Genomic DNA, 72,089 nt, shown 5'->3' on the forward strand with positions numbered 1-72,089 from the left:
CAAGTTTGAAAGGGCTTCGGGCGACCAAACTTGTGTGTTGAAAATGCCTGAGTCGACCGAACAGGTGAAAAGTCAAAATGTTGATTGTCTTGGGCAACTGAACTTTTTTAAACTAAACATCCACGGTCGACCAAACTCGAGTCTTAACTTTTCCTAGCGTCCTCGAGCACTCGAACTTCAAGTTCATTTTGAGTTCAGATGACCAAAAGTGTAAATTCGGTAGACCAAACTTAAGTCCAGGTGACCAAACCTCGAACAGATTGGAAATCACCTTAGACTCAACCACCTAAACCATTTTTCAAGCACCCGAACTTCAAAAATTATTTTTCTTTATGTGTCTGTTTGGGTGACCAAACCTATGGCTCGGTCGACCAAAACTCCCGGGTTGGTCAAAATTTACCGCAGATAATTAAGGGAAAATCAGGGTTATTTGAGTTAAACTTGATTAAAAATAATTTTAATGATTACTTTTGTGTCCCAATGGTAATATTTTTGAGTGTGCTTATATGTGTGTGTGTGTGTGTGTGTGTGTGTGTGTGTGTGTGTATTTGTTGACCTTATTGGTCATGCCCAGTTTTGATTATGACAAATACTCATTGTATCTAATGAGTGTTTGAGTTTTTGTGCAGGAACTAAGAATGTTAAGATCAAGATGTGCACAAAGTAAGAAAAGCTTGAAGACCAATTTTTATTCAGCATTGTAATATAGTTATATTGGTCTATAATAGTAAGTAGGTATTTGGTTTGTAATAAGCTCACACACATCACATGTATGATTTCCTACGTAAGCTCAAACAAACCATGAATGAGAATGGACTTTAGAAAGACCTTAGGGTTTTTTCACTTCGGTCGACCGACACCAGACTTTTTCGGTGTCTTCAAAGTGCACCCCAAGTGACCATAGGACACATACATTTACACATTTATTTGTTAGACACATGAATAGGACTTGTATGGTTCGAAACGGGACCAAAATGCACACATGGTGCACTTTCGGTCGACCAGCCAAGTTAGTTCAAAAGGCCCTGGTCGTCCAAAACCTCCTGGGTCAAAAGTTTGACCACCTGGTCGACCGAACCAGAATAGTTCAAAAAGCCCCGGTCGAGCGAAACCCTTTTTGGTCAACTTTTTGACCACCTGGTCGACCGAACCAGGTAGTTCAAAAGGCCTTGGTCGATCGAAACCTCCTTGGGTCAAAAGTTTGACCATCTGGTCGACCAACCACTTTTGTACTACAACTACCTGGTCGACTGGAGGGTCCTCGAGAGAATTCCCAGCGGTCTGGTCGACCGAACCAGCCAGTTCAAAATGGCCTGGTCGATCGAAACTCAGAAAATTGGGAAATCGCCATCTCCTGGTCGACCGAGCCCTTAGTTCAATATTTCCCTGGTCGACTGAACCATATGAGACTTGGTCGACCGAACTTGTTCTGGTCGACCGGACTTCTTGGGTTGCCCTGATTTTTTACCGCAGTTAGTATTTTTTAAACAGGGTTAAAATGCCTTAAACATCATTAAACTTTCCTAATAATACCCAATAGGTCCCCAACGATCATATTTTCTCCCATGTCTATATATACAAGCTCATTTGAGAAAATTAGAGGTGATTAGCCACCTTGATTAGGGAAGAATTCTCTGAAAAATAAAAACCCTATACTACTCATTCTCTTACTCAAATCACTCATACTTGTCTTCTATCATTGCCTACATCATTTGTAAGTGGATTGAGTGTGTTTGAATAGGTTTGCTATCCTTGTTCTATTTGCCTAGCACGATTTTATTATAGAACAAAACCTAAGGATTCTTAGGAGACTTTGTTAATAAGTCTATCCTAAGAAGACCTTGTTAGATTTTCTAAGCTTGCACCTTCATTGCAATATCTTGAGAAGATCGTATAGTATTTTGTTTGCAAAATCTCTTCAAAATCATCTTCAAATATCTAGTGTGCTATATATCGATAAAAACATTTGAAGAGATATTTGTTTGTGTGATAGTGGTCTTTGTAGCAATATTCATTCACTCATATATTATTTGCTAAATACAAAGATTACATATATCTTGCAAACCAAGCATATACACTATTCACGTGATTGACATATTCTGCTATTTGTGATATTTGAATATTGCATGATATCTTTGTTTGAGTTTCTTGATTGAGAATATCTAGAAATACAAAGATTGCTTATTTACACTCTCACGTACATATAACACTGATAGAAAATATATTTGAGAGTTGAACTACTTAGACCACACTGAGTTTATATTATTAAATCATCTGTGGTGTTTGTGATTGCGCGCATTTGGGTACAAATCTTCTTTACACGAAAGCAAAATCACTGTACCATCTGATTATATACACATTTGTTGTATATTCAGGCATGGGCCTGAAGAGGGAGACTAGCCTTGGAATAGTCTCGGATTGGCTTAGACCCAGTTAGGAAAGCTAGGTGCATCGTCCTGTTAAGGCGTGTAGGTTGAGGTCAGTCCTGTGTTAATTTGACCTGGTTGTAAACAGTGCCGCTCCACCCTTAAGTGAGCTATTAATGGAATCCTCCAGCTTGCAAGCTAGAGGCGGGGACGTAGGCATAGTTGGCCGAACTCCAATAACATATCGTGTGTTTGTTTATATTTCCGCACTTTATATTTACCGCACGTGTATGTTACTATGTGAATGATGCGTATGACTTAATTTCCACATTATATTTATCTACGCATTTGGAAATTGCATAGACAGACCCTAGGTTGTGGATATATTGTTGTTGGATAGATTAACCTAGGAGAAAAAGTTTAAAACTCCAATTCACCCCCCTCTTGGGAATACACCTTTTCTAATAGTATTCATTTGCACAAATTAAGCCAGGATTAGTGATTTTGATCAGGAAAAATTCCTTTGAATTTTTGAGAGCCCTTCTTCATACTCAAAACCAAATACTCATCATTTGCTCTCTTTTTTTAAAAAATCTTATTGAGTGAGAGTATTATGAGGCATTCTACACTTCCCACTTGCTATAACTCTCATTGTTGCGATTGTGTGATTGATTTTTGATTGAGAGTTTAGCCCTAAAGTTTACCCCCACCCCCCCCCCCCCGGGCCCCAGTTTAATTAATAATCTTTGTGTGGGGAGAACTTTGTAGCTTGTGAGTCTTGACACTTGGGTTGCAAGACTCGTAAAGCTTGTATTGTGATTGTGCAAAAATGATTTTCACAAGTTTATTTTTTTCAAATATCTCTTGTGCTAGAATTTTGTGAAAATCCTTTTAGAGATATTTTGATTACTCTTGTTGAAAATCTTTGAAACCCTTATTGTGGCTATTGGATATTGACATATTGTTTCAAAGATTTCTTAGAAATATACTCTTACTATTGATTGACCATTGACATTAGATTGAGTGTTGTTGCACACATATTGTACTGAACTTATAGTTCTTATCATATTGAAGTGCATTAGTTATTACTTGTGCGTATTGGTACAAATCTGCTTATTGAAGAAGCACATACATTGTACATGAAATTTGTATTAATCTGTTGTATTCTAAGCGAGGCCTGAGGGGGCGTTGATCTAGCCCATAAGGATCGGTAGGGCTTTCTCTGCCCCGTAAGGAGAGTTTGTAAAGGTTGAGGTCAGCCCTTCTTTAATTTGACCTAATTGTAAACGGTGCTGTTCCACCCGTTAAGTGAGTAATAGTGGTAATTCTCAGACTTCCTAGACATAGGCAGTATTGGCCGAACCCCGATAACATATCATGGATTTACTTAATAATTCCGCAATTTATTTACTGCACATGTATGTTATTTTCATTAGACTGTGAATGTTGCGCATGATTTAATTTCTACATATCATTATCTACGCAATTGGTATATGATTAGAAAGATCATAGGTTGTATATTATTGATATATGATTAAATCTAAATGAAGATTTTACAATTCCAATTCACCCCTCCCCCCCCCCCCCCCCCCAAAAAATCTTCTTGGAAATACACCAATTCCAACAATTGGTATCAGAGTCTCGTAGCATTGACTTAAACATTTTTGCTAAAAATCGAGATGGCTCAAATTGGTGTATCCTCATTCGAGGAGGGTCAGTCACCTTCTTGCCCTCCTATATTTTGTGATGTAAATTACACCCACTAAAAAATCAAAGTGAGTATTTTTATAAAATCTATAGACCGGAGGGCCTGGCAGGTGATTAATAAAGGAATTTGTATACCAATAGAAAATGATAATAGTTTAATGCATGAAAATTCACATGCCATGGATTTATCATATTGTACTTTAGATTCTAATATTTTGCTTGAGATTATATGGCATGCACAAATGCTAGGGAGATCTGGATTGAGTTAAAAAAGAGATATGGAGAGACCCAAGAGAAGGAGATCACCAATCCGGAAGCCCCAAACTTAAATGATCAGGTAATGGTGAATCATGAGCAAGTAGTTTTAGCAAATAACGAGGTATATGAATCCAACTCTATATCTATTGATGATTCTTGTGCTAAATTTTTTAGATGAATCATATGATGCCTCGTGTGCAAATTCTGTTAAACCTAGTGATATGCCTGCAATGATTCATATTATAATTATTGTAATAATTCCTATGTTGAATCATGTGCTAATTTGATAAATGAAAGCATGTCATTTTATGAAGAACTAAAAAAAGATTTACTTAAAATGCATAAGCTTCTAATTCAAATGTCTAAGCAGAAAACTATCATGAAGAAAGAAAATAAAAAGGCGGAACACAATTAGACAATCTAAAAAATTATCATGCCACATTACTTTTCCTTCAAATACAAATAATACTTCCTCCTGTTCCACATGTTAATTCTTGCAAAACAATAAATGTAAAAAAAAAAATCCTTTCCCCTGGTCAACATGCTTAAAGATCATCACTAGGCACAAATGCGGAATCCACAACTGCTCTTTTAAATTCAAACATCTTGTAAGATATATCACTAAATATAATACGACACACACTTTACAGTTTACACTAGTCCCACATTGCAAGTTTGGCAAGGATACGCAGCTCTAACATGCAAGGTTTCCTGAAGATGCCTAAACCTGAAAAATATGTAACTACAGAAGAAAAACAAGGTTCCCAGCAAATGTGAGGGAGAGAGAGAGAGGACAATTATCTGTCATCTAATAAATGAGGATATTTTTAACTAAGAATCAAAAGGGCAAAAACAAGCAATTTCCAATCCATGGCCTATAAACTTCCTTCAATTATATTACAATTACACCAAAAGGAACCCGCTTTCTACTTTTTACTTCTAATCCTGACCTATTCACAACATCTTCCTGACGGGTTCTGGTCAAAATCCCTACAAGTACAAAAAGACGATCCTACTTTTTATGTTACATTGACAAGGGAGCAAAAAAGAAAAAAAGAATTGAATAAGAATGTAAGTAGGGGTTAGAGCTTTGTACAAGGTTTCATGGCACAATTAGGGCTCGTATTCTGTAATTCCAGCGGTATTATCTTTGGTGTTGAAAAATATAAGGCCGAAGGGATGGTGAAACCCAAGACCAATAAACTGACTGTATGGACGGATTGTCCCCAAATTCACATGGTCTACAAAAATTGAGGGGGCCAGGATCCATCATAAATCTTTCTAGAGAACCTCTGCTACTCAATGAGCCTAATGTGGCTAACGTGGTTAGAAATCCCGCGGCGTATCTCAATGGTATCTGATGTGAAATATTGATCAACTGCGGCCATCAGATTGATTGAACAGCACTCTGCATGTCATGCATACACAGCTAAGCTGTTCACAGGGACTTAGGTCTGCAATCCTCGTGCAGGGGAAGCCATAAATTCTGCTTCTTCCAATCAACTTAAAAAGGTTCATACATGGCACAGGAACTGGAAAAAGGGAGTCTTCTGACCAGTCTTGGAAGCAGCAGCATCTTCATTTAACAGCTGAAACTGCAGCAGACCTCAAGAATCAGTTTCCCATTCCACACAAGTAGAACTCAAATCTCTGACTATTTCACACTCTTCTTTGTCAGGTTAATTCCCTTGGCCTTCTCCATTTCAGCCTCCTTCTCAGCTTTCTTCCTCTCTAAATCAGCCTGTTTGCAGTTTTCATCGTGTGCTTTTCGGAACATCCTTACAAAATTTAATAGGGTCACAGTAACTGCAGAACAACACAAAATAACATGAGATGGCATAAGTGGGCATCAACTTTTACCACATAAAAGAGCAAGTGACAATGAAACACATGAATTTCAAGTTTTCCTGTTCTTTAGAAAAAAATATATATGATGAATCACAAATGCAAGGTCTAAACAGAGCTACGATCACGAGTTTGATAGCTTGGAATTCAAAACTTTGATTAGGATTCATGTGGATTTGGATAAAACGGAATAAGAATTGCAGTCTAAATCCAGACAAATCCATATTCAGTGCTCGAAATCTATGCTCCCAAATGCAGTGGGAAGTGTACTTAAAACCCCAATGGGGATCTAGTCAAGCCCGTTGTGATGCAACATCTAAACGCAAAAAACCTGACAGAGAAATCATAATCACCACCATTTAATTGTTCATTAATATTATGAGCATGCGTACACATGCACATATCTGAGAAAGACAGACACCATACAGTGGTCTCACATATTACATTCAATATATTGCAAAAAAGTTCCAACTCGAGAACAACTATTGGTTCTTTCATTTGCCCATTCAAGCAGCCCTATTCAGAAAAATTTATTGCTGCAAATCCAACGTTCAGTATGACTGATTCCAGTTGAACCTGGTTTGCATTCAGTTTTTGCAATCATTGGGACCAATTGTGTAGGTCAAGTTTTTTCCCCATCTGAATTGTAGATTTGTCAGTAACTATATTTAGCATGTTTAAATGCCAAAGTACATAACATCCTAATGTTCAGCCATGCAAATTCTTAAAAAGTAAACCAATAAAATAAAACCTTATAGAGACTATGGACATCAATTTTGTGAAGAAGCCAGCCATCCCAAAACAGCTTAATAAATAGGGTCATAGTTCGGTGACTTAACAAAAGTTCAACATGATACATGAAATTTTAGTGCAGTGTTGTATAGTAACCATGTGCTGGGCATGTTGACAGGTCTGTGGCTGGATTTTTCTACACAGATATTTCCACTCTTAAATCCTTGGACAACCAATTTTTCAGTAGGACCAGTAGTTTTTCATTAATACCAGAGGAAAATGAAGTGTACGCACAATTACTAGCTCTTTTGAAAACATTGAGAAAGAGATCAAGTATCTTTGGAAAACTAAAAGGCAAACCACAAATATGCTCCTCCAATGTCCTAGATAGCACCCCCCCAAAAAAATAATAAAATAAAAAGGGAAGAAGAAAAAAATGATACTAAGTAATGGAGGACAAGAATCTTTAAAGATTAAAAGGCAAATTTAGAAAAGAAGAAGAGTGCAAGCAATAGTAAAGAAATGGTGCCCTGACTAATGGCCTCAGCTTCATTAAGCTTTGCTGCTTTTGCTCTTTTCAGAAGGGCAAGGCACAGTAAGCACGATGGTGAGCAATAAAGTTGTCTTTCAGAATAGCAACAAGACAGTCAATGAAATCAACCTTAACAGAACTAGCAAAAATGAGTTCCTGTGAGGTTGAGCGTGATAGAGATTTATCTACACCAAGTATTTGTAAGCCCAAGAGACCTTTGGATTTGAAATTTTAATGCAGAGTTGAGAATATTTTTGGGGCTTTTGTCAACAGCAACAACGAAAGCATCTTTGCAAGGGCAGTGGAAACCTCTAATGGAAAATGTAAAGATTTGGAGTATTTTGTTATATTATAGGGACTTGAAGGCGGTGCAGAGGTCTATGGAGCAGATTTTCAGAGTTTAGGCAGATAAGTGCAGTGTTTAACCCCCTGCAGTATAGAGGAATGTTATGCAGCTTAGGGATAATTATGCAGCTTAGGGATAATGCTGCAGCTGCTGGATCGGACGCGTAAGAAGAAGAAGAGGGCGGATTTGGCTACTGGTTGAATAATTTTTATTTCACTATCTGTTTCGGCTAGTGTGAAATAGGGTAGCCAGTTGATATTTTAAGATATGGGCATATCAGGATATCCTCAATCAAAATATCTATTCTTGCAAACTTGAATTTCAGGAAATCCATTGGCGGGACTTGAAAAACATCTCCCTAAGAAAGAAGTGTAAAGGTGGGTGAGCACAGCACAGCAGGTCCCTTCAGGCATTAATGTTGTCTAGATGGCGGAAAAATTCTTTTTGTTTTTCTTTCTAGAGAGGAAGCTAAGAGGATTCTGGACAAGGAAGATGGCCACAGGGGAGGGCAGAGTAGTTTCTTGATTGATGGAATCCTGCTGCAGGATGTCACACGGAAAATGTTTTAAGAATGGGGTCTGCCAGCTCACTTTTGGAATGAGGTGGTGTTTTGAAGGATCAATGATCTCAAGGGAGGAATTGTTGGGGCCGATGAGAACAGATGTTCTTGGTCAAATTTAAAATGAGCAAGAATCAGGGTTAGGGAAAGTAACAATAGCATTATGACAACAGCAGAGAATCCCATCCAAGTTGAATTGGTACCATTGATGAAGATTCAGATATGCCGAAGAATGTAGCAGGGTGGAGATGGCAGACGCTGGAGAAAGTGTAGTCTGGAGCTCAGATAAAAGTGTAGTGCACATGAAAAAGCAGGAGGAATCAATCAAGAGAAATTTTTCAAATTTTAAATATTTTTGGAAGGCAGTCACATGATGTGCAGATGAGCAAGAAGACTACAAAACCAAGGCAGGGGAACTGCCAACCAAGAGAGGGATTGATGGGAACCAATCAAGGAAACATAGCCTTTGAGAAAAGTAGGGATCCAAATCAGTTTGCAATTCTAGGCAAGAAAGATTGTGAAGAAAACATTGTCACTGTGGTCAAGCCCGAAAGTTGAAGATCCTTGAAAGAAGATTACAGCTTAATTTACTCCAATTAGGGTTTTGAAGGTAAGTGGGGCTCTTCCCGGAGAAAAAAAATGATCTTGGAAAGAGAAATGGAATAACAAATGGACGATTCGTCATCTCCAGTTAGAAAAATGTTAGTGGACATGACCATGGGGATTTTCCCTCAAATACGATGAAGGATTGGAGGTATGAGTAGTCAGGTGGCTCATGATCTGAGTGGAGAGTGTAGTTGGTAATTGGGTGAAATTTCAAGGGGGTGAAATGTGAACCTGGTGAAGTGTAGTGGAAGACTTGGTGAGTAGCAGAGCAGGAGCAAGGTGACGAATAAAGAAATGCAATTATTAAAGTAAAGCCAGAGGAATTCAAACCAATGGAATGTACTCCAAGCAATTGTGTATCTGGGACATGGGCTGATGGAGGATTTTTGGATGCTTAAACAGAAAAAAGCTAGGAAAATTGAAGTGGGTCAATAGCAGATTGAAGGGATGAGGAATTTAGGAAATGCTTAAACTCATGTTTGGGAGCTTGGAATTCCAGCCTCAGGTTTGAATGTGTGGATTAGATAAAATTCAATACAAAATTGTATCCAGTTTCGTCCAAATCAACAAAAATGCAAATCCAAGGCTTGAAATACATGCTCCCAAACATAAGTGCTACAGCCGGGCCTGAGAACAAATTTATGCAGCTGCTGATAAATTTTGAAAGAAGAGGGAAAATGGCATTGAAAACAAAAATAAACGCAGAAGCCCTCAACTTAGGGGAGAGAGGAAGATCAGAACGCTACCCTAGTCGGCAAATCAAAGGGGTTCTAAAATTAAAATCTAGAGAAAACATGAAGTGCAAAATGGCATCTTGGAACACGAGATCTGTATGACCCTGAAATGAGGAAGGCAATGAAATGATTTTTTTCTGCTTTTTATGAGCCAAAGAAAAATTCCCTGCTAAGGGCCCCAAGGGGTTGCAACCCAAGTATGAAAAAATATATATATATATATATTAGAAGGGGAAAAAATCAACAAAATCAATGGCAGCTGAGGTAATAACTGTTAGGGTTTGATATACATTGTTGGCCCACAAGCTAAGAGCTCAAGATTTTAGCTAAAGTGGTTGCTTAACATGGTTAAGTAGGCCTTCATGGTTGCCAGAAGATCCTGGTATCTAGTCTTGTTGCCTGCGTTTGATGTAAGTTTGTTAAAAAATTATCGTATTCCCAATATGAGTGTGATTAATTATTTGCTTATCTCTCCATGTGCAATCGAGCTACATGTACAGGGGACTGTTAAGGCTTGATATACATAGTTGGCCCCCATTCTAACAGCTTAAGTTTTTTGGTAAAGTGGTAATCTAATAATAACAAAATGCTCCCCGTTGAACAGAAACAGAAAATTTTAATGCAATCGTCTTTAATTGTGTTAACTGCCATCTCAACAGTGTCAAATGTGTTCCTATTTCTTTCCCACCAAAGGGCGTCCCCGAGCCATAAGACTACCCGCTTCGCGAGGGTAAGGGGAGGGTCGTCACAGTATACACAGTCTTACCCCTACTTTTATGTGGACAGGCAGTTTCCTTGAACTCAAACCCATGACCAACCAGTCACAAAGGAGAAACCTTACCGTTGAATGTCATTCCAAGCCCACAAGGGCCACAACCCAGCTTTTACTGAACCAGCTGCAACCTATTTGATCCAGCATAGCAGTCGCAGAGTCCCTAAGAATCCAAGTCCATTGGCTACAGAAGTGGATATCTGACACCGACAACTCCTGTTCTTATACAAAAAACATCAGTTAAATGCTGTAATGCCACTTCTTTGCAGGTTATTCAAGGTCAAAAGTTTTATCCACATTGCTTCCAAGAGAAGAAAGCCACTTCAGAAGGAGCTAGAGGCTTCCATATGACTCCAAGAAAAATCATAATCCACAAACCCACTACCCTTATTGATGATAATAACAACATGGAGGGATTTCACTTCAAAAAAAAACCCACTCCTAAAGATTTTACATTTAACCCCATCCTCTATGCCTTGGATCACCTTTTCTCCTGTATGGAAGGTTCAAAAACCTAGAGAAACTCCATAGCCCCAAGTCTTGAGCTTACCTAATGGATCAACAATCCTAGCAATCCTCCGAGCAGTGCATCGGAGGGAGTTTCAACACCATAGGAGTAGAAGAATTTCTGCAGCCATGAGAGGGTTCTCACAGATTGTTGATGAGCTCAATCTAACTGATCCCGCTTTGCAAGGAGGAAACTTCACTTGTTCAAATAGTTGGGAGGTGGCTACTCTATCTAGAACTACAACAACAACAATAACAAGTCTTAAGTCCCACTAAGTGCGGTCAGCTATATGAATCCTTTCTGCCAATTCACAAGATTGAGTGCATTTTCTTCTACCAACTTAAGAGCTATTAAATCCTTCCGCACTACCTCATAAGTTATTTAGGTCTACCCTTTCCTCTTCTAGTAACATTTTCAATAACTAGCTCGCTCTTCATTGGTGCTCCGATTGGCCTATGTTTCAAATGCCCAAACCATCTAAGTCGCCCCTCCCTCAACTTCTACCAGTGCTATCACTCCTTAATTTTATCTTTTAAAGTAATACGACTCATCCACCTTAGCATGCACACTCCAAACACTTTTACTTTTTGAATGCGTTGTTTCTTAGTTGCCCATTCAAATCCACAAAGCATGGCTGGTCTTATAGCAGTCCTATCATAGTTGTTAGAATCATACGATTCTCGATTCAAATCGTACAATTCATATCGAATAGGCAGAAAATCAATTCAAATTGTTAGGGGAATCAAGTTTAGAGCTGAATCGAAAGTGAATCGAGCAATTGAGGAAGTGAATCAATGAATCACATGATTCGATTGATTCTTGTCTCTCGCAGCACGTGCATATCTGACTGCTTTAAAGGCCAAGGAAAACCCAATTTTACCCTTTTTTTTTTGCACGATTTTGTTAGTTGCGTCCTTTATGTAGCTTCTGTCCCAAAGGAGAAAGAAACGAGACCTTTGGCCATCCCTTCAGCACTCCTCTGTTCTCTCTTCAACCATTTCTTTGTGCTCTGCTTCTGCCATTGAGATTGAGCTTCGAAGGACTACCAGTCTTCTCTATTGTTCTGTTCTGCCATAGATGAAAGACAATAGAACCAGAGGGGGGCTTGGCTGCTCTTTGTACCATTGAAGAACCACTTGGCAGTTGTGAGTCTTGTGACAGGAGAAGCCGAAAAGACTCGGTGCTGATAGGTAACTAATAACTTTACTCAGTTGCCTTACTTCCATTTTTTATTCATTTTTTTTATATTTTAATCAGTTTTATTTATACTTTTTAATTTACTTTTTCTACTTTAGTTGTTAAGTTTTAAAGAAAGCCTATACATTTTAAAAAAATTGATATATTTTTTTCCTATAAAACACAATAAATTTCAAATCTTTATTGTTTTTTATGACACATTCTCTTAAAGCATAGTCTTAAAAAACCACAAAGTTCAATTTTTTATTAATATTTTCTCATCTTGAATCATTCTCTTATTTTTTTAAAGAATGCATACAATTGTTAAATACTTAAATGTTAAATATATTGCATTTTAATTAACAGTTTATTATAATGAACCATTCACTATTGAACTTTGTGATATTATATTCAATTATTCATTAATCATTGCAGTATTATACTTTTAATATAGAGTTCTAAGCTAGTAACTAAGTAATATAGTTATATATAATTATATTATGCTATTATAGTTGTTTCTCACTCTTTGAATATGTTATTCATTGTTTATTTGTAGGTTGAAAATTGAAATTTGACTTGGAAAGTTTGGGCTTATTTGAGTGTTAAGAGTGTAGGAAGATAATGGAGTTACATTTTTTATGCAAATAATGGACTTGGAAAGTTTGTGCTTATGTTAAGAGTTAATAGTCCAATGACTTGGTGAAAAGGATTGAGGCTCCCCAAGTTATCACGAGACTAGAATCACATTTTTTTAAGAAAGAAATTGATAGCATCAAACAAATTATGGAAAAATATAAGAAAGAATGGGTAAAGACTGGATGTACTTTGACATCAGATGGATGAACCCACACAAAACAAAGACATCTCACAAATTTTGTTGTTTATTGTCCAAATGGCACAGTTTTTTCTCAAATCAATAGATACTTCAAGTGTGGTGAAGGATGCTTATAAATTGTATCAATTGTTTGAATTGTTATTGGAAGAGACTGGAGGGGAAAATGTGGCTCAAGTGGTGATAGATAGTGCCTTGGCTTATGTAGGTCCCAGTGAGTTGCTAATGGAGAAAAGGAAATTGGTCTCCAGGTGCAGCCCATTGCATTGACTTAATTTTGCTGATATTGGAGATTTGCTTATCTTTCATAATACAATTCAAAAGGCTAAGGAGGTGTGTGTCTTCATTTACCGACACATGGGTGCTTAACATGTTTAGAGAGTTTTCTAATAAAATAAAATAAAAAGATTTGAAGAGAGCAAGGATTACAAGGCTTTCTACATCTTTTCTCACATTGAAGAGTTTTGATGAAAACAAACTTGCTCTTTAAGCCATGTTTGCATCAAATTGGGCCACGTGTCAATATGCTTCAAGATTGGAAGCTAAAAAAGTGGAGGTCATATTGATGTGTGATGATAAGTTTTGGAAAGCAATAAAGTATTGCTTGAAGTGCGTGAGCCCACTTGTGAAAGTTCCGAGGCTGGTTGATGGTGACGTGAAACCGGAAATGGGGGTATATATATATGAAGCCATGGATAAAGCAAAAGAACAAATTGCCCAAAACTTTAATCATCAAAAGACCAAGTATGATTGTATTTGGGGTATCATTGATACGAGAAGGGATTTGCAACTAAATAGGCCCCTTCATGTAGCAGGATATTTCCTTAATCCGAGGTAAGTTGCATTGTCCAAACTCCAAAAACTAAATCAATTTGATAACATGTATTGTGAGCGGTAAGCCTATTACCTACGAATTTATCTTTATCCATTTTTTATTTGTAGGTTCCATATAGATCATGGCTTTAATGCGGACATGGAAGTCAAAATTGGCATATATCTATTGAAAAAATGTATCGAGATGTTGAAACAAGGATCAAGATTGATCAACAATTGGAAAAGCTCGGAAAAGCTTAAGGGATGTTTGGCTTAAGCAGGGCTACTCTAACAAGAGACAAGAAACAACCCAGTATTATATCAATCCAATAGTTGCATACTTGCCTTTATGGCAATTAGTGCAGCTTTTTGGTTCAAGTTTAATTTTTAGTGCAGGGAGGTTGTTCTTGGTTTTTCTTTGTACCTGCATTGTTTATTTTGGGCTTCTAGATTTTATAGTGATCTGTTTCTTTCGACACAGTCTATTTTTTTGGGGCTTATCGATTTTCTCCATTATTTAGAATGGCCTCCGCACTTGTGTGCGCCAAGTTTACGGGCAACAATTATTTTACATGGGCTTTTCAGTTTGAACTTTTCCTAAAGGGAAAAGATCTTTGGGGTCATATTAATGGCATGGATTGTGCACCCAATCCTGATAAATCCAAGGAGTCCGCAGCTTGTCCTTCATGAGCTGTGATTGGTGCTCGGATTATGTCTTGGCTTCTTGGCTCGGTTAAGCCACATATTGTTCCCAACTCGCGGCCTTATCGCACCACTCAATCCATGTGAACTTATTTAAAAACAGTATATCATCAAGATAACAGTGCCTGTCATTTTCAGTTAGAGCATAGGATTGTCATGTTTCAACATGACAATCGTTCCATGCAAGACTATTATTCGGGGTTTCTGACTCTTTGGAATGAATATTTTGATCTGGTTACTGCGGATGTTCCTGTGGCTTCTCTTCCCATTATTCAACATCTTCACAAGACTAGTCGCCGTGATCAGATTCTTATGAAACTCTACCCCGAGTATGAATCTGTTCGCTCGTCTCTGCTAAATCACTCTCCTGTTCCTTCTTTGGATGTTTGTTTTGGTGAGTTACTTCATGAAGAACAATGGCTTAGTACTCAAGTTACTCTGGCACAATCTCATAGAAGTTCCGGGTCTGTAACTGTGGCTTATGCTTCTCAAGGATGAGGACCGCTTGCGCATTCTAGCACTTTGCAGTGTTTTTGCTGCAAAGAATTTGGAGATATTGCTGCTAATTGTTCCAAGAAATTCTACTCTTTTTGCAAGAAAAAGGGTCACATTATCAAAGAATGTCATATCCGCCCACAAAATCGTCAGGCCCAGGCATTCCAGACTTCTATTAGTGTATCCCCCACAGTGACGTTTGTGGCTCCTGGCTCTTCTTCAGGTGACTTCTCTGTTTCTGCACCTCCTCCAGCAAATTACTGCACACCCGAAATGGTGCAACAGATGCTAATTTTGGCATTATCACCAATGGGGCTCCAAGGTAACAATTCTACTAATCTCTGGTATGTGGACTCAAGTGCCTCGAATCACATGAAGAATAATCCCACTACCTTGTGCCATGTTTGGTCCTACGCTGGTCAATCTACTATTCAGACTACCAATGGCAGTTCTTTGCCAATAGCTGCTGTTGGAGATATGTCTTCTAAGTTCACCAATGTGTTTCTTGCTCTTCAGCTTTCCACAAATCTTATTTTTGTTGGTCAATTAGTTGATAACAATTGTGCTGTTAATTTTTCTGGTAATGGTTGCGTAGTGCAGGACCAGGTAACAGGAGAGCCGATCGTGAAGGGACCTAAAGTGGGGTGCTTGTTTCCACTACTTTTGCCTCTTCCAGCACGTTCTCCAAATTCTTCTATTAAGTCTTTTGCTTGTAATAATATTTCAGATCTTAGTATGGTGTAGCATCGTCGTTTAGGCTATCCCAATACTCAAATCTTATCTCATGTATTGAACTCTAATTTACTTGGTAATAAATAACGTTCTTCTTTATCTCTTGAGTGTGCCTCTTGCAAACTTGGTAAAAGCAAAACTCTTCCCTTCCCTTTGCATGCTAGTAGAGCTTCTCAGTGTTTTAAGCTTATCCATAGTGATGTTTGGGGATCTTCCCCAGTTAGTTCACATGAAAAATTTAAATACTATGTGACTTTCATTGATGATCATAGCAGATTTACCTAGACCTACTTTCTTCGCTCTAAATCGGAGGTTTTTCATACTTTCACTAAGTTTTTAGCATACGTTGACAATCAATTTTCTGCTTCTATTAAGACATTACACATAGATTTTGGTGGTGAATATGTGTCTACTGAGTTTCAGGCATTTTTGGCTTCTAAAGGCATTATTCATCAACGTTCATGTCCTACTACTCCCCAACAGAATGGAGTAGCCGAACAGAAAAATCGTAATCTCCTAGATGTGGTCTGTACTCTCTTGTTGGAATCCTTTGTTCCATCCTTGTTATGGGTTGAGACTATGAAAACTGCTACTTACTCGATTAATCGTTTACCTTCTCAAGTCCTACTCATGGAGTCTCCCTATTTCCGTTTATTTGCTAAGCAACCTAGCTATGATAACCTCTACTGAGTTTCAGGAATTTTTAGCTTCTAAAGGCATTATTCATCAATGTTCATGACCTGCTACTCCCCAATAGAATGGACTAGCCAAACAGAAAAATCGTCATCTCCTAGATGTGGTCCGTACTCTCTTGCTGTAATCCTTTGTTCCATCCTTGTTATGGATTGAGGCTCTAAAAACTGCTACTTACTTGATTAATCATTTACCTTCTCAAGTCCTACTCATGGAGTCTCCATATTTCCATTTATTAGCTAAGCAACCTAGTTACGATAACCTCCACACCTTTGGTTGTGTATGTTTTGTTCATTTACCTCCTTATGAGCAACATGAATTATCTGCTCAATCTGTTTGATGTGCATTCTTAGTATACAATGTGTGTCAAAAGGGATTTGTCTTCTATGATCCTACATTACATCGTACACGCATTTCTAGGAATGTTATTTTCTTTGAAAATCATGCTGGATTTTGGAGGCATAGCATGTGGTAAATGGGATAAGGATTCTCTCTTTGGCAACAAGTGTAGAGGAGCATCCTCTGCATACATATCCATATGACACGTGTCTACCATGAGTGATTTGAATGATCAATGGTAAATATTATAGTAATATAGTTATTATGATGTTAGCCATTTTATCACTTAAAATGGACACACCATAAGCAAGAACAAATCTCTCCAACCCCTGCCAAGAAGGAAAGAAAATAGTAAATGTCCCTTTAAATGAAAATGTATTGCTTAAAGAAGAAGGTTATATCAATATGACTAAGAGAGTTGGTGGAATTCTTTTTTCTAGAAGGCTCCTCAACTGGCTGTCTTGCGAGGAATCCATGCTTCTCAAAGGTGAGTTGTAGAAATGAAATAAAGACCTGTTTGAGAGCAGAGATTAGATTAGGCCAGCAGCAAAAATTAGAAAAAAAAGGAGAAAGGCCATAGAAACTAGTTGGTGCAAGGGAAAAACTATAGGGGTCTTCAAAGTTGAAGTAGGGAGACTTTTAATTGAACAAATTGAAAGGAGGACAAAGTCTAGAGCTTCATGATCTGCTTTGAGAAGGGGATAAAAACATTAGTGTTTTCCACAGAGAAGCCAATAAGTGCCGAAGGACGAAGTAAATTAAAAGCACTACCATTGAGGAGATGAATTATTATGGAGTTAAGTATCAGTTAGATTGCAAACTTTTATGAAACCATGCATATAATGTTGGTTAACAGAACACCATTATTGGAGGATCTTTATTTTACTGCCATCAGCAAAGGCTTGAGAGGCCTTTTACAGAGGAGGAAGTATTGCCATCCTTGGATACTGGTCAAATTGGTGAAGCCCTTGAGTTGGGTGGCATGACTATGGGGCTCTTCAAGTAGTGCTGGCTTTTCTCAGAAGGCGATGTCATGGAATCCTTCTAGAAGCTCCTCAATAAGGAAGATTTGAGAAAAGCCTTTATTTCACTTCTATTGCATTCATTCCCTAGAAAATTGAGAATGTGGATATCAAAGATTTTAGACCAATCATTTTGACTTGTGTGGCTTAGAGAGTTGGAGGCGTCTAACTTCTTTTTTTTTTTCTTTTTTTTTCCTTCTTGTGGACAATAACGTCATTTTTTTGTGGGGCTAAGGAAGAAGCAACCTAGGATGCAATGGTAGAAATCAGAAAACATAACTGGGGCAGCCACTTGGTGCTCCTTCCAAATACAATGCAGTGTGAGATGGTGCAGGGGAGGGTTTGAAAACTAAACTAACAGGCTGGAAAAGGCCATTTTTGTGGAAGGGGACGGACTCACCCTAATCAAAAGCAGTCTTACAAGGTCCTACTACATATGTTATGTCCCTTTTCATAAATCCCAGCTTTAGATACTAGCAAGCCTGAGAACACTCACAAATTTTTATGAAGCAGCTTAGATGGGGGAACGAAACATTGCTTAATGAACTGGAAAACATTTTGCTCCCAATCAAGTCAGAGGTTCTATTTTTGAGACACTCGCAGCCTTTCAATAAGGCTTATCTGAGCAATAGACACTTGAGATTTTCATTGAAAAGTGATGCTGTGTTGAAAAAAGATAACAGTAGATAATCTTGAGCAAGCAATGAAGAGCTGCTTCTCACCAAGGGGGTGAAGATTTCTCATCGAGTGGTGCTTTGGAATTATAAACATGGTTTCAAAGAGCAATAGTAGGTAGAATAGTTTCAAATCATTTCCCTATTTTGTTAGAGTTTAGCAAGGTTAAGTGGGGTCCTACTCCTTTTCAGTTTGATAGCATGTGGCTTGATCATCAGTCTTTTTAGGCATTGGTTAATAATACTTGGAGTGAGGGGATCTGAGAGGGGTTGGGAAGGTTTTTTTTCATGAAAATGTGCAAGAAACTAAAAAAATGTTTTCAAGAAGCAGAACACTGAAGTTTTTGCGGGATAATAGGAATATATATCCCATGAGGAGTTTTGAGCTGCTTGGTGTTTTGAGAAATTATGATGCTCCGGTTTTTCTCTTCTTGTAACTTTATTTGAGAGTATGAACTTTAAATCATGAAAATAATGTGAACTTTGTAATATTATAGCTTAAGATTACCTTTAGACATGCTTTTTTTGAGTTGGTAAACTAAAAATGGCCTAAATGTGATTTAAGAATTATACTTTATCTTTTCTCCATTTATCTGAAATATTCTGATTTTTCCTATTTTTCTACTATATATAATTTTTTTATTTTTATTTATTAAAAAATACACCCCCCAAAGGCTCACACCTCAAAGGCTTATGCCTCACCTAATTAGGGGTAAAATGCCTCACCTTTTAAAACACTGATACATATTTCTGAGAACAAAGAAACAAAACAATACCATCAAATTCTAAAATTCTAAAATTAACATCACTCTAACAGGATGAAAATATACACATGGAAAGAAGATCCCCTTCAATTTCAATATTCGCAAGTCTTCATTTCATGATGTGAGACAGTCCTCAAAACCTTGGGGTAATGGATTTCCTTCCAAAGGAAGGTGGGAGCTCGTTGTATAAGCAAAGAAAAGAATATTAAACGAGCATGAGTGTACAAGATTAAAGGAAAAGAGAGGCTACCTAAGAAAATCCTAGGATAAAATAAATAACATAAAGGGTGTTTTACAATAACTCATTCTGTAATCTTTAAGGGTGCACTCAGTTTGATATGGTTTGGTTATGGCCTAAATGAAAACCGAACCGAATTGCTCGGTTCTTAACAATTCTGAACCAAAACCAAACAGCAAACCATCGGTTCAAGAACTCGATCTGTTGGTTCAACAATTCAGTTCAGTAACTTTGGTTTTTTTTTTTTTTTTCAATTTTAACAAAATATAAAATCTACATCAAGGCCAAGAAGAAGGACCAACCCAAACAATCCCTAAATTTCCCATCCTGGTTAACATGCTTTGCATCAATCTATAATTTTGAATTTTGTTTCAATTGCACTTGAAACAATATTTTCCTCTAAAGGAAACCTGACCCTTTTAAAGATATACAGCCTTGTCCAACAATGAAGCAAGATGGCAAAATATAAGTTAGGAACTAAATACAACTTCGTCAGACACAAAAAAAAAAAGCAAGAACATACACGACTTACAATCTCTAGCGTACAATGGATAGAATAATTGTCATATTCACAAGTTACCTTGTTCAAATGGGCATCGTGCAGGGTCTTCACCAAAATACAAAGCAAGTGCATCAGCATTTCTACCCTGTCCAACAACCAGAAAAAGCAAAAGATAAAAGACATAACCTTAATGAAGTCCTAACAGCACTAAAACAATATATCTAAGAGATACAAGTAATGAGCAAATTACCACTACAGAATACAGATTTGTTACAGACACCACTTCTGTCTCAGCAACACCAATAAATTCTTTTAATGTCTAAATTCAAAGAGAAAACCAGGAAAAATTGTTAACTCAGAAAAAACCTGGAACAAATCTAGCAAAACTGATGTATACAAAACTAATAAGCAGGATTAATGTGCTTCATGGTGACCTGCAAAACTTTGACCTTGCACCAATAAGAACAATTTTATCAAAGATTTTCCAAGTCCACTGCAATCTAATATGTTCTAGTGCATCAAACGACTGAAGCATTTAACTAAGATGATTCATTGTCACTCATTGTTTATAAGAAAGGAATTTAATATGAAAGAAGAAACCACTACAACAAGAATGAAATTAAGAAAGTGAACTAAAAGATTCATAAGAAAATACGCAAATGAGAGAAAAAAATGTAAAAGGCATAAGACGCACAATCAAACAGGCACAAAATTGAAGTTGAAAAAACCAGACTTCTCCAAACACTACCTCATTGAATAATAGTTCCAATCAAGGTACCTAACCACATAAACATCCACCATAATGCCCAAAGAACCCATCTCACTTGCCTCTCCATGGCACCAGCAGACTGCTATATTTTGCCTAGATGGAGATCCAAAGCCAAAATTAAAAGTAAATGAAATTATCTCCATTGTAAGACTTGTAGAGACTACCAGTGCCCAATTAATCCCGATTACCACTTAGTTAAAAATATATGTATAAAATGAAATAAATATAGCCAATTTCCAAGAAAGGACCTCCAAGGCTCCAACCACTTGACTTTCAGCTAAAAAAGTTCACTACTCTTTACCCCTCATAACATATTTATTTAGGGTAATGGCAATGGGTTTTTGCATTCATTTTTGAGAGGATGTATGGATGGGTGATTCTATAATTTTCATTCTTTTTCTCGTTTGTATGATCGCTCATTTACATAATGGTGTTATTTTGATCACTAATTGGGGTGACTTCTCTCAAGATTTCCATTTCATTAGCCTCTTAAAGATAGGGAGGTGGATCCTGTACGAACTCTCTAACCAATAGGAGGATGCTCAGTTCTGAGTTCTAGATTCCTTAAGGGATTTTTCTTGTAAATCTTTCATTGAGCATTTAATTGTTGGAACCACGCCCTTTTTGCTTCATATTAGTACTAAGGAGGCCAAAGTTCCTATTGAATAATTGCGTAAAATGAAGGACCTAATCTCAATAATAATTCATAGTATTTTTCATTCGTACTAATAATGATAAATGACTAAAATAACCATTAAAAGTCCCCCTCAAGTTGGAGCACATATACCATCCACTCCTAGCTTGTTACAAATGAACTTACACAAGCACCCCCTAAGGCTTTAGTGAATAAATCAACACTCTACAAATCATACTTCACATGAGCGGTGGTAATGAGCATCTGCAGAAGTTTATCCCAAACATAGTGGCAATCAATTTCAATGTGTTTTCTTTACTTGAAAGACCGAGTTGGAGGTAATATGAAAAGCTACTTGATTATCATACATCAACTCCATAGACTAAGAATGTGGAAAACCCAATTCTTCCAACATGTTCTTCAACCAAGCACATTCAAATGGAGTGTGAGCCATGGTCCAATCTGCATCTATATATATCCCTACATACCTTGATCATCACCATTAGTAATCACAATACCATCCACATACACAATAAGCAAAACCTTGTTGGGTGGAATATGACGATAAAAATATAGAGTGACCTACTACAAACCGTTGAAGGCCAAATTCAAGCACTACAGCACTGAATCAACCAAATTGCTCTCTAGAAACCTGTTTTAAACCATATTATTATTTATTGAGCAAACACACTAAGCCTGATCCCCCCTAAGCAACAAGCCCACATGGTTGCTCCTTATAGACATCCTCCTAAAATCACCATGTAGGCAAGCATTCTTCACATCTAATTGATGAAAAGGCTGGTGGCAAGTGGTGGCTAAGGAGATGAACATATGTGAGGCAAGTCTAGCGACCAAGGCAAATGAGTCGGAATAATAAAAATCATATACCCGAATATCTATTACCTGAGCAACAAGGGGAGCTTTCAATCAAGCCACACAACCATTTGAATTGACCTTCACGATGCCAACCACAAGCTTATCAAGAGGAAGAGGTACCAACTCCTAAGTATCATTATCCTATAGCGCACACATCTCTTCGATCATTGTAGTCCTCCACTGAGAATGAGAGAAGGCTTCAAAATAAATTTGGAAAAGGGCAATAGAAGATAGAGTACTAACAAAATAGAAATATAAGGGTGACAAGAAATCAAAACAAAGAAAACTAAAGATTGGATGTCATGTACAAGCGTGTTTACCTTTTCAAACAGCAGTAGGATCAACCCCTGGGAATAGGATAAACTAACATGAGAAACTAGAAGCATAGAAGTGGAAGTTGGAGGAGGCTCTCCTCCCTTGAGCCATCATGTGTAAACCTGAAAATTGGGATAAGCCAAATGACAAAAATGACTCAAACAAGATGAAAATGTTGGAGCATTGGGCAGAGATAATAGGTTAGAATCTAGAAGGCTGAGAAAAGGAAGGGGCTCATAAAGGTCATATGAACTCAAGAAATCTGAATAGTATGGTGTTGACTCAAAAAAGGTGACATTAGTATAAATAAAGAATCAATGTAAGTAGGGTTATAGCATTGTCATCCCTTTTTGAATACAAGAATAACCCAAAAAGATACATTTGACAGCACGAGGATCTAGCTTATCCATTCCTGGATTTGTCAAAAGGACAAAGGAGCTTCAAGGAAGATAACTGAATATGGGATTTTATTATCAAGGATAGAGGATGGCAAAGCATTTCATTGATGAGAAAGCAAGTAGTGAACGACATCACTCCAAAAATTTTTTGGGACATTCATTTGATAAAATGAGGTTTGAGTGACTTTGAGAATATGTCTATTTCCCACCCTGCAACTCCATTTTGTTGTAGTGTGTGGACCCAAGATAACCGATAGATCTCACCAAAGTAAGTCATATAGGTAGTGAATTGAGTACTGAAATACTCCTTACCTCACTACAAACTATCCTGGCTAGAATATCAAATTGAGACCTTAATAGGGAACAAAGGCACAAAAGATATTAAACAACCTAGAATGATCTTTCATTAAATACAACCAAGTCATTTTGGAGTAGTCATCGACAAATGTAACAGAGTACCAAAACCCCAACTTTGATGTGACACGATGGGGACCCCAAACATCAAATTGGACTAACATGAAATGGCTAACCGCCTAGCGCCAATTTATTGACTCAGGAAGCAAAGGAAACATGATGATGCTTTCCTCATTATCAAGGGTTACACTTAAGATTAGATAGAGAACTTAAAGTGGGAACTAATTTTTTTGACTTGTCCATGAACAAATGAGTCAGTTGACAGTGGATTTGATGTGGTGTACTTGAGGCATTGCAAGCAATAGGAGGAGACAACAACTCAAAGTAGTAAGTTCTTGTGTGATTAACAAATTAAACAAACAAGTCAAGAATTGGTTAAAAGAAATAAAAGAAGTTTAAGGAATCTTAAAAGGAATTAAAAGAAATTTTTAAAATCCAATTCACCCCCCCTCTTGGGACTACACCTTGCTTTTCAATTGGTATCAGAGAGGGGTTATAGCAAATCTTAATTAGTAGCTATAAAAATATTTAAATGGCTCAATTCGGCGTAACTCCCTTTGGGGAGGGACAATCTTCAACTAGGCCACCAATCTTTTGTAGACCAAACTATACCTTTTGGAAAAAAAAATGCAAATATATCTCCAAACTATGAATTGGAAATCTTGGGAGGTTATAATGGATGGTGACCTAATCCCCACTAAGATAGTAGATGGAAAACAAGTTCCCAAAGAGAAATAAATATGATAAACTTAGATTATAAGATGCTGCAAGTTAATTCTAGTGCCATGAATGCCTTATATTGTGCTTTAGATGTCAATGAATTTAATACAACAATGGCTTGCAAATCAGCTAAGGAAATATGGGACAAATTAGAAGTAACATATAAAGGAACTATAGATGTTAGGGATAATAGGATCGATATGCTTACAAGTGAATATGAAGCTTTTAGGATGAACGCGGATGAATCCATAACTAATATGTTCACTAGGTTCACTCACATAATAAATTCCCTAAATGCACTAGGAAAAACCTACACTTCTTATGAAATGATTAGGAAAATTCTTAGAGGGCTGCCACCAAAATGGGAATCAAAAGCCACTGTCATAACTGAAGGAAAAAATCTGAAAATCACTTCCTTAGATAAGCTTATAGGTTCTCTACTTACATATGAAATGACAATAAATGAAAAAAGTGGAAAAACTAAAGCCCAAGAATCTATAGCCTTCAAAGTTTCAAACTCTAGTAGTGAAGAAGAGATGGATAAAGATAAAGTAGCCTTCATATCTAAGAAGCTAGAGAAAATTCTAAGAAGGAAAAATAAATTCAAAAGAAAATCCAAATCTGAATCAGATGAAGAAGAAGAAGAAGTTAACAAGAAATCAAAGAATAAAACTCCTACGTGTTACAATTGCAACAAAGTTGGACATATAAAACCAGAATGTCCACTACTACTAAAGAAAGGGTCTAAGAAGAAAAAGAAAAAGACCATGAAAGCCACTACTTGGGACATGATGAGTACAAGTAGTTCGGAAAATGAATCAAGTGACCAAGAGGTTGCTTATACGTGTTTTATGGCTTGGGAAGAGGAGGAAAGCTCCTCATCTAAATCTTTAAATAATTCTTGTAGTGATGAATCCAACGATGAGTGTATGTCATCTTGTGATGAATTACAAAATGATTTATTAAAAGTTCATAAGATGCTTATCAAAGTAACCAAACAAAACACATCATTGAAAAACAAGAATGAAGGTATAATGAAAGAGTTAGAATCTCTTAAAACTACTGAAAGAGAAAAGGATTCAAGAATCAAGAAAATAGAAATTAAAAATGAAGCTATGACAAAGGAATTAGAATATAAAAATCTTGCTGAAAAAGAAGAAATCAAAGAATTAGAATGCAAGAATGAAAAAATGAAAGAAGACCTTCGATCCCTATCCTCTACAGTATATGAGAAAGATATATATATTTATGAATTAGAGGATAAAGTAGGAAAATTATCTCTAGAATTAGAGAGATCACTAAAGAAAGTTGATGGCAAGAAAGATATAGAGATAAATGATCTCAAAAATAAAATTGAAGATAAAAAAAAGATCATTTATAACTTCATTAAAGGAAAGGCAAACTTTGACAAAATGATAGGCTCACAAATGATGACCTCAAACAAAAAAGGTATTGGATTTAATGGAGTTGAAAATAAAAAGAAAAAGAATCTTTACATGGATTTTTTTTCGAAAGCCTCCAAAGACTATGCTACCACATCTAGTAATGCCTACACTAATACAATATGCTATCAATGTAAGAAAAAGGGGCATATCAAGTTTGAATGTCCATTTAAAAGAAAGAGTGTGAAGACTAAACAGGTATGGAAAATAAAAGAAACATCCCTTGACAAATCAACCGGACCCAAGAAAGTATGGGTACCAAGATGAAAGATTAGTTCATAAACGAACAACTCCATGGATTAAGTCATTTCCCTTTAAAAATTGAGAAAACAACTTAATTCATGATCAACAAACGAACTAGTTGATATAGAAAAACTTAAAAATGAGTTTAAGAGCTTATTATAACAAATTCAAAATGGCATTGTTGGCCAAAATCATAGGATGATTTTTTACAAGGCTAAAGAAAAATATTAAGAAATATCAAATTGAGCATATTACATAAGTACCTTGATTAAGAAAAAGATATTTGAGAATGAAAGCCTATATGCTACATGCTTACATGTCTATATGATATGCTATATGCTACATGTGTATGACTTGACTTATATTGAAATTTTATGGCTCACTATGTTGAAAATTGGAGCATAAGATTATTGAGCAAAAGAATGAATTTTGATATAAGATTAATCATTGACCATGCATGCTATTGATGAATCACATGGATATACTTACTGCTCTTTATATTGGTATCCATGAGCTATGAAAGATATTTTTGATATCCATGAACTATGCATGATGTGATATTAGCTTTGGTATCTATAAAGTTTTTTTTAGTATCACATTTTTAAAAATTTTAATTGGTATCACAATTTAAAAGGCTCAATTGGTATCACAAATTGATATTTGAGAATGATAAGCATACTTGAACTCATGAGCATTTTATGATATTGATGATAACTGATATTGGTATTTGATGAGTGTGTTCATGAAAACATACAAGATATGAATCAATATATGAAACATGGATAATAAACTTAAAAGCATAATTGGTATCAAATTTGAATGTATTAAATTCAGGGGGAGTATTATGACTTATTGCTTGTATTATGTTTCTTCCCTAATTATTAAATTGGAATCATGAAATAAATAATTGGTATCATGAATTATTATGCATGCTGAAGTTTAAAGAACTATATTTTTTATTGTTGCTCATAGCCTTAGTATTTAAAGTCTTACTCTTTTTTATCAATGTCAAAAGGGGGAGAAGTTTTAGGCAGCAAAAATTGAGCACGATATTAAAAATTGGAAGCTTATTGAAATATATATCAAAAGGAGGATAAGTACTTGATATTGATGTTGATTGATATTAATATTGAATAATGTGATTTTGATATATGAGCATGATAGTAAAAGAGTTTTTGAAATTGATCATGATATTGTTAAGTTTGTCAATATGATGCTTATTGAAAGGAGGAGCCTTTTTAAGGCTTACTCAAATTTTTGCTCCTTATTTGTCATCATCAAAAAGGGGGAGATTGTTGGTCATACAAGGTTTTAAATCTTGTTATCTTATTTTGATGCTAATAAACAAGTAGAATTTAACATATTTGTGTGAGTAATGTTATTTTAGGGCTCATATATAAGAAAGCAAGGTCAAAGTGCTCACAAGGATCAAATGAAGCTTAAAAGAGTCAAAGCATGGATTTAAAGATGATATTTTAAAGTTTGAAGAAAATGAGGACATGGATGATAAGCCAAAGAAAAGTTAGAAGTCAAAAGAGCAAAAGAAAAGCAAAGAAAAAGAGTTCAAAGAAAGACAAAGCACGAAGACTCAAGAAACCTAGAATGTGAAAAGTCTTAGAAGTCTTTATGTAAGTACTTTAATGTTTAAATATCGTTTGAAATATTATGAAACTTTTAAGTTAACTTCTTGGACCTAGATAACTTTTAACATACTTGGAAAATATTTTTATAAGGTCAAAAATTGTTTCAAAAATGTTAGAATCATTTTTGGAATGAAAAATACCAAAAAGAGGATTTCCTAATTGCTGTCATTTTTCATACATCCGCATTGAGGCGCAATTTTCTCTATCAAAAACTCCTTATTTTAAAAAGAGTTCAACATGAAAGTTGTAGGATTTTCTCTTAGCTTTCTTTTGATACCAAGAACACCTAATTTGGAGTTGTATAGAAAAAGTTGTGACCAGAATACTGAAGCAAGGTTGAAGCTGTCAGCCAACTGAACATTGTTCACGGCGGAACATCAGAAGACTGAACCGGACACTTCGGTCGTTTGACCCTTGACCTCGGTCGTCTGAAGAATATCTTCAGTTGACTGAAGATTAAGTTCAGTCATCTAAAGGTGAGATATTTGGACAAAAAACATCATCAAAAACACCAATAATATTTTTATAGAGGGACCAAAACACTACAGGAGGAATTCGGGCAGAAACATGCCTGAAATAAACTTCACCAGTTGGTGTGTGAAGTTGGCCTCCCATCTTCAACCAGCACATGAAGGCATGTGAGATCTAGTCTGGTGATGGGATTTCAAGGGGACAGATCCGCAATGTCTGTGGGTGGCTATGGAGTTAGTTTTGCAAAATCGATAGGTGTTTTTGCGTTCCTGAACTGGCAGTGTCATCCAGAAATTTTCCTGTGACTAACAAGGCTTCCGACAGCTGCTGGCTGTTTCTCAGGCCTATGGTGGTGCTGGAAATTCTCCCATGATGGTGGACATGCAGCACACTTGAGTTTTAGATTTCAGTTTTGACAGTGGCTGTGGTAATTAGGGTTTAGATATCAGAATCATGCTCTGTTAGCATGTTGGAATAATTGGTAAAATAGAAGACCTAATCACAGCAATGGTCTCTCCCTCAATTTGTAATATATGTCAAGTATACACCAATGACCATAATACCCTCACTCACTCACCCTTACAAACATAACACTAGCACCTACTAATAATGCTAAATGACCAAAATAACCATTAACGGTTCAGAGTAGTCAACAGCAACAACCTGTTGCAGAGTAGACGGCCTTCTAAGGTTCTACATTTAGAGGTGTTATTTTGTTTGTCATACTTTCTTCTTTGTTCCCTTTTCTTCATAGAAGGGTTTCTTAAGCTTCTTTTTATGCATTCTTCCTTTGTTAATGAAATCTCTTCTTTTTCTAGTAAAAGAAATTAGGGGTAGACATCCAAACCAGAGGAGTTTGTCAATGTATGCTACGCTTAAAAAAAAAAAAAAAAGGCAAACATATATATTCAAAAGCATCAAAATTCTATATAATTATTTAAAAAATAAAAAAATAAAAAAAGGATCAACTAATAAATAGGAATTGGGAAGCCAAAAATGCTTTTAGCGGATGAACTCCTTAACTGGATATAAACTTGGAAATACAGGCCAAACGGAAATAGGAGGGCAGAGAAGGGGAAGCGGAGTATTCAATTGAATCTCAGATAAATAATTATTATTAGTTGAATTAGTCTGAACAGGCTGGAAGTCAGTAAAGTTCAACCAGATAATTTTCAAAAATGAAAGTTTGCATTGCCAAAAAGTCAGCCATCACAATACGCTATTCAACCAATGTATTTTTATTTAATACAATTTAACTGGACTAGTGAAGCAAAGGCCTCTCTGCAAGTCGCTCAGAGGGATGTCTCTAAAAGGAAAAACCATTAGAAGAAGTGAAGCAAGCAAGACCACCGTGCTCCAAACCAGACTTGAGCTAATAATAGAGTCCTTGAAAATTCAACACTATGCACCAACCAATCATGCTTTTCCATAATAACAGCAAACTTGCAAGAGCCTTCCTCTCTTTCCCAAAGCCCAAATACTGCACGGGACAAAACTCTCTGGAGAAGGCTTGGGGCCCAATGCTTCCGATAAATACCAAACAACTTCCTCCATATACCCCAAGAATAGGACGAGTGCAAAAATAAATGTGAACTGAAATCCTCAGTCCAATAGAAAACCACACACAAAATCAAGAGAACATGCTTTGTTTGGCCTTCTACTCTAAAGTAAAACATTACTATTGATTCTATCAGGGGTTACATTCCAGGTGAAAGTCTTTATTTTAGAGGGAAGGGAAGTTAGATTTCCAAATAAAAGATTCCAGGAGAAAAAGGGAAGGGAAGTTAGATTTCCAAATAAAAGATTCCAGGAGAAAAAGGAAAAGCTCTTATCTAGAGAGAGAGAGATGAGAAAGCAGAAGGAATATCAGTTAAATGAGTACCCAAAAAAAATTAGCAAGAAAAATTCCCGTAAGTATGAAATCCCCAGATCCTCCCATCCCTACCCAAAGAACAAGAAAAAGAACCCAAAACATTTGGAAAAAGAAAAATCAGTGACTGCTTCTTATTTCTTTTTTTTTTCCCTTATTTTTTTTCTTTCTTTCTTTTGGCAGCGTTTTGCTCCTTTTTAGGACTTCTTGTCCATTATAAGGTTGTCATCTTGTTACTCTTCTTCCTTGTCCATTTTCTCTTACTATCCAAAAAAAAAATTATTTTAAAAAACACAATGTTATTGATCTCCCACTCATTCAAATTCCTAACAAAGTGGAAATTTCACACAGACGCCCCACAAGCAATGAAAAAAAACAATAAGAAATAGGAGCACTATGCAGATTGGGAAAATGAGGAAGAAAAGGGAGGAAAGCTAGAATTAGAGGAGCATCCCAATCCAATGATCCTCTAAAAACACTCTCACTGTTCCCAACCATATCCTCAAAGAAAACAAACTCTCTCACCATTGCTAACTATATCTTACATGGGGATAAAAACAATGTGAAACTGAGAAACAAATTTCCAGGGCTACACAAGCAACATTTCCTCCAGCTCAAGTAGCAATCCTTGAAGGCCACACTACAAATTACTCATCCAAAACGGGTTCAGATCCTGAAGGAAAATAACATAACCATTTCAAAAAAAGAGAAAGAAATGCCTATGTACGTTAAATCACCAGGAGTTTGAAAATGACAGAATTTTTATGGACAAACATTATTAATTTGGTCAACCTTCTAGCCTTTTATGTTAAAAACTCAGTAAAAAGAAATAAGCCAACCTATATTCTTTTCCAAGTTCAACAATATGTGCACATGAGTACATGACCATGAGCAGAAACATGAATGAAGCTAGTTATAACATTTCCTTCCTACTGCCATCCTTGTATTTCTATTATGTTTACTCTCACATGATTCAGAATTTCAGAGTAAGCAAGATTCAGTTGTCATTAAAAAAATTTTAAAAAGAAGAAAAAAAAAAGCAAGAGGGCTATGCCTCACCTCATGCATAAGCTTTCGCATGGAAAGCTCCAAAGGCCATTTTTATCTTACATAGCACCACTGATCCTGTCTTAGTGTTGTCTCTCTCTTTGCCCCTTGCTGTTTTATTCAGGGAGTTCCTCAGGATTAACCTCCTGCTAGGCATTATTAATTCATGGAAGACTAGTTTGTGGAAGTGCATTGTGTTAATTTATGAAAGACTAGTTCATGGAAGGGATTTTGGGTCATGATATGTGCAAGGAAGGGATTTATCCTCCAACCTATACCACCCCCCCCCCCCCCCCAAAAAAAAAAAAAAAATTACCTCTATTATGTCATACCACAAATCACATTTCCATCACAGAATGAAGTCTAAAAAATTTTTTCAAGAGGAGGGGGAAATCTTAATATTGGGGACGAGATACCTTACGAAAAACGTCAGAAACAGGGCCATCATTCTCAGATGCAACCAGCTCCTGCTTGAGCTTTTCTAGTCCCTTGATTATGGCTTGCATTTCTTCGGCTAAAGACTTCAATTGTATCTGCACAAGTGCTGTTGTAATCAATACACAAGTCTTACCATTTCTGCAATGACAGTACTTGAGATCATATTAAAAATAGTCAGGATGGAAGAACCTTTGATGCAGCTTCTAGGCTAACAAGGTCCCTGTGGAAATCTAGAAGTCCAGGTGACTTTGCAGCAAGGACCTGCAGAACAAAAAAAAACCACTTTGGGACCATGGATACCCAACACCCAAATAAATTGAGTACGAAAATAAAATAAAACAAGAAAACTGCAACAGAGGTTTTAACTCATGTAATTCTAGTCTGCACCAGCAATATTAATAATATTGTCATAACAAATACAGAACAAACATGCACACATATTGGCCCACTCATACAGTTGTCTTTGTTATTTGGTGCTTTGGGCTACCAAGTTTGAGGTTTTTTAGGGTCACTTTCGCATGACAAAAGTGTGTACAATGTTAACCTACTCGAAGTGTAAATCATTTGTGTGTATACCCACATGCAGACACACAAACACATGCATGTATATGCATATGTATGTAGACATGTACGAGTACCCCCACACACACCCTCTCCAAAATATATTATATATATGAAGGCCCTCAAACATGTTTAGCAGAAAAAAGTGTACATTTAATATCTGCAAGATATTGAGGTTACTAAAACCAAATAGACAACAGTTTGTTGAGGGTAAACAACTTCAATTAAAAAGAAAGATAATATAGAAACCGTACTTTACAAAGATAATGCATGAGTGTCATCTTATTATTGGAAGCACGTGTGTCAGTAAGTTTCAGAAGACTGTCCAACTTGAATCCAATTGCAGAACCTGTAAAAAAAATTATAAAAAAGTAAAAATATAAATAAACAATTAAAAAAAAAAACATTAGATAGCTCGTATGAACAATAAAAAATAAGGCATGAACAAAATGGTCAGCAGATAAACTCAATGAAATATAAAGAAATAAATAAACTCTGAGGCAGTAAAAAGAAACTAATACCACCAGTGCAACTGTATCAATATGTCAAGAACAGACTACAACTATTAATCACAATAAGGAATTCCGAAAGAGTTTCAGGTAAAAAATAAAAAGGGGGCTAGATTCTCCATGAAAGCCATCTTAATCTTAAATGACCAGCATGTACTGGGGTGGGAGGAGGGTATGTTACTGTTGACCACATGAGATGCTAAATATGACAGTTTATTGACAGAGAAAAGAGACTTTATTGAAAAGAAGAAGAAACAAAAAAGGAGAACAAGCTGTCCTCAAACAGGACAACAAAAAGAATAAAAAATAAAAATAAAAATCATCTTAATAAAGCATTTGATGAGAATCAACAAACACCATCAAAAGATTCATTACATGTTCCTATTGGGCCCATCACTAGAGCGAGATCCAAAAAGATCAAAGAAGCACTTCATGGGCTAATTCAAGATATTTGGGCTTATTCAAAAACGGGACACTCCAAGCTTGGCCCAAACAAGGATGAAGGCTTAATAAATTTAATCCATGTTTTGGATGAAGCTAATCTTGCTTAGTGGCTGTAATCTCCTTATTAATGGTGTGCTAGTCAATTAAGAGATTTGACTTTTGACCTTTTGTCTTTACATTTAATTTGTAATTTGTAAGACAACTTAGCTTGCATGGGATTTTAGTAAGTTGTGAGAGTCATTAAATGTGTCTAGTAAGTTGGTATATTTAATGTCCTTGTCTCCCATGTTTGTGTGGGAATTGCTATGTATTTAATGTTTTTGTCTCCCATGTCTGTGTGGGAATTGTTAAGTGTTTATCATCCTTGTCCCCCATGCTAGCTATATATATAGCCATTGTAAGAGCTAAATTATTCATTGAATAGAAATCAAGAAAAGTGAGGATTTGTTTCTTCTTTGGTTCTTTAGAGAACTTGCGAACTTATCAAGGATTCTTCCTTGTGGCGTTCAAATTTTATACCTTCGGTTCATGATTAATCTATAATCATTGGGTCGGGATTTGTTACTTTATACTTACGGTTCACGTTTCATTTATAAACGTTGGGTCGGAGTTTCCTATCAAAATCTGAATTTTAGCTTTCTTGGGCAAGCATTCCAACATTGTTTGCTGGGTCTCAACGCGTGTCGATTGAGGTTCGCATCATTCCTGCCTCTGACAACATCATAGAAACAGCAGCCCTTAAAAGAGACAGCGATATAAGCCCAAAGAAAGCCAAGTATTAACTCCTGTTGTAAATAAATCCCACAGATAATCTCTTCCCTGTAAAAATTCTAGCATTCCTTTCCATCTGAATTCCCAAAACACAGCCCCAAGAATCTCCCAGCCTTTTAAGCACCTTACCCTTCCCAAAACCAGCAAAAGTAATAGTCAACATATCTTCCACTGAATTTTGACAGACCCATAATTCTCTGAACATCCAAAAAGAGATTCACAAGTTCTAAACAAAAGAACTGCAAATAAAAAAATAAAACACACCCTATGAACTACTGAACAAATAAAACACAATTCCAGTGACAGAGCTTTATAAGGTCTCCTACCCTGCAGCAGGTTCTTGGTGTTAACTATATTAAGGACAGCCATCCAAACAAAATCCTTTATCCAAGAAGGAAATTTGGCCTTCCCAAAAACCTGATAGAAAGGAAAGATTGCACTAATCTTAATAAGATGATAAAAGAAAGACTAACAAGAATACTCCTGCAAAGAATCTAAACACAAAAACTCTACCATCACTGTCTCCGTATTCTTCAGTAAAATGAGTAATGAGGACAGCTCCTCCAACTGTCTATCATTAAAATCCCTTCCAAATTCAAAATCTCAAGGAAAGGAATCCCTCTTGAGAAAAAGAAAGAGAGGAAATCACATCACTATGACGGGAAGAGATGCAAGAAAAAGAAGAAGATAATGCAGCCCCACCAAACATCTTCCCAAAACGTAATACAATCACCTCTCCCCCATCGAAATTCTGTCAAAGGAAGAAAGGAAGGATAAACCTGATAAATGAACCTCCAAAGACACTCAGAAGAGTTTCTAACACCCCAATAAGCATCCCACCCATTATTTTGTAAAACCCTATTTACTCTTTATGACTATGTGCCAAAAGGAATTCACTTCTAAGGGAAACCCTCCAAAAACATTTAGCCAAGAGGGATTTCCAGACACAAAATTTCCAAGACCCAACCCTCCTTCTATAGACCTACAGACCACCTCCCACCTCACCAAATGATCTCTCCTCAGGCCTATGCCTGAACAAAGAAAATCCCTTAATCTTCTCTAAGTTATGAGCTACCCTTCCTGGAATCCTAAGGAAGGAAAAACCTGAGAAATAAACCTCCAAGGACTCTCAGAAGAGTTTCTAACACCCCAGTAAGCATCTCACCAATTATTTTGTAAAATTCTCTTTACTCTCTATGCGCCAAAGGGAATTCACTTCCAAGGGAAACCTCCACAACCATTTAGCCAAGAGGGATTTCCAGCCACAAAATCTCCAAGACCAAACCCTCCTTCCTACAGACCACCTCCCACCTAACCAAATGATCTCACCTCAGGCCTACACTTGACCAAAGAAAATCCCTCAAACTTCTCTAAGTTATGAGCTACCCTTCCTGGAATCCTAAATAGGGATAAAAATACAGCAGGATAGTAGAAAGGCTGGTCTGAATAAGAGTAATTCTAATACCCCATTATTTTGTAAGACCCTATTTACTCTTTATGACTCTGTGCCAACGAGAATTCACTTCCAAGGGAAACCTCCACAACAATTTAGCTAAGAGGGATTTCCAGACACAAAATCTCCAAGACCCAACCCTACTTCTATAGACCAACAGACCACCTCCCACCTAACCATATGATCTCTCCTCAGGCCTAGGCCAGACCAAAGAAAATTCCTCAATCTTCTCTTAGTTATGAGCTACCCTTCCTGGATACAGCAGGATAGTTGAAAGGCTGGTCTGAATAAGAGTAATTCTACTTCCTCATTTTACCATTAGCCACCTTGTGAATGAATTAAGAATTGCAGTTCTCTCTAACTCCTTAACTCGTTCTTCAATCTCACTATCCTCACTCTCTCTCCTCTTCAGAAAGAGCCTCCTCAATGATTCTCTTATATAATTACACCTCATTTGCTCATTAGCCACCTTATGAATGAATTTAGAATTGCAGTTTTCTACCTCCAACTCCTCAACTCCTTAGCTCCTTAAGAAGATTCTCTAGGTCATTTTCAATCTCACAATCCTCACTCTCCTCCTCAGAAAGAGCCTCCTCAATCTCTTACCTATCCAACACACTCAACTTGCTCAAAATGCTCCCGTTTAAAACTCTTAAAACACCCCCAAATAAATCTAGATTCCAGTTTTTAGTTCCTATTTCAACCCTATAAGCTTCTTCATAAATCTAAAACCTTCCCAACAAACAACATCACAACTCAACTAAATATGATGCTCCCATGCAAGCTCCCTAATGTGAAAAGTTTTTATAATTTAAAGGTTAGGTATGGAATACATAATAGAAACCATTGAAATGATGGGTCTAATTACATAAATATAAAAATAAATCAATAAATAAATTATATAGGTATTCATACTAACAATGAAATATAACTAACCCAACTGAATTTGGGGACAAAAGATCCGAAAGTTTACCTAGCACCCACCCAAATTGAGTCAATTTGAGTGGATTTTCCCACCTTGCTATTTAAAAGTAAAAAAAAAAAAAAAATTCACCATTCACTATGCGTTTTTTTCTTTTTAGAAGTGCCTTTCTTCATTTTTCAAAAATATATTTTTAAAATTCAATAAGGCTCACCATTAGAGTTCATATTAACCCACACAAAACACTTTTGTCGGTTAAATTCCATTTTATTTTTAATATATTTGAGAGTTGAATAATTAAGTATTTTTCTTGTTAATTTTAGAACAAATACATGAAAGCAAGTCTCCATTCATCAGTAAGAATGTAACATCCACGCCTGAAGATTATGAATCCTAATCAAAGAAATACTCACCAAGCATGGAGGCATGGAGGTAATGAAAGAAAATACTACATCCAGCAGCCATTAGCCAGGATATGCCCTCTTCATTATGCATTAGGAATGCATACATTTATATATGCTCCCAAAATAAATTTAATCTCAACTATTTCAACCCAAGCAAGCATAAGCAAAAGTAATCTACAAGCATTGATCAATCAAATGAAGAGGAAAAAAAAAAACCCCTTCACTTGAGGAAAATCTCATCAAAATAACAAGGACTTGGGTAGTGATAAAATTTATGGTTGAACCCATGTCCTCTTAAATCAAGACAGAATAAAATCTTCCAACATGCTACATACTAAGAAATGAGGTTGATTCAAAGCTTCATAATATTTAAAAGAGAGAGAAAAAAAAAAAAGGAGTTCCTACCCCTTGCGGTTCCTTGGTTCAATGTATTGCCCAGATAAAGAATTCTCTTCATTATTTCCTTTAACTTGTGGGAATTTCGAACCTAAAATATCCAGTAAAAAGAAGCTACATTAAAAGGTTTTATAAAGCAACTGCATGGAAGGTGTTATTATAAATTCTGTCTTACCTCCTCACATGCTGCATTTACAGTGTTCAAACTCTTTCTAAAATCTGTAATCTGCAATGTGGTCAAGAATAAGACAACTAAATTAAACAGTTAATAAATTCATCAAATCAACAGAAAATGCAGATACCACCAAACCTGAGACCGAAATTGAATCTTGAAAGAAAACACTCTCAATTTTGACTCCACCCGCGGCACTTTCATCAATTCCATAAAGAACTGAACATAAATACATATGATAAATAAACCATACATCAAGAAGAGGACACCAAATAGGCAAATAAGAAAATAAATTAAGAGCCATCAAATGGTAATGATGTGCTAATGAGATAATTAAGTATGGACCACATGCAAGATCAAAAGCTCAACAAATTTAACTGAGTTGCAAAAGAAATTGTCAGAACACCAATAATAACATCATGGACCATCACCACCATCAACAATTCAACCGATCTAATAAGATTAAGATCTCAACATTTCATTTATTGCTAAGACTTTCATGGTTTCAATTCTTTTCTTCCAGCTATTAATGCAACATAATCATCATTGGAATTCAATATTGCTAAGTATTTTCAACCCTTTGTTTCTTTTCCTCCAAGCTCCAGCTAATAATGCAAAAATTAGGGTCACAGAACTTTCTCAACAAATTTCCTTAACATTCTTTCTATACAGAGCTCTGTACTCTTGACAAGTAGATATTCAGTGTGAGAGTCAAATATGGTTGCAGGAAAACATGCTCGCAAACTTAAATTAATTATCTCGGTCCAAAACAATTAGTTCTGTCAACAGCCACATACCAAACAATAAAGAGCGTACCATCGATAATGAACTGATATGGATGCAGAATTTGGCTGGAGATGCCATGCTGACATGACATGACAACGATGCAGGCACAGGGATAATGTTCTGATATGACAGACAGAGATGTCATATGACTTTTTCTTGAGGAGGGGGCCGGAAGAATCTTCAAGTTATCACCAGCAACCAGAACCATTCATCATTGTTGTTGTTGCAGACTAACCTCTCCACCCTTTCTCTTCCTCTTCCCCTCCTTATTTGTCAATCAATTTATGTTTACCCTGCGTTTGGGAACTTGGATTTCAGACCTTTAAATTTGGATTTGGGTTGATTCGAATAAGATACAATGCAAAATTGTACTGTATTTGTCCCAACCATGGGAATCCAAATCCAAGGCTTGAAATCCATGCTCCCAAATACAGCATTGGTTTTGTTTAAAGGAAGGGAAGTTGCTTATAACAGTAAAATAAACCCCTAATGTTCTATATTAATAATCTAAACACATAACTTGCTACTGTTTTTTTTTTTTTTTGGGATGTTTAAAAAAAACACAAAGACATAGTAGATAAAGGAGAATTTACAACCTATATGAGGACAGGTAGTCCAAAAAGAACAAAAGAACTAACCCAGAAACCCCTCTTCAAACCCTTTCCATTCAAGTTCACCAAGCATTTTTAATTAGTAGCTCTCTCTGGCCCTTCTTCGCTTTTCTTTACCACCATCAAGACGAACTTCATTACCTTCCAGATTAGGATAGTTGTAAATCCATCTCAATCAATCAATCAATTGTTGTGCTTCTAAATCCTTCCCCAAATCTGCCCCACAGGGGTAGGCAAAATTCCATCCATACACTCTAGCTTATTATCCATACCACCATCCCCAAAAATAGGAATCCCCTCCAAAGCTTCCATCTAAGATGGAAGCAAATACAATAAATCCCCAAGTAAATTAGAAGATTTATATCCATATTGTTCCCAAATTTCATCCAAAAGCAACCCCCTCATCACAGTCAAAACTCACTAAGGACTTCACTATCATTATCCAAGAGATCCTCCCATTTCTTCTTCTCCTTCCCTATGCTTTCCCTCTCGCTAATTACACCCCTCTGAGCATTTGGATCTTCTACCATACATAACTTTTCGCCTGATCAGAAGAGCTTCTCTTTTCAATTCTTTCGCTCATTTCCACAACCACCTGAACTGCCTTCTAAGCACACCTTTTCTCCCATAAACTTATCCGATTTACTCCCCATATTAAAAGAATTCCCCAGAGAACCATCATTTTTTCCTTTGAAATTACTAGCACCAGCTTCTAGGTCCTTTTACCCCCCCCCCCCCTTTCTATCAATGCAAACACTTTGGACTCGGTTGTTTTTCTTTCCTCTGCAAATTTGCTCTGACTCTATTCTGGTCGTCAAATACTTTTGTCCTTCAAACTTAGCTGGACAGGAATCTCTTCCCAGTGAAGACGAGTTATCTGCCTGCCTTTTCTCCGTCTCTGAACCACAGGTAACCATCATTTTTTCCTTTGGATTTATTAGCACCAGCTTCTAGGTCTTTCGTAATAACCCCCCCCCCCCCCCCCCTCCAATCAACAGCAAACACTTTGGACTCACTTGTTTTTCTTTCCTCTGCAAATTTTCTCTGACTCTATTCTTGTCTTCACAGACTTTTGTCCTTCAAACTTAGCTGGACTGGAATCTCTTCCCAGTGAAGATGAGGTATCTGCCTGCGCTTTCTCCATCTGTGAACCAGAAGATAAGAGGTTAACTTGCTCCTGCGAAGGAGCAGAATCCATAGGCTGCATATTTAAATTTTGTTTTCCCTAATATTTGGGGCTGATTGGTATCAGGTCCAAACTGCTGAGCCTGAGATAAATGGACCAGCTGTGGATTAGCTTAGTGGGCCTGAGTTGAAGGCCCATTTCTATTTACTAGATCTGATAAAATACTACCCAAAAGCTGGCCCAGATTCTGTGAAATATTAACAACACCCAGCCCCGCCCATTCCAAGCTCACGTCATTCCCCTTGGATTTGCAGGTCACAACCCTATTCCTTGCACAACCCATCCCTTTCCACTCTTTCTTCTCCACATGATCATCATTTGAAAAAAACCCTAGCCGCATCTGGATGTACAGCAGAATTAACAGTCAGCAATGCATAACCAGGCCTCACGACTGGCATTGCACACCCAGACCAATCACAGACATTATTACTTCCCGTCGTCACCAGCTTGATCCACAAGCAATTAGTTTTCTATAGTCCTTTGTCAATAACAGAAACAACTGCGCCAAATTCCTTGGCCATGCAAAAACACTCGGGCACAAATCCTCCCCATCCCTTTCCTTCAGATCCTCCAGGCTCCAGGTACAAGACCAAATATCACTTACCTTTCCAAGCGTGACAACCCTTCCACGAACCACTTTACCAATGATGAAGATAATCTCATCCATTGATTACATTTAGGGTTCCACTCCAGCCCAAAGAGACTTTCCCTTTCCCATTCTATTCAGCCTTGGATCGAAGGTCTTCCCTTTCATCAGGACCAAACGTCTGTGCAATTCTCTTCTTTCATGACCTACAGCCACCATAGTGATGCACTAAACCAGGGAGAAGAAGGGAATAGAAGTTGCAAAGGGATAAAGGACATGTTTTCCCAAAAATGACCTGCATGTTAACAATTTTATCTGCCCAAACCAACAAATTACTTTTCTAACAAGCCCTTAACAATATATTTCCAACCCCTCATGCCAGTTTATTTTCCTAAAAACTATAACCGAACTTTAAGATTATTTTAAAAAATGAGAAAAGAAGAACATTCCTTCAACTTTAGTATGTTTTTTCTTTTATTGAGAGAGAGAGAGAGAGAGAGAGAGAGACTTCAACTTCAAGTTATAATGAAGAATTCCCATACTACAACCACCACTATCACGCCTTATGTCCCGCTAAGGCCCCTCCACATGGGGATTAAGCTATATGAATCATTTTCCACCATTCCATGTAATCTATGGCAACATCCTTATAAAGTTGGAGTTCTAACAAGTGGACTTACCATCTTGATCAAATTTATTGTTAGCCTACCCCTCCCCCTCCTAAAACCTCTAATATCAACTAAATCATTCTTTCTAACTAGAGCAATATTTGGTCTATGTTGCAAATGCTCAAAGTATCTAAGCCACCTTTCCTTTATCATCTGCATACAAAAACTTATTAGGATGAGCCCATCCTCATAATACCTTTTAAAATTTTCAGTTTTGCTAGATTAACTTTTTGGACATTTTGTTTCTTAATTGTCCAACATTCTGGACAATATAGCATAATTGTTTTTATGGTCAACTCCTCAAATAGAACTTTCCTTTTATTTTAGAAGTATCCTACAATCAAAACCTACTGGAAACACCATTTCATTTTACCGAACTTGCTTTTTAACTTTATCTATAGCATCTTTAATTTTTCCTTTTGCACATATGAATACAACATAGTGAAATCTACTAGTAATAGGGCTTTCTTGACCATTATGTTCAATACTTTCTCCATCATTCCTCAAAATACAAAAATTGCATTTCAAGTATTGTGCTACTTCCATTTATCTTGAAACCTCTAGATTCTAAAACCTAAAGTTTCACTTCACAATTCCAACTAGGATTGGACTCCACCTCGAGTTTCATACATCAAGACAATATCATCCACAAACAACATAAATTTTGGAACCTCGGTTTGGATGTGTATAGTCAGCAGCCCATCCATTGACTAAACTATAAAAACACCCAATGCACGAGGCTCCCACACCATTGGAGCATGATGTACAGTCTTACCTCCACACTTTTCTGCGACTAGTGCATCTGACCTTTAGGTTTGGATGTAATACCTTTTCCACCAATTCAAGGCTCAAGCTCAAGCTCAAGCTCATCCATGACTAAAGCAAAATAAAAATCTAAATACACTCACTTGACTTACAATTATCGTGAATGAAAATTCCTTATTTTCTCTAAATAGTCCTAACACAACTACCCTGTCACATATATGCTCAACAACACCCATATACCTAATACCCACTCCCTTCTCTTCTAGCTCCCACCACAAAGTTTGCATAAATACCCATTATAGGCTCTCTCTTGGCCAATAAAAACCATGTGCAAATCCCTCATTCTTTTCCTAAATATTTCCATTAATCTTCATTATAAATACATAGCCTTCAAAGTTGATTTCTTGAGCATAAAAACAAATGATTTTTTCTAAAATTCTTATTTCTAACCATAGACATTGTTCAATTACCCTTTCCTAAAGTTCCATTATATGACTCACAAGTTTAATTCTATGATAATTACAACAAATTAGAATATTTATATAATTCTATCATTTTTTAAAGGGACTACAGTGCTTTTCCTCCATTAATTTGGCATTTAATTAGTTTTTGTAATTTTGTTAAATAAACTAATCGACCATTATCACCTCATTATCTCCCAAGCATTTCTAAACTTTGAATGTCATCTAATCCTACAATTTTTTTCCATTTTTTCATCTTTTTTTACGCATACATAACTTGATATACTCTAATTTTACTAAGTAGAAATATTTTTTTCCTTATTTATCAATTCTAAGTTTGGGACTTCTAATTGATTTACATTAACTCGCTTATTACAATAAGCTCACTATCTTTCTTGTATGCCATCTTTAACTTGGACAATATCATCCTGTGACACATTTGGCATTACCTAAATTACCTAAGTATCTATGCCTTCTTTCCCTAGCCTTACCTAGTTTTACACTTCCTCCACATCTCTAGTACTTAGTCTAGTGCACAATTTATTATATGCTCTAAGCTTAACTTCACTTACAATGTTTTTGCCCTTTTTTTCTTGCCTCTTCGCACTTCTCAACATTCTCTCTAGTCCCATTGTTTCCTCTGTTTAAAACCACACTTTTGTGTTTAAAATGTTTCTTGGACAACCTCGTCCCACAACCCTCTTTACTAGTGTGACTTGCTTTGCTCTCAACTAGAACTTATTTCCATATATTTCTAATAGAACTAGCCATACCATTTCAAAGGGAGTTTGTGCCTATGTTATCTTCTATTGCCCAGCAACATACATTTATCATTTTATCTTTAAACTTTATTATATATTCTTGCTCTAGTTCCACAACCTAATTCTCTCACAGCGAACTACTTTACCCGCTCACTTCCATTTTTTTATACATATATCTAAACTAGCAACCTATGTTGTACAGTTAAGCCCTCACCTTTAAAAAATTTGCAGTCCTTACACTGTTACACAATAGTCAATCAACCATAGTAGTTAAGGAAACACATGACTTTTATTAGGCACTCTCTTGAGAATTATTCTCTAAAAATTCCAACCTATTCTTCCAATCCCTATTTAAATCCTGAAAAGCTTCTCTGAAAATTCCAAACCCAATACACCATAAAGATCTTTTCCCACACCAAATACAAATTCAACTTCTTCCTGAAAAAAATCCGTGCTCTGCATTTCAACTAAAGACCCCATAAAACTGCATACTTACCACACTTCCGAAAACTGCGTACCGAACAATTTATTCCATATTTTCCATGCAAAATCACAATGCAGAAAGAGGTGAGAGGCTGTTTCAGAATTCCTATATTCTATATAAGAACAAACAGTGTAAATCACTTTGTAGAAAAAAGCATCCTAATCTTTTAAAAGTAACATTCCTAAAAGAAATAAAATTTTATACTTCATATGGAAGCGAAAATTGTGTAAATCATTTTTTGTGCGCAAAAATATCCTTATCTTTTCAATGTAAGACCAAATATTCCTTAAAAAATATTAAATCTATGGTATGAAGTAATTCAACAAAAATTTGATAAAATTACATTTAGAATGTCTAGAAGTGACCTTTTAAAGTTACAAGAAAAAACTTTCATTTGTTTGAAAAATAAAATAAAGTAAACAGTATTTACATATCCATATCTATATCTATACTATAAATTAATAAAAATACAAATAGTATAACCCATTTTATGGAAAAAAATATCTTTATGTATTAAAAGACAATATTCCTAAAAGAAAATAAACTCAACCAAAATTTGATAAATTACATTTATAATATCTGTTTTGGATAAGCTAAATATTAGAACCTAAAGAAACATTGACTAAAAAACAAACTAAACTAGCAATATGTATGCACATCATATATAAAAGTACAAATACTAAAAATTATTTTGCAGACCAAAAAAAAAAAAACTTCATTATCATTTAAAAATAAAACATTGAATTTCGGAAAAAAAAAAAACTAAATTCAAGAAAAATTAGATAAACATTTAAATTTTTTATTTCAAATAGATTAAAATTTGAACCTAAAAAAATCCATTTAATTAAAAAATAAAATAAATATAATGGTACTATAAATACTGAATAAAAGGTATATCCCAAAATAAATAGGTTATTACTCTAACGTCTTCTAAAATTATTGTGAAATGTCTAACATCATTTAGACAAATAATATAACTTCTGAAGAAAAAATTCTAGAAATAAAATTATTTACCTAGAAGTATAATAAAACATATTTGAAATTTACAAAACTCATTTGTTGATCATAAGTTAACAAAAAATTATAATTATAAAAATTTTTGAGTAGAAAATTACAATTTAGAAATTGCAATAAACTTATTAATAGTTTCATTGAAAGAAGTCATATATTGAGATTTTTTACAAAAACAAGAATTAATAAACATAACTCATTTCACACGACGCATTACAACATTATTATCATATCATGTCCTATATTTAAAATATTTTCTTGTCCCTACATCTACATTGTGTGTCATAATAGTATCTCATGTCTACGTTTGTATTTTATAGTTTTAAACAAAATATGAAATTTTCTAATAACTTTGAACATTCATACTTTATTATTTGTAAACTAAATTATAACAATATATTATTAATTTTTTTTTATATTCATACTTTAATATCTGCAAACTAAATTATGAAAATATATTATTAATTTTTTTTAAAAATGTATCTAAACCTTATTAAGAATTATAAAAACATTTTACATTCTATAATTCACATGCAATAACGTGCAACACGTGGCATTTACTAGTAGCAAAAAAAAGTATCAAATTTAAATACAAATTAACAATAATGTTACAAAAGTATAACAAATTATTGCATCAAAGAAACAATCTTGACTTAAATGTAGTCACGCACATAAATTAGACAGCATTGCAGTTTATAATTGCATGGAACTAAGACTAGGCCAATTTAACTTCAAGTACCCTTGTACATTGACCAAGGTGACCAGCATAGCAATTATTCACAAATCTAACAGGCAAAGCACTTGCAATCCCCCAACCAAAAAAAAAAAAAACACAGATTCACAAAGTGCGGAAGTTCCTTAAAGAACTTTGTCATCAATACACGCAAAAAAACAAATTGCTGGTTAAAATAGAACAGTTGCAGACCTGTTCACACTTTCCCAGATTCTCCTTGTCACCAGTATAGCCCTAAACAATAAAAAAATTAGAACAATCACAGCTAGAAGAAGAAGATGATCATGATGATGATGATGATGAAGAAAAGAAACAAATACAGTAAAAATTGTACTAATAAATTGAAAACACTTCTATCTTAGAACAATCGCAACTAAAAGAAGAAGAAAATGATGAGAGAAACAAAAATAGCAAAAACCATACTAGTATTTTTTAAGCAAAAATACAAAGCAGAGACCCTATTCCATGTGAAAAGTAATCATGGAATAGCTGACAGAATGTAAAACAGAATCAAGCTTTGTTTCATTGAGTCACCTTAAGAAGTTCCATCTCCTCTTTAGTTGGACAAAATTTTATAAGGTTCTCCACTTGATCAACATCCAAAATTGACTCATCCATTGCCAGTGCTGCTGCCTGGGAATCATCACACTGTCAGCTAATATCAAATATAACCAACATTTAGTAAACAAAGTATGATTCCTAAAATCCAAAAAACAAGATGTCAGCAAACAGAATATTTTCAAATTATTATACATGGACAAAAAACAAGAATTTGTTTTGTAGAAAAAGAACATATTAAGAAAGGAGAATGTACAAAGGGGATGAAAAATCTTCGAAGAGCACAAAAGAAACAGAAAAGGCTAATACAAGGAGAAAAAGAGGAGATATAAAGACTACAAATGCATACTCCAGTAAACCAAAAAAAAAAAGGCTAAAATAAAAACATCAAGCAAACAACAGCTCAGCTCTTCAGTGACTATTGACCAGCTTCCCATCCAGCCAACAATATGCTCCATATGAAGTGATTGTTCACTGAAAATACACCGTTCAACAATTGACACGGAATTATAGGCCCCCAGAAAAGCTACATTCAGGTCGCACAATACAAACCAGTAAACTAGTACAGATTGTGTCCACATAAATAGACATGTTATTCCAACCCTGAGTTTATTAGTTGTCTTACTGTCTCCACCGTCTACAACCCACAAAACTGTGGCTGGCCCATCCAACCCAAGTTTTTTTTTAACCAGATCTCTTCATTTGCTGTTGTCTATAACTACATTTTTTCCACGCTGTAATTACTATAATAAAACAGAAACACTTTCAAAAAAAAAAAACAGCAGGATGGCTCAGGTGTTGTTTTGGGAAAAGAGACACTATTTGGCTTCTCTTTGGTGTGTGCAACACGGAAATTTTAAGGGGGTGAGCTTTTCTGATATTCAGCACAATTGGCGCTATGCATTGAAGTGTTAGTTTGTGATGGTTTTGTTTCCTCTTTTGTTCTTTAGTCTGCAGTAGGAGTGAGCATAATTCTGTTAAAACCGAATTAACCAAGCAAATTCGGTCGTTTCAATTTGGTTAAAAATTTATTCGGCTCAATTTTCATTTTCGTTGAGTTTCGGTTTTCGGTTCAGTTTTTGGGTTCGGTTAGTTTGGTTAACCGAATATCATAAATTAATAATAAATAATTATATATATTATATATTAAAATATTTTATATATTATTTATATACTAAAATTTTATTTTATTTTTAAATATTATATATATTAAATTTTTCTATATATTATTTATATTTTATATAAATTAAAATATTAAATCGGTTAAAATCAGTTAACCGATCTAACCGAAATTTGGTTCAGTCAGTTTTGAATTTGGTTAAATATGGAATTTCAGTCAGTTCGGTTAATGAGATTTTTTAACCAAATTTTTTGGTTAATTAACCGAATAAAACGAACCAATCGAATGCTCACCCCTAGTCTGTAGGTTGTTCATTTGTGTTTTCTACCTAGATTTTCCAGACTTTGTTAAGGAGATGTCTTATTCTCCGAGATGTATATTTTTATTCTATTAATGAATTCTTCTTTTATTATCCAAAAAAACAAAAATAGCAAGATGGATCTACAACTCGAGGCCATGTACAAATGTGAAGATTTATTTCCACATTGTCTAGAACTAGATTATATAGATAGAAAATATTTTTATAGAATTCACTGTTCAATTCATTTTTGAGATTTTCTTTTTTGTTAGATTAATTTATCTTTTTAATTTCCACAGCCCACCCCCTCCACGTCAAACAAATCCCTCTTCATCCTCAGAATATGCAAGGCTCCCACAGCACATGTCCAAACCATGTCAAATGATTTTACCTTACGATCTATTTCAAAAAGAATATTCATGCCTATATGTACACGATGGCAAAATAAATTAATGAAGTACTTGACCATATCTAGCTTACCATCATATCTGGAAGAGGCATCTTAACTTTTGTGAGCATAATTTCAGTGTTATTGGCCCTTCTCAACTCAATCTGCAGCCATAAAAACGCATTTATCAATAAGAAGGTAAAGCAGAAACAGTACTCACAAAGTCTTAAATATCTTGTTGCAATTACAACACTAAGCATGTAGCTAATATCTATTGCAAGTCATCATTGACAAAGGATGACAACAATATGCACAATATTACTACAAACAATTAAAAATCATACCAAAAAATAAGCATAAGGCAAGGCTGTGCCAGTGAAAGAAAAATTGTATAAACAAAGATATTTATTAAGATGTTTGGTATTACTGTAAAAAATTTCAGAAATGAAAACCAAAAACAAAAGCCAAAAACTAGAAACAAAAACTAGCAACCTGTTTGGTTTTTGTTTATAAAACTAGAACAAATTAAAAAATTAATTAAAAAATGTTCATTTTCACCTTTAAATCAAATAATATTATTAAATATGATTGAAATAATAAAATTGCAAAATAATACACATTAAAAAAATGTTATCATAAATATTCAAATTATTATAATTATTTTACTTAATTGTTAGATTTTCAAATTTTACTTTACAATAAAAATTATGTTGGACAAGACAATTCAAAAATAGTAAAAAAATATTGTAATTAGCTTTATTATTATTTTTTGAAATTTATGTATTTAAATTCATATGATCATTTTATTTTTATTTTTATTTTGAAGTGTATAAAATGAATGATTTAATCCAAAATAACTATTTCTAAATATTAAAATTTCTGATAATGGATTACCAAAAGAACTGGAAGCCATAAAATTTGGTTTTCATTTTTTTCGCAAACAATAGAAAACCGACAGTGGAAACATAAAATTGGCAACATAAACAAATGCATTTATATAATTTGTTTCGTCACAGTGCAAAAACAGAAACAGGAAATGGAAAACAACAACGATATCAAACAAGCCCTAAGAGAATAAAGAAGACACAAAAAAAAGCATAAAGCATCCACCAAGTTTTCAAATCAAAGTTGTCAAATCGACATTCAAATTGTGAATTGAGATCCTAAATCAAGAATCGAATTGAAGACTCTAGCATTGTGCTCCAAGAAAGAAAGAGACAAACTCTCCAAAAGAAGAGGACAATCCAAATATAACAAACAAGTTGTTCCAAATACCCCAAGAATAAAATAATGCAAAAATAAACAAGAGCAAGTTTCCCCTCATACTGGAAGAGTGCACTAATACATCAGGAGATACTGCCTTTTCAGCTCTCTTCTCTTAAGCAAATCATTAGCATTGATTTTGTTGAGGGTTGCAAAGCATTAATTTTTAGAAGGTACATTGGTCTTCCAATAAAAGAATGTAATGGAAAATGAAGATCACTACGAACATGAGTCGAATTCATAGTTGTAAAATCGACATTCGTTTTTGGAAAAATATATGGTTGGGGAATGTTGTTTTGGCCACCTCTTTTCCTCATTTATTTTGTTTGAGCTGAAGGCAAAATGATCTCATTGATTCTTTTATTGTAGATTCGGGTGGTCCACTACCTTGTTGGGATTTTTGTTTTAGGAGAGCCTTGAATGATAGGGAAACTATTAAATTATGTTCTTTGTTGGTTATGTTGAACAATGGTAGGAGGTCTTCTGAAGATGATAGCCGATCTTGGTTGTTGGATTCCTAGGGTGTTTTTTTGTGTAAAACTTTCTTTGATTTCTTGGTCGGTACCAATCATTCCTTACACTCTACAAAGTAATCTGGAAAGTCAAAATACCCCATAAAATCAAAGTGTTTCTTTGGTTGGTTGTGCTTAATAGAATAAATACCAATGACTTGCTGCAGATGAGGAGACCACTGAAGGCTTTATCCCCTGATATACGTATGCTTTGTTTTGATTGTTCAGAATTTGTTTCTCATTTTTCTTGCATTGTGATTTCGCATGGAAGGTTTGGAATAAGTTAATTATTTTGGAGAAAGGTGGGTTTGTCCGAGAACAATAGAGTTCTTGACAATATCTTTTGTGGGGGTTTGGAAGGAGGAAGGAAGTTATTGCTTTATGGAATTGTTCTTTTTTTGCAGTTCTATGGGGCTTGTGGAAGGAACGTAATCTTCGTATTTTTTCAGGGAAGAAGACTCCATATTGGTTGGAGTGGGAGAAAGTGCTTTTTATGGCTTCTTTGTGGTGTGTGGGCAATGGAAATTTTAAGGGGATATGTTTGACAGATGTTCAGCGGGGTTAGAAGCCCCTTCTAAGGGTGTGCTGATTTGAGTTTGCTGTTTTTTGTGTTTTCCCTTTTTTTGTTTTGTTTTTCCAGGGATTCTCAGATTTCGTTAAGAAGATGTCTTCTCTCTTGATTGTACATTCTTTCTTTATCTAATGAATTTCTTTTTCTATCAAAAAAAAAAAACCTTTAGCTAGATGAAATATGGATGAAGAATCTTAGCAGAAAAGTCGAACAGTAAAATTACAAAATTCTGTGCATTATAATCATCAGTATGTGGCATATGACATACATAAAAGAAGAAAGGACATGAGAGATAGGGTAAAATTATCTTCTTCTCCTCTCTCTTATACTAATATTGTAATAGGAACACTTGCAGGCTAAACTACTCTGCACCCCCTAAAGCTGGACTATAAATATCAAATAGTCCAAGTATGTTAAGTAAGAACTCACAACTTGAAACTAACCCTTATTATCCAATTAAAAAACTCCACTCAAGGTACAAAAAGTTGAAACAAATACCTCTAAAATTTCTCACACACAAATTGACTATGACCTTAAATCTGTTTGGTATTCTCAACACAATTTGATGCTATATGAACAGACAACATGGCTATTGGCTACCACAATACAACCCTATAAGAAGAGTAAACCATGTTCTTCCATGCTGCAGCTACAAGAGTTTCACACCACCACACGTACAGTAATCCATTGCCATGTATTTCACTCAGCACTTGAGAACACTAAAAATTTGTTTCATTCTCAAGCGGAAACAAGCTGTGTTTGACATGTTGAAACTTGCTCATTCATAAAACAAGCTCTCAAATTAAAAATGATTTTTGGACTACCAACACAATTTCTATCTCAGAAATCATTTGGGGGTTTAATATTCAAATAATTTTAAAATAATTATATGACATGTTGTCAACAAATAATTTGGACAAGTCACATCCATACATAGCGATCCAGTTCATAATTCATGTGTGTGTGCACGCAGACATGTTAAGATTATTCATGAGACTATATATATGTCTATTTAAGAGCAAAGTCACATGCCTGTGAGCAAGCCAGGTCACAAACCTACAAAACCAAGCCTAGCCTAGCTCAAACTTGGCTCATTTAATAAATAAGCTTCAAAATTAAGCTCACAAGCCCATTAATCTTGACAAGCAACCCTGAATGCTCCATTACCAAGCTAAGCTTTGAGTGGCACACAAGCTGCTTCATTCATACACTAGGTTGACATTCCAAAAAAGATGTTAAAACTACTCAATCAGAACCTGATAATGGGTACGTGATAATGTCTCTCCCACAGGCCACAACAAATCATATCCTATAGCTTTCCTCATGTTTTTCCTTCTTTTTTTTTTCATTTTGGTAAAATTTTTAGAGCTCTATTCGAATAACAAAAAATACACACACATTTTGTCCAGTTCCAAGGTTGAATAGACATGTGCAGTCTACACATCAACTAAGACCATCAATCTCAATGGTCAATATATTACTAGAACTGGACCAAGTGGTTTGCCTCCAACCACTCTATACTTCGCTCTTCATCTTTGCCTATATCTGATATAATTATGGATACTCCATGCTCAAATATAAAATGGGACTCTTGGGATCTCAATGCATCAGCAGAGGAAGCATGTAATATAAAATCACAAAAAGCTGAAATTTTTCAATAAAATGTGCAAAGTACTGATTCTCCTGTTCCTTCTTTTATTATGTTTGATAAAGGATAAGAATCAGTAAGAAATGCAGGTTCCTAAAGAGATAAAAATGCACAAAATATGTAGTAACCCAAATAACTAAGGCAAATAATGTGCACCCATCAACATTTACCTCTGCAAACATGATATTTCAAAGACAACACAATAAATCTATATTAAATTACCAGATGAACTTTGTCAGTTTTAGATCCAACTGACTTCCGCCGTCCTCCAGATTTACCTCCCGGACCATCACCTGACTTTGGCACAGTGGCAGAGAAAAGAGACTCTAGTTCTGACACATCAAATTCTGGCGCACTAGGATTAAAGGCCACTGTATGAGCGACTAATATGGGAATAATGTTTTAAAAAACTAGAACAAGAATAATTAATGAAAATTCACTATTTTGAACATACATGCACAAGCATAAATATAAATAAGGAAAATTCAAAAGGAATTCATGCATAAAATGCACACAAGCATGCATATATATACACACACAGATGCACATATACAACATATTTAAATGAGAATCTGGATGATATTTTTTAAAATAGAATACCAAAAAACTATACACTAAAATATAGTTAACACACCATGGCATGCATATAAGCAAAAAATGTTCATGAGAAAAAATGTCCATGCCAAAGACACAACCGCTTGTTTCATTGTAGACATAAATGAAATCAGCAAGAGAAGTTACAATACGTTTGAGGCTCGCCATATCTTTGCAATTCGTCCCATAAGCTTCCTTGCAATGCCCTTGTTACCTTGCTCCAGTGCAGCGGCTTTAAGGAGGATCTTCGAGGTGCAGTAGCTGGTGAAGGGCGTGAAATCCCACGCCCTCTTCCCAAAGGCAAGCCTCTTGTATCAGCTGCTGAGCTTGGCCCTTTGACACCGAATGGTGGTGGTGGAGGAGGTGCACCACCAGGAGGTCGAGGTGGAGCAGGAAGGCTAGGTGCACGGGCTCCTGGAGGAGGCGGTGGAGGTGGAGCTCCGTGCAATGGAGGAGGAGGTGGAGGCGGTCCCCTGTTCGTTAGTGGTGGTGGAGGTGGTGGCACTCCACGCATGGAAGGAGGGGAAGGTGGCGGCGCTGCACCCATGGGAGGAGGTGGTGGAGGCGGCACTCCATATGCGGGAAGTGGTGGTGGAGGTGGCGCTCCATGCATGGGAGGAGGTGGTGGAGGTGGTGCTCCACGCATGGAAGGGGTTGGCGGGGGTGGGGCTGGTGAGGATGATGATCCATGTGTTGGAGGAGGAGGTGGTGGAGGTGGGGCTCCATGCAGCGGAGGAGGTGGCGGGGGTGGAACTCCATAGCGTGGAGGTGGAGGTGGCGGAGGCAGGGCTCCATGCACTGGAGGAGGTGGAGGTGGAGGTGGTGGTGGAGCTCCATGTTTTGCAGGTGGCAATGGTGGTGGTGGTGGTGGTGGGGCCCCACGTGTTGGAGTAGCTGGTGGTGGTGATGGAACTCCATATAGTGGAGGAGGTGGGGGCGGAGGTGGGGCTCCACGTATGGGAATAGGTGCTGCTACTGATGGGGATGGGGTTGGCAGTGGCTGGACTCTATGCACTGGAGGAGGTGGTGGAGGTGGTGGTGGGGGTGGAAAGGAATGGATGCTAACTGAACCAGGTTTTGATGCAACAGATGCACTTGGGAGAGGAGGAGGAGGAGGAGGTGGTGGTGGTGGTGGTTGTGGTGCTATTGGGGATCTAGTACTTAACACAGCAGCAAGAGCATTTGAACTCCAAGGGAGTGGAGGCGGTGGTGGAGGTGAAACCATCCCAATATTCTGCCTATCAAACAAAATAGACGGTGTAGAGAGAGGGGGAGGAGAGGGGGGAGGAGGTGCTCCTAGAGGAGCAGCCCAATATGATGTAGACGGAGGAGGTGGAGGAGCAGGTGGAGGGGCTGTACCAGCAACAGGAGAATGAATAGGTGGAGGTGGTGGCGGAGGGGACAAAGATGCCAACCCATCCTGCAATGATGCGGCTAACGGTGAGGCAAGCTTAAAGGAAGAGGCATACAATGACAACCCAAAAGAGGGAGGAGGAGGAGGAGGTGGTGGTGGTGGTGGTGGTGGTGGTGGTGGTGGTGGTGGTGGTGGTGGTGATTGGGGGGCCTGAGTTTGTCCTACACATGGCTGTGCTGCAGAAGGAGATTGTAAGGAAGAAGCACATGAAGAAGTAGATGGATCGGGGGGGTTTACAACTGGCTGCAAACAAGATTGTGCTGGTGGCTGAGTCACATGGAATGATGGAGCAGAAGACAGCTGCTGGGAAGTAGCAGACTCTGGTACAGAGACCAGAGGCTTTGTATAACCCACCTCATGACCAGCTATTTCAGGCGCATCTTCTCTAGGATCCTTAGCAGTACAAACAGCAGTAACAGAAGAAGCCTTCATATTGCTGCCTGCACTAGAATCCTTTTTCGGAGCACTGACTAAAAGAGCAGGTGGAGCGCTGTTATACCTTGATGGTGGATATGATATATGCATTGAATTAGTGTAAGAACCTTTATTAGGAGGAATCCACCTAGATACTGTTGGTTTTGATTTTGTTAATTTTGCTACTGCACCCTGGGGCTCTTGTTTTTTTTGTTTGGTTGCAACAGGATCCACAGCTGATTTTATGTTTGAAGCAGGCTGTTTCTTTGGTACAAGAGGCAGCAGTTTTTCAGACTTTTGTCTGCTAACATCGGCGCCTGATTTTTCCTGCAAAACCTTGGATTCTATCTTCTGCATAGATGTGACATCTCTATCAAGCTTATTCTCCATTTCTTCTAACTTGCTACCCTCTGCTTTAGTTTCTATATTTCTAAGCACATCAGAATTCACTACAGTATAGTCCAACTTGTTATAACTCTCATCCAAACCAGTGTCCCTCACTGCATGAAGATTAGAATCCACCTTCCCATCCTGTCTAAGACTCCCATCATCTGATGCACAATCTTGAAATGTATGAGGTTCCAAAGCTTCCTTCCAAACTTCTTTATGATTTCCCTCATCTGTCTTATGGTCACGAATGATATGAGTATCAGAGTCACCCTTTCCTTCCTGCCCATCCACCACATTGCTGAATATCTCTTCAACCTCAAAAAACTCTTCTGGTGAAGCAGCTTCTGTCTCATTTGTATCTTCCCTTGCCACTTCTGTGGTGACACGAGAGATAACAGCATTGGTGTCCAAAAAAAGTACCTGATGCAGATATGTGTATGCATTCAATTCCTAGATATTCAGAAGAGGAAATTGACAAAGAGAGGACAATAACCTACCTCAGCCTTAAAGTCCTTTGGGAACTGGTCCTTTGCATCCCATAAAACATCAACTTCATCACGGCTGAGCATCAATGCATTTGATCGCACAAATGCTGTGTGGAACATAACTCTGAACATCATTTCCTCACGTATCAAATCTTCATCCAGATGGATGCACTCAATAACAACGTCCCCTTGAACACGGCAATGAATATCTATTTTTATTAGCGTACACTCCGCCTGCAACAATTGATCGTACGGGAATCTTAAGAAATATTGGTCAATTCATCTCTTAGATTACGAATTTGTGAACTGGGTATTACCTGTGGGTAGTGGTGAATAAGTTTTTTGTTCTTTGAAGTGGAAAATAGAAGCTTAGAACTTCTGTTTGCTACTGTTGAAGAGTCCTGACCATAAATGCGAACTACTGGCCTGCAACCTCTCCCCCCATCAAACAGGGGAAGAACTCTAAGCATAACACAATCTAAAATCAGAGGTGTATCTGATGGAGGCCAATCTGAACCCATATTTCTTCTGGAAATGTACTGAAGATATCTCAGCTGGGAAGGCTGTGGGTTTAAAGGAGAAAGAAGATGAAGAAGCTCCCGTGGAGCTTGCTTGTAGACCATTTCAAGAGTCTTCTGCTCCCCATTGTACTGTTTTCTGTATAGAAGAAGACCTGCAAGCATGAAGGCAAGCACAGGCCACCCTCCTCTTTCACAGTGCATTAATAGCACATTTTGTTGCCCCTCCAAAGACAGCCAGCTTTCACTGGACCGCAGGAAGTGGTGGATCATCTCCAATGGCAGCAGAGGACACCCCTCATATTGACGAGGGTAATCCATAACTGTCATGTCATACTGAGACAATATGTCAGAAATCTGGCTCCTCCTCTCCCCTTCTCTGAAGTTAAACACCATAAAAGAAGCATCAGGAAAGTGGTCCTGCAGCTGTGCCACAATGCCACCCATGTAGACCTTGTACTCATCTTCATCCAGGATATCAGTCGAGAAGCAACAATCAAACACTGCAAAATATGAAAGAAATAGATATGAGAAGCAAAACAATAATTATAAAACCAAAACAGTAAGCTATTTGAACTAAAGAAAATCCTTAAAAGAAGTGCAATAATTGGACATTCATATCAAATTTGGTTCATGAAATGCATCAAGGTTGAAATGGAATTTAATAAAGCCTTGAATGAAGACCATGTAGAATAGATCAATTTCTATTCCTCCATGTTATTACATCCCATTCCTACATACCAAGTATATATATAGCAAGTGATTCATTTAGCTTAAAAGGCTTGTGAGATAAAGTTAAGAATAAACTTGCAATTCTTGAAACGTAAACCTAACAAAATCCACCATGCTTTGGTGCGCACCCACACTGCAAATCAAACCTCTATTTCACACAGCTGATAAGAAAGTGTCATTGTATGAAAGAATACACAAGGGTTCACTAGAAGACTAAATGCCACGTGCAAAAAACCTCTGTATTTCTGCTCCTTGTAAAAACCCAAATGTGTAGATCAGAACGTTGTGGTTAAATGACGAGTTTCTGACAATATCTTCTCCCTCAGAACCCCCAGAAAAGCTCGCACACAAACCAGGCTGCAAGAATTTGGAGAGAGAGAGAGAGAGAGAAGAAACTGGAGATTGTTGCAATCATATAATTGACCAGAAACACAGTCCAAATCTCTCACCAGAAGTAGTTCGTCAGGTTTGCTGCTGATTTCGTACGCTGATTTCTTGTACAGAAAACCATTTACCATTCTAAGCTTAGCTCAGGTCGGTACCACACACCACCGAGAGGAAGTAAACAGACAATTTTTCCAACGTTCTCCCAATTAGGTTATAGAGCGTAGCTAGAACAGATTTCCCCAAAGTAAATTTAAAAAAAAAATTGAAAAAAAAAAAAGAAAAAAAGAAGAACTTCAATCAAAGCCGGAAACTGTTGAATGATGCCCCAAGCCGAAACGTAGATGGCAAACTTCAATAATGTAGCCTAGAAATTAGAAATTAGGAATTATACAAATCTTTTCAGAAGATGAATCAATTACAAATTACACAAAGCCTTCACATTCAAGATTAAATGAATCGTTATCTATAGTGGTTCACAAATTTGAAGGGGAAAGGTGGAGGTGGGGGCGTACCATAAACCCTCTCGGAGATCTCGAGAAGCCGATCTGGCGGCTTCCGATAAAAGAATCTTCTGAACAGCGCCATCTGATGGCGCTGTTTCTCCCCCGATCAGATCCAAATCGTTGATTAGGTGCACCCCCAACGCGATCAAAGTAACCCAAAATTTTGCAACGGATCTCGCGAGCCCAATCCAATTCAACCGCGGCAGCTAAATCAATTAAACCAATTCCCCCTCTTCACAAATTAAGAAATCAAGGAAGACCCAGAATTTCAGAAATCAGCCAGGAGCTGAGGAACGATAAATCGATCCCAAAAAATAGCAAATTCAGAAAAGGAGGAAAGGATACAGAAGGCAATTAAGAATGAAAATTGAAGATAGAGTAGAAGTGAGAGTTGATGCTAGGGTTTGCAGGTAAGAGGAGCGAAAGGGATGGTGGTGATGGTGGCGATGATGAGGAGGTACGAACGATCGTTCCAGGGAGAGAGAGAGAGAGAGAGAGAGAGAGAGAGAGAGAGAGAGAGAGAAACGGAGTGGACTGAGGAAAGGGGGAAGAGAGTCTTTTAAGACCTGGAAGCTTTAGGTGGCTGGGTCGATGGACATGGGAGAACACGTGGCCACCTTCGTCCAGATTAATACACGACAGGGAGCATCAGAAGAGAGAGAAAAAGAGCGAGGGGAGAGAGAGAGAGGGAGAGAGAGAGAGAGAGAGAGAGTTTGGACAAGGGGAAATGCGTAGGGAAAGGCGCAGGGGGGACCACATGAGGGGAGAGGGAGAGGGAGAGGGAGTAACTTTGATGAATATAATGTTTTGATTTGGTTGGGGGATGGGATTTGGTTTGGTAATGGTTTAGTGATGTGTTTTAAATTTAACTGCGAAGAGTATTGAATGGCATTTAGATCAACTCCACCTGACAACGGATTTTTCTTCAACAAAGCTGAATGCTTAGGGAAAATTATAAAAAAAAGCACTTTCTCATGTTTATGTGAATATCAATAAAAATAAAAATTAAACAAAAAAAATACATTTAGAAAATTAGGATTATTTCTTTAATTTTTTATAATGATATTGAAAACTCTTTAAACACTCAACCAATCCACTAAGATAATGATCAATCCTTCTATCTTTTTTCTATTTAAATATTAAGATTTGATCTTAATTAAAAATAAAAGACTCGATCCTTCTCATTTTTTTCAAAAAATCTTTTGAATTTCCAACCAAGTCAATCCTTGAGAGCGAATTGTATTTTTTACATGTAGAAAATTTTAAGTTATAGAATCGAAATATAAATTTTTATAACAAAGATAATACTTCGTTAAAAATATTATTTATGTAAAAGTTTGTCATTGGTTTAACAAATAGCAATATGTATTCTTGTAGTTATACTTAAGTTATTTTTTATTTATTTTATATTACGAATTATTAAAATTTTATATGATTATTTACTTTATAATTAAATATACTTTCCTTGCTACATTCTTATGCTAAAATTTTTTTTATATAGTATATGATGTCCAAGGTTTTAATCATGACAATATAATTTTAAGAAAAAAAAAGGGTGGTGTCTTTTCATTCTTTCTATTATTTTCTTTTACTTTCTTAATAAAATTCTCATTTTGATCAAGTGAAGGATAAAAAATTAAAAAGAATACTAATTAAAAATTAATTTTCTCTATTTCAAGTGCTTTTAAAAATGAAAAATTATTCAAATGTGGTTATAAGTTAAAAAATTAAAGACTAAAACCTGTGCGAATTGGTTTTAAATGGATTTTTTATTCGCTATATTTTTCTTGCAAATGTTTTTACTTTTTCATTGTGATTAATATTTGACTTATTTTTCATCTACATTTAAGGCAACAAGTGAAAATCAAATTTGTGATTTTATCTCTTAATTTGTTATATGTTTTGGGCCTAGTTTCTATTGAAGAAAATGGTTACTATTTGTTATGATTGGTTGTTACTAGTAATGCAAGTCATGGTAGATGTTGCTTAGGAGACATTTCAAATCATTAAAACAAATAAATCATAATAAGAGGTTGTCTTTAACACCCAAAACCCCAATGTTAATTTTTGATAATTTTCAGTTAAAAATTTTTAACCTAACCATCAATGAAGGCATTTATGTACAAGTAAAAATTATATTTAATATAATAGCTGACAATGTTGCTACTGATAACATCAAATGATATGTCCAATAAATTGGTTTTCTCAAAACCTATTATGTTAAAGCAACTCCCTGCAATAGATTTATCAAATTAAAATATATTCACACACACACACGTGGAATGTTAAATTTATTGTTCATGAAAAAAATATGAAAATAAACAAATAAGAATTGAGGATTATACTAAGTAATGATATTGACAAATATATGAGTGTCTTAATTATTATTATTACTTTGTCAAATAATCATTTAGAAACTAACTCTTTTAAATTAGGAAAAGATTGAACAATCTTTATTATTTGACCAAAATGATAAAATAGTCAAAGGTCTGACATTCAATTGATGCAATTGTCTAAATTTAGAAATTTAATAATGAAAAGATATATTTATAATAAAAGATAAATATATTATTAACTTAAAATTAGTAATAATAAATTTTAAATAAACTTATTTTTATATTAAAAATAAATTATATCTTGTATAATGCATGCATCTCTGCCAAAACCATAAATAAAGCTCCTAATAGAGATTTTCCTTGAATTTTTTTCTAGTTAACTTGTTCTATTGCAAATATCATTTCAAAATTAATGGACTCTCTCCATTAGGAGCAATTATTGGGTAGGTTGAGTCTACCATGACACATATTGTTGGAGTTTGTGGCTCATATTGAGTGGAACGCATGCACAAGAAAAGCATGGTGAGCAAGAACAAGAAAGCTGGGCTGCAGGAAGGCACTGTCAACTGTTCGGTCAACGGTTACATCAATGATTTACCTTTGGAAGGAAACCGTCGATAGTTTGCCTGAAACTGTCAATGCTTTCAGTTTGTGCATTTTAGTCTGCGTATTAAACCGTCAACGTTTTGCTGAAACCATTGATAGTCTTGTTTGGCGCTAATTTTAAATTTTGAACAAGGAAGATCAGTAGGTTGGGGATTTAGAGGAAAAACCTTTGTGAATTGCTACAAGGGTACTTTAGGAATTTCCTAAGCCTTTTGTACATGTAGGGTTAGCATATAAACAATATTGTAACCCTTATTTGATGATTAATAGTGAAAATCCAGTCGCTTACTCCCGTGGATATAGGCACATTGCTGAACCACATAATCTTGTGTGTCATTGTTTATTTGCTTTCCTTTATTATCTGTGTAATTATGTTTCCATATTATTCATCGTTGGTTGTTGCATTACACGATCCAATTGATTTTTGTTTCTGCTGCGCATTGGTACTTTTTGCACAACAAATTGGTATCAAAGTTATTGGTTACAATGGTTGGGATTTCTTCTGTGAAGTTTGACATTGTCAAGTTCGATGAATCGGGAAATTTTGAACTTTGGCAAAGGAGGGTTGGACTTATTGGTGCAGCAAGGTATGGCGAAGGCATTATATGGAAGGCAGCCAGAAGGCATGGACGACATGAGTTAAAAGGAGTTGGAAGTGAAGGTTGTGGTTGTAATAACCCGAAAAAAAAATTTAATTAAAAAAAAAGTTAAGAGTAATTATTAATTAATTTATTTACTAATTAAACAGTATTAAATTAATTAAATAAAAAAATAATAGAAATTTTAAAGATAAATTATTATGAATTAATTAATTAATTAAGTATTATTAAATCTGATGTATTAAATAAATAATATGATATATATATATATATAATATTATTATGTTATATGTAAAGTAAGTAAAAGAAAAAAAATACAAAAGATAAGGAAGCAGAGGCTTCTTGCGAATTGCAGAAGCCTCCTGCGCCAACTTCTCTCTCAGTCTCCTTCTCCGTCGCCTCTCCATCTCTACCTCTCTCTCTCTCCTCATTTCTCGATGGATATTCGACTAATCGAGAAATGGAAGGTGCCACTGGATTCCTAACTCTGCCACCGACATTTCTACTGGAGCGGATTTGTTGTGGGAGCGACATAGGCACCACTTATGGGGAAAGGTATATTTTCCCTAATCTCTCAATTTCTCGTTAAATCTGCAGTCAAATCGACGATCAGACACTACCATGGGATCCTAGCCGTGATCGTCGTCATTTTGACATGAGTAAATTTTCAATTGAGGTTTTTTAAGCCATACTCCAAAGCGAGAGTGGGATTTGGGAAATTTGGTAATTTGACTATATTTAAGGGTATATTTATTTATTTAGAATTTATGGGTTTAGGAGATATTAAAATAATATTTTATTAATGATTAATTACATAAAATTATGATTTTTGATTCAGGGTTCGGGTGAGCGCCGCAGGTATTTTTCAGGATCCCTGTTGGCAAAGTTCAATAAACCAGGGAAAGGGAAAAATATATATTATATCAGAATTTTTATGAATTTAATGAAAAATAAATTGTGTTGTATATACGTGTATATGTTTCGGTATGGGTTTAAAATGCCAACTATTTAAATTATATTTTTTCGAGTTTAGGGTTATTTATTAAATATGTATATGCGAAAATGAACTGATAAAAGTGAAAAAATATTTTCAGGGTAATTATGTAAGAAATGAAAGGTATTTTCGGTATATAAAAGTTAAATGTTGGTTGGCATATTTTACAGGCAATGTATGAATTTTATTGCTAAACTGTGTGGTATGAGATTTTGTGCAAATATATGTTAAATGTATGAGATGCAGGTTAAGTAAGTAATACATTGTGAATAAAACATGATATGGATTATGTTGCTTGTGTATATTAATGCAACCATGTAAATAGTTGAAAAATGCTGGGTAAACAGCTGAAAAATGTTGGGTAAAACAGTTCAAAGATACTGGATAAAGTAGTTGAAAGATGCTGGATAAATATGTAACAGCTGAAAGATGCTGGGTAAAACAGCTGAAAGATGTTGGATAAATGTATGACAGCTGAAAAATGTTAGGTAAAACAGCTAAAAGATGCTGGGTAAAATAGTTGAAAGATGCTGGGTATTAAATGAAATGAAATGAAAAGGGAAATGAATGAAATGGAAATGAAATGTGAAATGTGAACAATGTAAAATGGGAAAGAGTCACTTAAAGTGACATGAAGTGAAATGTTAAATTTATAAACATGAACATAGGTGAATGGTTGAACAATGACAGAAAAAATAATGTATTATGGTATTATTAGTATTTATGCTAGTAGAACATGTTACATTTGGACGAGGCAAACTCTTCGCCCAAGGGCTTGCTGAGAAAGACGAGCGCCTTGGTTGTATCAAGTGTAGCAGTAGGCTGCATAACGTGTTAGGGTAGAGGGTAGATTTCCCTATTCTTGGGAGTCTTCGCTGGTAAATTTTTATATGAACTATGTGAGTACGAGATTAATTTATCACTTGAGGGTTTACTGAGTAAGGTAAGTGCCCTGGTATGCTTTAGCTGTGACCTTTAGGTTGCCTAATATATCAGAGCAGAGGGGTGCTACTTGTATGGGCGGGTAATCACCATTATCCTTGGGTAATCTTGTGGGTTAAATTTTTTGCATATGATTGATTAAGTCCAGAAAATGATTTTAGAAATTATGTTAACGATTTTCAAATGTTAAATTTTATGTTATTATATAAACTCGTGTTAGCCACACACTGTTTTAATATATTGTTTCTTCCCTTACTGAGATGCGTCTCACCCGAATATAAATATATTTTTTTTTCAGGACCTCCTTGAGATCGAGCTTAGAGAGCTCGAGATTTTATAACATTTTCGGGAGATATAAGAAAAAGGGTATGAACATTTTAATCATGTTTTTTGGGAATGTAGATATTTTATGTTCTATGTTTTAAGTCTTCTAGATATTATGAATGGTTGTGAAACAAATTGGTATTGTGAATACTGAATGTTTTGGGAGTTAAGTAGATTTATGGAAATGCAGGTGATGGATGAGTTATTATGGATTATAGTTAGAATTAGTAAACTTTGGTATTATGTTATGGGGAGATTATATTATGTTTTCTGCTGTGTATATGTTGATTATGGATTATTAGGGATTTTATCAGGTATAACGCATTGTACTCGAGTTTAAGGGTTCGGGGCATTACAGTGGCGACTATTAGGCGTTATCCAATTGATGAAGTGATGTATCATGCCATTAATGAGGAATCGCCGGTGGTAGTTTGACTGAAACTGGAGAGGCGGTATATGTCCAAGTCATTAACAAACAAGTTGTATCTTTCGCAGAAATTGTATGGGCTTAGGATGACAGAGGGTTCGGATCTGAATCAACATATCAACGTATTCAATTAGATCAATAGTGATCTAAAGCGGGTTGATGTGAAGTTCGAGGACGAAGACAAGGCATCCAATTCCACGGAAAGGAGAGACATACGGTGTTTCAAGTGTAGGAAAAAGGGGCATATAAAATCAAATTGTCTAGAGAGAAAGAAGAGGAATGCAAAAAAAATGAAGAAGGTTCATCAAAATTGACGAATGTAGTGGAAAAAGGAGACTCAAGGAGTAGTGATGGTGACTTGCTTTCGGTTTCATCTGGTTAGATGGCCTCATGGATTCTTAGATCTTAGATTTGACTTGATCTTATCACATGATGCCCAACAAATACTGGTTCACCACTTACAAGCTGGTAATTTCTGGTTCTGTTCTGATGGAAAATGATGTTTTATGCAAAATTATTGGAACAGGGAATATCAGAATTAGAATCTTTGATAGTATTGTGAGGATGTTATGTGATATTAGACATATACTGGAGTTAAGAAAGAATTTGATTTCATTAGGCACTTTAAATTGTAACGAATTTAGTTACAGGTATGAAAGTGAAGTAATGAAGGTGAGTAAGGGCGTTCTAACCATAATGAAGGGGCATAAAGTACTAAGGAATATCTATACGCTACTAGGTACCACAGTTGTAGGTGGAGCCATAACTGTAGAGTCTAAGTCAAATAATACCATCTTATGGCATATACGGTTAAGGCATATAGGTGAGTGTGGAATGATGGAGTTTCATAAGAGAAATCTTTTGAAAGGGGTTAAATCATGCAAGATGGATTTCTATAGGGCATCACAAGGAGGGCATATGTAGTTCGTGAGCTTTATTTATGATTACTCACAAAATATTTGGGTTTACTTCATGTAGCACAAGTCAAAGATATTTGCTAAATTTAAATTGTGGAAAACTAAGGTAAAAAATAAACTAGGTGGAAGATTAAATGCCTCAGGACAGACAATGGAACTGAGTACACTAATTCGAGGTTTATGAAGTTATGTGAGTAGCATGACATTAGGAGACATTTTACAGTACACAAGACACCCCAACAAAATGGTGTGGCAAAAAGGATGAATCGAACCACAACTGAAAGGGCTTGGTGTTTCAAGTTGAATGTAAAACTTGCATAGAACTTATGAGCAGAGGCAGTAAATATAATGTGTTTCTTGATTAACAAGTTACCGAGGGTAGCAATAGATGGGGAAGTTGCAAAGGAGGTGTGGAAAGGCATCGAGGTAGACTACTCTGATTTGAGAGTGTTTGGATGCTCAACTTATGTGCACGTTCCTAGTGAGGAGAGATCAAAGCTTGAGGCAAAGTCTAGACGGTGCATCTTTTTGAGGTATTAGAAAGGGGTGAAAGGGTTCAAGTTGTGAGATCCGAAGGAAAATAAGGTGGAGATTAGTAGGTTTTTGATAAGAAAGTTATGTTGCAACGTACTCAAGAAGAAGAAGAGAAACTAGTGCTACAAAATTGTAGCAACAATGAGCATGTGGTGTAGGTGGAGTCAGAGACTCAAGGTGGAGATGAAAATGTGCAAAACATAGGGAGTTCTAGCTTAGGAGACTAGCAACATCACAGTACAGGTATAAACAGGCCCAGACGTACTATCAGACCACCCCCCAGGTATGCATTTGACAATTGGGTTTCTTATGCACTCATTACTACTAACGGGGATCCTACTAATTTTCAGGAGGCAGTGTATAACTAGTAGAAAAGTATATGGATGGCCGCTGTGGTGGAGGAGATAGAGTCCTTGCATAAGAACCAGACGTTAGGTTGGTGGAGCTTTCTAAGGGGAAGATAGTGGTAGGTTGCAAATGGGTGTATAGAAAGAAAGAAGAGGGTTCAGAAAAAGAATGAGATACATTCTAGGCTTGGTTAGTAACAAAGGGCTACTCACAGAGGAAAGGGATTAATTATGATGAGATCTTCTCCCTTGTGGTTATACGCACTTCCATCAAGGTAGTGTTGGGATTGGTAGCGCATTACAATATGCATTTGGAGCAGATGGATGTAAAGATAGCATTTCTTCATGGTGATATGGAGGAGCTAATTTACATGGTGCAAATAGAGGGTTTAGCCAGCCTGGACAGGAGCACTTGGTTTGTAAACTGAGGAAATCACTTTACGGACTGAAGCAGTTTCTGAGGCAATGGTACAAACAGTTTGACTCCTACATGATCCGGATTGGCTATAGGAGATGTGAGTATACTTGTTGTATCTATATGAAGAGTCTTGAGGGTGTTTCACTCATATTTCTGTTGCTTTATGTTGATTACATGTTGAATGTTGCGAAGGATGTATTATGGAAAATCAATTAAAGACTCTATTAAGTAAAGAGTTTGACATGAAGTATTTGGGTGTGGCCAAGAAGAATATTGGGATGGAGATTTGCGAAGACAGAGCTGTAGGGAGATTGTGGTTATCTCAGGGTAGCTTTGTGGAGAAGGTGTTAGAGAGGTTTAACATGGTTAATGCAAAATCGATGAGTACACCATTAGCGAGTCATTTTAGGTTGTCTAACACCCAGTGCCCAAAGACAGATGATAATATTCGTGACATGTCAAAAGTCCTCATATGCTAGTGTATTGGGGTGTTTAATGTATGCTATGGTATGTACGAGACTGGATCTGGCACAAGCTTTCAGTATGGTGAGCAAGTTCTTTTTGAATCTAGGTGACAACATTGGGATGCAGTCAAGTGGATATTCAAATACTTGAGGGGTACTACAAACTATGGCATTATGTTTAGTAGAAAACAAGGTGATCCTTCGGTGGAAGGATATGTGGATGCTGACTATGCAGGGGACTTGAATGACAGAAGGTTTACCGTAGAGTACGTATTCATCCTTTGTGAGAGGGCCTATTTATTGGAGGTTCATGATGCAGTCACTTGTTGCTTTATCTACTACTTAGTTGGAGTACATAGCAGTGGCTAAAACTGCCAAGGAAGTGTTGTGGCTTATAGGATTGGTTGGGGAGCTGGCTATTCAGTAAGGTGGAGTTCAGCTGCATTGTGATAGTCAAAGCGCCATATATTTGGTGAATAACCAAGTGTATCATGTGAGGACCAAGCACATAGGTGTGTGGTTTCACATAATCAGGGAATTCATTGCTTTTGGTGAACTACTACTTGAGAAAGTTCACACGTCTGAGAATGCAGCAGATATGTTGATAAAACTTGTTATGACGAACAAGTCCAAGCATTGCTTGGACTTGATCAATTTCTCCAGTTGCTAGACGAGAGGCTTCCCAACCTATTGTCCCAGGTGGAGCTGCGAGTTATGCTTTCATATTTCTCCTATGGGGTGAACATTTGCCAAGGTGTAGATTATTGAAGTTTGTGGCTCATATTGAGTGGAATGCATGCACAGGGAAAGCATGGTGAGCAAGAACAAGGAAACTAGGTTGCAAGAAGACACCGTTGATGGTTTGCCCTCGAGAGAAAACCATCGACAGTTTGCTTGAAATCATTGACGGTTTCAATCTGTGCATTTCAATCTTGATATTAAACCGTAGCAAAACCGTCGATGATCTTGTTTGGCGCTGATTTCAAATTTTGAACTGGGAAGATCAGTAGGTTGGGTTTCAGAGGAAAAACCTCTGGGGATTGCTATAGAGGGTACTTTAGGAACTTCCTAAGTCCTTTGTATGTGTAGGGTTAGCATATAAACAATATTGTAACCCTTGTTTGATGATTGATAGTGAGAATTTAGCCACTTGCTCTCGTGAACGTAGGCACATTGCTAAACCACGTAATCTCTTGTGTCATTGTTTATTTTCTTTCCTTTAGAATTTTTGTATGATTGTGTTTCTATATTATTTATCGTTGGTTGCTGCATTGCATGATCTGGTCGATGTGTGTTTTTGCTGTGCATTGGTACTTTTTGCACCACACCTATAAACTAATCCAATTAAAATTTGATAGCTTATTCATAAAGCCACATAAGTAATTCAATTTTTTTAAAACCCTATCCCTCTTAATCTCACTCCTACTCTCTCGCCCACCCAACACTTGGCCAACTCCCTCCCTCTTGCCCACCTGCTCCAGTGAGCCTTATGCACTCTGAGCCACCCTGCACTGCCATCATCCTCGACACCACCACCTACTCCAGTGATAGTCGTAGGTGGTCACACCATCCTATGTGGGCTAAAAAAAATTGACTTGTCATCTGCCTCGTGCATTTTGAGCTAAAAGCTCACCATTCACTATATCACATACTGTATTCTTCCTGATATCTCTATATACGAAGCCCCAGTTACACACCAAGACATCAATTAATTAGTCAAAACAACTATACAAACCAAATGCTTAGATCAATGGTCGCTTAATCAACAAGGATTGAAGAACAACTTGAAAATCTTACAGAGAATAAAACACATAGTACTTACGAAAAAGGTGAATCAAGTAAGTCCAAAGACAAAATAGAAGAACCAATAAACTTTAACATCTTAGATCCAAACCTAAAGAATTTCAACTTTGATAAACAAAATGAATTACTTCTCAAAAAAATAGATGAACTTGTCTATCAAACCACAAACTTGAAAATCAATATGTTATCAAAAGAAGAAGCAATCAATGCTCTTGAATCAAGCTTCGCAAATAATGAGGAACTTGAAGTTAATAAAATACAAGACTGGAAGAGTCCAAGTCAAAGAACTTATTAAAAAAAACCTACACCTCCAAGTCTTCTATCAGAAGAATCAAATGACCTTCTTCCTCAAAGAAATTTTCAAGGAAACGAAATTCATGAATGGAGAATTGATAGTCTTATAGAACATCAGTTGCATTCTCTACTACATCAAATGGCCATGGCAGCAACTGCCTATAGGCTTCACTCAAACAAAGTAAGCGAGGAACAAATTGTTTCTCTACTTACTCATGGCTTTACAAGAACTCTTAGGGAATGGTGGGATCACTATCTTACTCCCATTGAGAAAAGACAAATCTTTGAAACAAAGAAAATTAAGCAAGACAACGGAGTTTAAAGTTAAGAAAGTGATGCAGTGACAGCACTTCTTTGGTCAATTTTTAGACAATTCATAGGAGAACAAAGTAGTCAACACGAGAAAAATAGTGTTATTCTACTTAATCTTAATTGTCCAAAATTATCAGACTTTCAATGGTATAAAGATGTCTTTATTGCAAAGGTTATGAGCAGACCAGATGGAAGATCTGGATTTTGGAAAGAAAAATTGATTAGTGAATTACCAAAACTATTCGCTCAAAGAGTAAGAGACCGTGTTAAAGAAACTTTAGGATCAAATTATAAAGCAATTACTTATGGTCAAATCGTTTGTACAATTAATCATGAAGGCTTAAAGTTATGTAATGAACTTAAAATCCAAGCACAAATGAAAACTGAATTCAAAAGAAACAAAGGAGAACTTGGTGATTTTTGTGCTCAATATGGTTATGAAAAAATTCAAACACCTTTAAGAAAACATCAAAAGAAAACTCATAAGAAATACAAACCTTCTAAAGGATACTACAAGAAGTACGATATTAAATATTATAAAAAGAAAAAACAAAAATCAAAAAGAACTTCAAAACCAAAAACCAAAGATAAACCTCAAAGATATAAGAATCAAAAGACTTGTTTCAAATGCGGAAAGAAAGGTCATTATGCAAAGGATTGTAGAGTCAAACAAGAGATTAAAGAACTCAATATAGGAAAAGAATTTAAGGAAAAAATGCTCAATTTAATTATTAATAGTGAATCGGAAGAATCATCTGAATCATCTTCTGATAAGGAATTTGTCAATGAAATTATTTCAAGCTCTTCAAATGAAGCTACTCACTCTGAAGATTCTTGTCAAGAGGAAATAGGTTTTTGCTCATGTAATAAATGTTCAAGTTCAGTTAATGTTATTTCAACAGAAAATGAAATTATTTTTGAAATGATTGAACATATTCATCCAGAAATTTAACATAAATATTTGCAAAAATTAAAGAAAAATATAGAAAGAGAAAAAATTCCCAAAATTAATGAAGGATACAATATAAAAGAAATTGTCAATAGATTTAAAGAAAAAGAAACATCAACAACAAAAGAATTAAGCATTCAAGATCTACAAAGAGAAGTTAATCAAACTAAAGAAGAAATTAAAAAATTAAAAGAACAAAATGAAGATTTCAAACAATCTATGATTCAACTAAATTCAAGAATAGATAAAATTGATTACGAGGGAAAATCAAAAATCAATTCAGACAACGAAGAAGAATTTCAAGTTAATCAAGGATTTCTTCATTATTTGTCAAAAGTCAATATCCATAAATGGTATTCAGAAATCAAAATTGTTATTAATAAAGATTTTGTCCTCAAAGCTTGTGCTTTACTTGACACAGGAGCCGACTTAAATTGTATTCAAGAAGGTCTCATACCAACCTGTTATTATGAGAAAACCAAGGTACAACTTTTGAGTGCGACAAATTCCACACTCAAAATACAATACAAAATCTCAAATGCTCATGTACGCGAAGATAATGTTTGCCTCAAAACAATATTTGTACTTGTCAAAAATATGCAACAAGAAATCATACTTGGAACACCTTTCTTTACTATGATTTATCCCTTCACAGTAAATGAAAATGGTATTCATAGTTCAATTGGAAATCAAGAAATTACATTTGAATTTATTAACAAAATGCATGAAAAGGAAATTAATACTCTTAAAGATTTAGGAATAAGTAAAATAATCTTATTCAAAATAAACAAAAACCTATCAAATCTTTGTCAAAATAAATCTATAATAAAAAAATTGAAGAACAAATCCAAAACTCAGAGATTCAAACTCAAATTAATTTATTTAGGGAAAAACTTGAAAAAGAAGTTTGTTCAAATCTTCCAAATGCATATTGGGATAGAAAAAGACACTTTGTCAGATTGTCATACGTAAAAGATTTCAATGAAGAAAAAATACCTACAAAAGCTAGACCAATTCAAATGAACAAAGAATTACTTGAATACTGTAAAAAAGAAATTCAAGAATTACTTAATTAACAACTAATTCGAAAAAGCAAATCTCCTTGGAGTTGTGCTGCCTTCTATGTTCAAAATCAAGCTGAAATAGAAAGAGGAGTACCAAGGCTTGTTATAAATTACGAACCATTAAATAAAACTTTACAATGGATTAGGTATCCAATACCTAATAAAGGAGACCTACTCAATAGGCTCAATACAACTTCAATATATTCAAAATTTGATATGAAATCAGGATTTTGGCAAATACAAATTGCTGAAGAGGATAAATACAAAACAACATTTACTGTACCATTCGGACACTATGAATGGAACGTAATGCCTTTTGGTCTCAAAAATGCCCCTTCAGAATTTCAAAATATTATGAATGAAATTTTCAATTATTATTTAAATTTCACCATTGTATACATAGACGATGTCCTTGTATACTCTGAATCAATAAGCCAGCATTTTAAACATCTTAATATTTTTACAATATTGTCAAAAGAAATGGGCTGGTCGTATCCTAGCCAAAAATCAAACCATTCCAAACTAACATTAGATTTCTTGGACATCAAATTTATCAAAAGAAAATCACTTCAATCCAAAGATCATTAGAATTTGTTGACAAATTTCCAAATGAAATCATAAGCAAAAATCAATTACAAAGATTTTTGGGATGCCTCAATTATGTAGCGGATTTTATTCCAAATATCAGAATTTTAATCAAACCATTATTCAAAAGACTTAAGAAAAATCCTCCAGCATGGACTGAGGAATGCACTCAAATAGTTATCAAGGTCAAAACCCTAGTAAAGACCCTTCCTTGCCTTAGTCTTCCCGACCCTAAGGCTTTCATGATTGTTGAAACCGATGCCTCTGATATTGGATTTGGAGGTATTCTCAAACAAAGGATTGATCCGAAAGAAACCCTAGTTAGGTTTCATTCAGGAGCCTGGTCTGGCCCCCAAACCAATTATTCAACGATCAAAAAAGAAATATTATCAATTATTTTATGCATTCAAAAATTTCAAGATGATTTAATCAATAAAGAATTTTTACTTCGAATTGATTGTGCAAGTGCAAAAAACATTATTGAAAAAAATGTTAAAATCTTGTTTCAAAACAAATTTTTGCCAGATGGCAAGCTATCCTTTCGGTTTTTATTTCAAAATTGAGTTTATTAAAGGATCTTCAAATTCTCTTCCTAATTTTCTTACAATAGACTTTCTAATAGGTCAAAATGCCGAGAATAACAGCCAAAGACCTTTACTCAAAACCTCAAGAAGCCAAAGCCCAAACCTCAAAGGCCCAAGATAAAATTCCTGTTCATAACAGGTTCAATCCACTTATTAGGCCTCAAACCATTGTTCAAGCCCCTTCATTTAGAGAAGTTATGGAAAATCAGGCCCAGTCCTCTGTGGCCCAAGTTACTCAAAAGTCTCACGTTACTAAAGGTTATTATTCAAAAGGCTTTGAGGATCTTTTTCCTATTGAGCCCGAATGGGAAGATCGCATTCCATTCGAAGTTATCAAGAACTATTTCTTCTCTGGATGCCATTTTGACACTTCGAACCCCCTAAAGAATAGAAAATTTTATGAACTTATACTTGTTGAGTCAAGCTCGGTCAGAATAGATCACAATTACGACCTTCAAGACTCCTCAAAGATAAATTTTTCAAAGTTAAAAATTTTTAAAATTATCTCACCATCTGAGTGGGGTTCTCATCTAAGAAATTCAAAAAGATTCAAAGGAATTTTCTCCCCTCAAACTTATGATTATAAAGATTATATTGATGCTTGGTCAAATGTGCTTTTCTTACAAAATTATTCTCATTCATGGTTTATTCATTTTGATCCCAAGATCTGCAAAACCTTTCCAAAGTGGTTTTTAAAATGGTTTCAAACTGTTGGTCCTGAACCAATTATTTTCCCAAAAATAATTCAATGTGATCTTGAATTGTTTCAAAAGAATTTCATTCTTCCTTAGGATCAATCTGATTCATCCATCAAACTCCTTCAATTCTGTTCAAATTTCGGAATCACATGGATTTTTTGTTGGGTTTACATCATGGTGTTTCCT

At 35.8% G+C, this 72,089-nt stretch overlaps 1 protein-coding gene across 2 annotated transcripts; it reads right to left on the reverse strand.

Moving 5' to 3' along the window:
• Window positions 1-5,133: 5,133 nt before the first annotated feature.
• Window positions 5,134-57,404, reverse strand: LOC131146289 (formin-like protein 20). 2 transcript variants are annotated; one of them, XM_058095772.1, is made up of 17 exons: window positions 56,716-57,404; window positions 54,884-55,587; window positions 54,579-54,800; window positions 52,016-54,501; window positions 51,492-51,624; window positions 47,368-47,439; window positions 45,446-45,544; window positions 45,104-45,145; window positions 36,998-37,078; window positions 36,863-36,913; window positions 36,697-36,778; window positions 32,043-32,137; window positions 31,417-31,488; window positions 31,206-31,322; window positions 20,198-20,266; window positions 20,026-20,092; window positions 5,134-6,137 (listed from the first exon to the last, which is right to left on the reverse strand). In XM_058095772.1, exons 1-17 carry the CDS (start codon window positions 56,786-56,788, stop codon window positions 5,986-5,988), a joined length of 4,617 nt encoding a protein of 1,538 aa, XP_057951755.1. In that variant the 5' UTR covers window positions 56,789-57,404; the 3' UTR covers window positions 5,134-5,985. The 2 variants fall into 2 exon arrangements, with proteins under 2 accessions (XP_057951755.1, XP_057951756.1); XM_058095773.1 differs by lacking the exons at window positions 5,134-6,137; window positions 20,026-20,092; window positions 20,198-20,266; ... (5 more) ...; window positions 36,998-37,078; window positions 45,104-45,145 and having other exon boundaries at window positions 45,446-45,566.
• Window positions 57,405-72,089: the final 14,685 nt, after the last annotated feature.

Source organism: Malania oleifera, chromosome 13 (genome assembly GCF_029873635.1).
Source record: "Malania oleifera isolate guangnan ecotype guangnan chromosome 13, ASM2987363v1, whole genome shotgun sequence".
Classification (NCBI taxonomy): Eukaryota; Viridiplantae; Streptophyta; class Magnoliopsida; order Santalales; family Ximeniaceae; genus Malania; species Malania oleifera.

Excerpts from the sequence above, each read along its gene's own strand:
- LOC131146289 (XM_058095772.1), bottom strand. The coding sequence starts at position 56,788 with ATGGCGCTGTTCAGAAGATTCTTTTATCGGAAGCCGCCAGATCGGCTT. Across the intron at positions 47,440-51,491 it reads AAACTGACAAAGTTCATCTG|ATTGAGTTGAGAAGGGCCAA; the intron begins GTAATTTAATAT and ends TTATGGCTGCAG. Across the intron at positions 37,079-45,103 it reads ATCTGGGAAAGTGTGAACAG|TTCTTTATGGAATTGATGAA; the intron begins GTCTGCAACTGT and ends ATTTATGTTCAG.